Below are 67,919 nucleotides of genomic sequence, written 5' to 3'. Positions count from 1 at the left end.
AAAACCACTTCTTACAAATTACCATTTTCTACCATCGGCTCATACATTCACTGAAAGAGTAAACGAACGACAACTCTGCATGGGAGATTGATTGATTGTATCTTGTTTAACGTCCCTCTCGAGAATTTTTCACTCATATGGAGGTGCATGGGAGATTGAATCTTAACCGTACGTAGTGCGACGTGTCCATTTAACAAGAAAAATAACTCTGATATTAAATAGTAACAAACAAGAGTGACTTCCCTTTACATTTGAAGTGCAAGATGTATATTTGAGCGCTGCACATGTACTCGAATGTGGTTGTTATGGCAACGTATCGAATAATGATATTTGTTTGGAATTTAAAATGTGTTGTCATTTATTTTTCACTCATACTGAGACATTACCAGCTGCACGTCAAATGGCACAAATATTGACCAATGCATGTTTGGAGTAAATGGCCGTAGAAATGAGGATTCTGCCGTGACATATGTGACTTCATTTTATTAAAGTTTTTACCCGAATTAGATCCGTGATTTTCACTTCTCATGCCCTGTGCAATTACAAATTTACTATTTTGACATCTTCAAAGGGTTGGCGCAGCAATTTAATCGGGGATCAGTTCAATTAGACTTATTATAAAAATGTACTTGAGGTACATGCAGTAATTAATCATAAATAAAAATGTACAGGTCAGAGGTAAATGTTGTGAAAAATAAAAAAAAAAATATGAAGAAAAACCGGCAAGCATTAATGTACAAAAACAATTCATATTCATAAAGAACGGACTAATCCTACATACATGTAATTAACAAGCATCGAACCCGGGGTCTGACTTCTTTTTTTTTTTTATCAATATGAAAATATATAAGTTTATCCTTTTCAGCTTACATGAATTAAAACACACTTACCACATTAGGCCATTTATGATTTTCTTTTCTTAAAAATGTTTTAATTTTCTTCAGCCAGACAGTGTGAATGTCTATACTGGGTATATTTACAATATGTAACCAATTACACGACAGGATCTGTATAAACAGCAAACCTTATAATTACATTGTACAAGTATCCAGGGACTCGCCAGCCATTGAAACTCCCAGTAGTGAAATGTTACTAAAACGGTCGAACGAAACCCAACAAATGACGATTTATGACGCCGACCCATTACGAAAATTCCCTGGATCTCAGCAATATCGTGTTATTTTCGTATTACAGCGCAAAACCAATTCTTAAGTGAAGACTTTTATTTACAATCACGAGTGTAATTCTGGAAGAATTCAATATGGAGCACTTGACAAAAAAACAAGAGGAGTGAAAAAGAGAGAAAATAATTAATTATCCAAATGATTCTGAAAAGACAACTTTCAGTCAATTTCCATGGCCACCAAGAAACACAATAGCCCTTTTTACATAGGACAAGATTATTTCATTACATTTGAAAGCTGTAGACCGCTTTATGGGGAGGAAGCGATTTCAGGCAGTATAGAAATGTTACAGTTCACTTTGAAATGAGATACTATATTTGGGACTTGTTAGCATTTCTGTTGAATCGCTCATTACTTAGGAGGAATATCGGTTCACTGACGTTCTGACTAAACGTTTAGTAACCTTGTAGTTGCAAATTGAAATTCGCTTTCACCTAACAATGAAAAGGAAAATCCATCCGATTCTATAAATAGGTCACCTATTCCTATTGATCTGCGTCCGTTAATTTTTAACTTGTTGATAACTACCATTCCACTCTTTTCAAATTTGGTTTGAAGCATCTTTGGGACAAGGGAAACATGTCGATTTCAGGACTTCTGCATCCGTTAAGCCTTCAGGGCGGGGTGAAAACTGCCAAAAATTTAACTATTTTCAAAAATCTTCTCTACCACACATCCAAAAGAAAAACTAAATGCATATAGAGCAGGAAGGTCTCAACAAAAATCTAAAATTTCATGATCCCCGAGATAGGTTCTGACTCCAGGGCGGGATCAAGCATGATTTATATATAGTATATACATGTAAAACATTTCAATAGCATCCTCTTTATTAAAGGCTATTGGTATACGAAAATGAAACTTAATGGATATCTAGAGGGAGCAGATAGCCCTTTACCAAAATTGTAAAATTCATGATCCCAGGGATGGGGTTTTTGGTAATTAATACATGTATGTCTTAAAAATGGAACAGGCTTAATTTCTTGATAACTAGCATTCCAATTCTTTTCAAATTAGGTATGAAGCATTCTTGGGACAAGAATTGTAAACTTCAGGACTCCTGCACCTCCGGATCCTTATGGGCGGGGCAAAAACCGACCATTTTATTCTATTCCCTACAACCGCTGTAAGAAAACTGAATGTACAGTGGTGTAGAGCAGGAAGGCCCCTGCCAAACGTGTAAATTTCATGACTCCAGGGTGGGACCAAACTTGGCATATAGTTATTACATGTATGTGCAAAACATTTAGTATAACATCTTCTTGTCTGCTATTGATGCTAAATAAATGTTTTGATACCAAAGTGGGGTTAAAAGTATCATAGTGATTAAATGTTACTGAATGCAAATTTAGGAGAAGCAGAAAGGGATGTATCAAAATTGTGAATTTCGCAACACCAAGGTTCTAATTTTCGGGTGGGTCCAAAATAGCCATATAGTGTTAATGTAACAAAGTCATATATTATCATGCAAAGTCTTTCATCAGTATGGACATTTTCAAGGGGGCATTTGTGTTGTAGAATACTACGGTGTTTTACATCGCTGTTGAATATTAGAATTTAACTTAGATACACGGAACAAAAAATATATTATAGATTTCATTGCCCTTGGGGTTAGTGATATTTTCAACTAATACCCATGTGACCGATAAAGTCTGTAAGCCTCTTGTTTGGTATTCAGTCCGTAATATAATTCCAATATGTATTTGATCTAGACAGGCGCTTGGCCTTGTACCCCCTTCTGCATTTTCCTCAACAATGTTTATGTTGGCAAATTTATAATTCTAATTATGTCATTTTTCTCTCTTTGAAATCAATATTTTATCAATTAAATGTTTAAAAGTCAACCCTTTTTTTTTTGTAGGAAAGCAGGATACTTTTAAAATTCTTGGTAAGAGTGCAAGTTGAGTACAGAATGAAAGATGAAGATAACGAACAGTGATCAATCTCATAACTCCTATAAGCAATACAAAATAGAGAGTTGGGCAAACACGGACCCCTGGATATTCCAGAGATGGGGTCAGGTGCATAGGAGCATGAAGCATACCCTGTCGACCCGTCACATCCCGCCGTGAGCCTAATATCTTGATCAGGTAAATCAGAATAATCCGTAGTCAAAATCAGTGTGTAAAGAACGGCCCAACAATCGGTATGAAACACGTCAGACAGCATTTGACCCAATGATAGAAAGTGTCATACTGATTTGAGAGAGAGAGAGAGAGAGAGAGAGAGAGAGAGAGAGAGAGAGCAAAATAACATGCGGCTATTCCAAATCATCGCCAACATCCTGGGGAAACACAGAATAGGGGGCTGCACGGCCCATTACCGAGGTATATGAAACATGCTGGGGAAACACAGAATAGGGGACTGCACGGTCCATTATCGAGGTATATGTTGACCTAGCATCAGCAAAGACTTTTGGAAGATAATCTGAAATTACTTTTGAATTCATATAAAAGCTTGCACATGCAGACATGATCACCTGAACATCACATGTGATTTTATATGGCACACGAGTTCCACCTAGTCAAAGTTCCTTCTCTTAGAGTTACTCCCCTTCACAGTCACATGCTATTACTGATGGACATATTTACTTTATAGTATACGGGGCCTAAATTACCGGTAGTATAATTCTGGCATTAACTTGAATTACCAGTATTAAGGAACGGATATTGACCTGAATTACCAATATTATAGATCTGATATTGCCCTTAATCACCATATCATAGATCTGATATTGCCCTTAAAGGGACTGGTTCACGATTTTTGAAAAACATTTGTTTTTCAGTTTTGATGTTAAACATTAAAAATATAACTGAATTAATTATGACAGCCAAACCTTTGACCTTCTGAACGCAAGAATAAAAGCAACATTTTAGCCTTAAATCTGTGTTATGTAAACAAAGACTCGAGTTTTTTCATGTATACAAACAAACCAATGAAATGTTAATTTTGTAATATAAAGCATCTTAATTTTGCATACTCATAAATTCTAACTTTTAGATGACACATTTTACTCAAAAAATGCTTGAAATGTGAAAGATATAATAAACTTAGATCGATTTCCATCTCTTTTGAAAATTTCGTAAACAATAACATACCGCAATCTTTGTTTACAAAACAAATAATAAACTCTCTGAAATGAGCTTCTGTGATAATTTAAAACATTAATTTTTATGTGAAATCTTTTAAACACATTAGGTAATAGATTCTGATCATTAAAAGTGAAAAAAATTTGTTTGGGAAAATCATGAATCAGTCCCTTTAATTACCGGTAGTATAATTCTAGCATTGATTTGAATTACCAGTATTATGGAACGGACAATGACCTCAATTTCCAATATTATAAATCTGATATTGCCCTTAATCACCATATCATAGATCTGATATTGCCCTTATTACCGATATGTCTCAAGCACTCTACAGTCAATATATATGCAGATGATAACACGCAAGATGTTTCTGATAAATCTTTAGATGTGATTGAAAAAAAAGTTAAAGGATGATCTTATAAATTCTATGGAATGGATGCATAAGAACAAATTGACAATATAAATTTAAAGAAAACACAATGTACTTTAATAGGAACGTCACAGAAATTATCGAAATGTAGAAACCTTTGTATTAATGTTGGTGAAATTTTTATAGAAAATGTCAAATGTGCCAAACTTTTAGGTGTTTAAATCGATGAATGTCTTACGTGGTCTTATCATACAGATGCCTTATGTAAAAAAAAAAAAAAAAAACTTAGTCAGAAACTAGGTGTTTTAAGGAGATTGAGTACTTTTATGTCAAAGGAGGCACTACTCAAAACTTACAATACTATTGTTTTTCCTCATTTTAATTATGGTTGTACAGTATGGCAGGATACAAAGAGCAAGACAAATATTGATAGGCTTTTTAAATTACAAGAGGGCAGCAAGGATCATTTTACATATCAAAGTACCTCATTCAGTGTCAACTTCTTGCATGCTATCAAATTTGAGATGTATGCCTTTGATTGACTATTTTATTTATCGAAAAATTATTCTTATGTTTAAAGTTTTACATCATATGACTCCAGAGTATTTGCATGTTTTCAGATTTGTGAATGAGGTAAACACAAGACAGAGCTCTACTAATTTTATTTATGTTACAAGAGCCAAAAACAGAATATTTTAGAAGATCTTTTATCATTTCAGCAGCAATTTTATGGAACCCATTACCAGACTTTGTAAGAAAATGCACAACTACCACATCTTTTAAATCAGCCTATCTCAAACATTTTTTTGATCCTCAATGATACTCGTGCGTTATCTGTATGTATATAAATTGTGATATATCCATGCATGCTTTGTGATATATGTTCTCGATATGTATACATGTTATAGACAGGACCACAATGTAAACTAGTTTATACAACTAATTGTGCAATCCTGTATAAATAAAGGATATTATTATTATAGTATAGATAAATTCACAATCATCACGTGATCCTTAATTACCGGTATTATACGGGACCTAATTACCGGTAGTATAATTCTAGCATTGATTTGAATTACCAGTATTATGGAACGGACATCAACCTGAATTACCGGTATAGATCTCGTAAACAATTTGAAGCCCAATAAGTGACCCTATTTGCCGGTAGTATAGATCAAGGATCAATCTTCAATATTGGTTATATAGCTCTAGTATTTCTTTGTTGGGCTTGAAATTGCTCAAATATTTTCACACTGGAGCACAGGGAACATAATGCGTATTTAACTAAATTGTGTCTCCCACCGCCGCAAAACAAAATGAAGCACCAAGGTCCCATAACTCCTGTAAAAAATGTAGAATCGGTGGAATATGATCAACTACATATTGTGACTAACAATCCTACGGAATTTGAATAAAATCCGTACAGTGGTCTCTGAGGAGTTGCGTCCACAATGTGCCTCTAGGCTTCAAGGTATCACACCGGTAATTGTCCAATCAAAATGAATGAACTCAGTCAATTGTAGTTCCATATATTTAAAGAAATATTTGTTTTCCTTGCTCGATTTTTCTCATTTCCTCTTCTTCTTTTCTCTTAATTTTTGTACCCGATTAGGAAATTTTGTGTAATTTGTAGAAATAACCAAGTGTATACAAAGGAACTATTTGCTGTTGGTAGCTGAGGCGACTTCCTGATCCTGAGGTGCACTCCGGCTGTTTACACACATGTGAAAAACACGTGGATTTGAGGGTAGTCTTGTTTGCGGGTAATTTATTTTCAAAAAATGCCGCGTAGAGTGTTGTTTTTCTAGTGTCGGCAGACGAGATAGGTAACATAGAACTTTTCTGACTGCGTTATTCGGTATCAATTCTGTAAACTGATTTTTTTCCCTCCATAGTAACATATAGTGAAAATAATTACCGGTGTGATACCTATTGTGTAGCATGTACGAATTCAACGAAGTCCCATAACTCCTGTAAAATTTGTCAAATTCAAATGGTGGAGCAATACGATCAACTACATATGGTGACTAATAGTCAAACAAAATTCGTTGAGCGGTTTCTAAGGAGTTGCGTCCACAAAGTGTTCTTATAGTGCAGTAGATGCAAATTCGACAAAGTCCCATAATTCCTGTAAAAGTCGAATCAAAATGGCGGTGAAATATGATCAACTACATATGGTGACTAAGAATCCTACAACATTTGAACAAAATCTGTTGAGCGGTTTCGGAGGAGTTGCGTCCACACAGTAAAGTGGAACGGACAGACGGACACCGGTATTTTTATGTCCCCTTCCACGTTGCGGTGGGGGACAAAAAGAGGTCCCGAGACACGGATTTGGGAATGCTGCATAGAAATATTGCTTCGAGATCGATAATAGCACCTGACTGGTAAAATGGGATCTTGGGATCGCCTCATATGAGTCCTGTAGATGAACTGGCGTCTCCTCACGAGTGTAAGGAGAAGAGGGGGGGGGGGTGATTTTAATCAGACTGGATGAACTGGTATTCGTGTGCCGAAACGAATTTGCTCTTTCTTTGAAGTGGCGGATCAAAGGGGAAAAGGAAATGGTACCGACTATCAACAGGGAGAAAGCTACTTCATCTGATCAGTATGTAAAACCACCACCTCACTGATAATAAAATGTGACATGTTGTAGTGACAAATGACTACTAGTAACATAGAAGTATAGTATGTATACATGTATATTAGAAAAATAAATATTTCAGACAGGTCTACAATCAAGGTCTAAAACTAGATGATCCACATGCGGTGCATATGACTTGACGTGTTCGATATGTAAACTATTTGTTTTCCACTGCTGTGATGTATGGATACGTTCTAAGATAAGTCTGATGTTAGTGGACACTTCCGCGGACCATTCCCTCCATCTTTTCTTTGTAGCAGCCCTTTCCGACTCCCGGGAATATTCCTCGTCACGTGCACCGTTACGTGAACATGGATGTCTTCCGTCATCACAAGGCTTTTCACCTCTTTGTTTTGATGAATCACAGTCGTTTAGATTTCTGCATTCTGAACACGCTTCATCGTAATTTTCATTATATTCAACTTTTATCTCTTTGCTTTCCACGTTGCTGTGGATGTGAAGAATTCCACCCGAACACTTCTTCAAAGCTGCGCAGGCCATCTCCCATCCCGGCTCTGAGGATGGAATGAGTCCAAGATTAACTCGATCTGCAATGTCTTTTGGGCAATGCTGTAAAGACAGAGACTGTATCTAGAGACAATCATACATACTCTATTTAATTCAGTACACTAAGTTTTCAGTCTAAAACAAAACTCGTAGAATTGCAAAAGACAAAAAATATTTTCAATACATGTATTTACTTACAGGTATTTTAAACAACTTTTAGTACAGTTGAGTTTAACAAATGTTTGAAGGTAAATTTTAATACCAAAGTAATTGGAAAATATTTTAGTATTCTTTAATGTGAAAGTTTGAGACAGCGATGCATGAATTCAGCGATGTTGTACATGTAAGACCTGAATCCTGCGCAGAAAACGTTGCGCTGTAAATGAAAGGTTTTTATAGGGGGTGGATCTGTAGCTACCTGGCATATCCCAATTCCCCCCTACAATTCTACAGCCACTAACAGGGGTGGATCCAAGAATTGTATTTACGGGGGGCGCCACTTTACGAGGCAGGGGGTGAAGCCCCCGGAAGCTCCTGGATTTTATAGATTTTATGTGGCTTGAAAAATTTCTCCTATTAAGTCATATGTACTATTTTCTATCATTTTAATAAGGTGAAATTAATAATATGATCCAAATTTTAAGGGGTTTTTGGAAAAAATTAAGTTCTCCCAATAAATAATTAAAAAAATCAAAGGATTTTGTCATTTATTTCTCCTCGAGTGGAAGAAATTATTGCTTCTTTTATGTTTAGTACATTTTCCGAAACAAGATACAGCGATTTACCTTAAATTTGAAAATTTTAGGGGGGCCCCTCTAAATCCGCCACTGACTAAAGGCGTTATTACAAATTATCGCTAAATGTTGCATGGTAGTTCTAAACGTTTTGATATTTAAATTTCGGTGTTAATGAATTAGCGTACATTGTACATACGACAAAGCCAGATCCGTTAAAATATAAATACCACTAAAGTTAGTACATATGCAGTAACTCGCTTCGAATGTCTACATATGCTCCGTTTTTCCCTTAACATTCTTACTAACTGAAAATTGAATTTTAGAATCTCTCATAAGCTTTCAATGTTTGAAATCCAGGCTAAATGAACTAAGTTTGTGAGATTATACTTAGATGAAATTACATAAAGAAATTTCGTATTTGTATTAAAATCACAATTTAATCTGACAACATCGAATATAAAAGACATAGCAAAAGAGGAAAAGTTCTTGTGTAAAATGTGGCCCAGACTGAGAAGGGAGCATTATTTTTCACTATTTCTTATATATCTTCCCAAGGAAGGGAGACGACCAAACCGGAATCCCCTTTATCTAAGAATACTTTGTAGCTAACTGGGTTGAAATTGGCAAAGCGGTTCTAGAGAAGAAGTCGGAAATGTGAAAAGTTTACAACGATGACGACGGATGGGCGGATAAGTTTTCATAAGAAAAGCTCACCTGAGCATTCAGCTAGCTTGTTTGTTTTATGGGGATATATAAACATTGCATAAAAGAATTATACAAATTACCCCATAATACAAACAGCCTGAAAATGTATTCCTTAAATATAAATCTTAACAAGAAAGTTGATCACAGTACTTTTATCATCAAGAGGAATGTTGTTATCAGAAATATACACACCTCTCTATTGTCTCCGAAGTGAATCATGCATCTCTCTTCCACTTTATTCAGAGAGAGATTTCTCCTTAACGCCGCCGCAGCATCCGGGTTCCATTCACAGGCGTGGACGAAGCGTGCTCTACTGTGGACTAGATAGGGCAAGGTGAAATACCCGATACCTGTCCCGTACAAACAGTGCAAGTCAGAAATTTTTTTTATATAAAGAAATGCAATCTCACGTATAAAGACGCTGTGAACGATGACAATGTCTTGGATAGTTAATCATAACCGTGTGTCCATAAAAAGGGCACTACCCCCACACACTATATGTAAAGCTAACAGACACAGTGGCGGATCTAGAGGACGTTATGTGTAAAGCTAACACACACAGTGGCGGATCTAGAGGACGTTATGTGTAAAGCTAACACACACAGTGGCGGATCTAGAGAGGGTTATATGTAAAGCTAACATACACAGTGGCGGATCTAGAGGACGTTATGTGTAAAGCTAACACACACAGTGGCGGATCTAGAGGACGTTATGTGTAAAACTAACACACACAGTGGCGGATCTAGAGAGGGTTATATGTAAAGCTAACACACACAGTGGCGGATCTAGAGAGGGTTATATGTAAAGCTAACACACACAGTGGCGGATCTAGAGGACGTTATCTGTAAAGCTAACACACACAGTGGCGGATCTAGAGAGGGTTATGTGTAAAGCTAACACACATAGTGGCGGATCTAGAGAGGGTTATGTATAAAGCTAAAACACAGTGGCGAATCTAGAGAGGGTTATGTATAAAGCTAACACACACAGTGGTGGATCTAGAGAGGGTTATGTGTAAAGCTAACACACAGTGGCGGATCTAGAGAGGGTTGTGTGTAAAGGTAACACACACAGTGGCGGATCTAGAGAGGGTTATGTGTAAAGCTAACACACACAGTGGCGGATCTAGAGAGGTTTATGTGTAAAGCTAAAACACAGTGGCGAATCTAGAGAGAGTTATGTATAAAGCTAAAACACAGTGGTGAATCTAGAAAGGGTCATGTGTAAAGCTAACACACACAGTGGCGGATCTAGAGAGGGTTATGTGTAAAGCTAACACACAGTGGCGGATCTAGAGAGGGTTGTGTGTAAAGCTAACACACACAGTGGCGGATCTAGAGAGGGTTATGTGTAAAGCTAACACACACAGTGGCGGATCTAGAGAGGGTTATGTGTAAAGCTAAAACACAGTGGCGAATCTAGAAAGGGCTATGTGTAAAGCTAACACACACAGTGGCGGATCTAGAGAGGGTTATGTGTAAAGCTAACACACACAGTGGCGGATCTAGAGAGGGTTATGTGTAAAGCTAACACACACAGTGGCGGATCTAGAGAGGGTTATGTGTAAAGGTAACACATAGAGTGGCGGATCTCATCTAGAGGACGTTATGTGTAAGCTAAAATACAGTGGCGGATCTAGAGAGGGTTATGTGTAAAGCTAACACACAGAGTGGCGGATCTCATCTAGAGGACGTTATCTGTAAAGCTAACACACACAGTGGCGGATCTAGAGAGGGTTATGTGTAAAGCTAACACACACAGTGGCAGATCTAGAGGAAGTTATGTGTAAAGCTAACACACACAGTGGCGGATCTAGAGAGGGTTATGTGTAAAGCTAACACACACAGTGGCGGATCTAGAGGACGTTATGTGTAAAGCTAACACACACAGTGGCGGATCTAGAGAGGGTTATGTGTAAAGCTAACACACAGTGGCAGATCTAGAGAGGGTTATGTGTAAAGCTAACACACACAGTCAGTGGCGGATCTAGAGAGGGTTGTGTGTAAAGGTAACACACACAGTGGCGGATCTAGAGGGGGTTACGGGATTGAAAATTGCCTTTGGTTGAACATTTTTAACAAAAAGGGTGATTTTTGCCACTTTCGGTTCTTCAACCCCCTCTCCCTTATAGACAGAAAAGATACAAACTTGGGTACCCCGTTTTTTGGATCCGTCCCGTCTAACCTCCCTGGCGAGATATCTTAATTTTAAATACATAGTGTTTTCAATTTTCAAAATTACAGTCTTCGAAAATATACATTTGTGATCGATAATACGATGAACAAAACATTCTTAAAAATATACATATCTATACTAAAATACTACACTCGATTGTTTGGCCAGTAAAGTATTTATACCTCTCTTATGGTTGGAAAATGCAAATTAGGACCGATCCTTCATTTGGAATGCAACAGCCAAGTAAAAGTGACTTTTTTGGACGCTGCCTTTAAAAACAGGTTAATAATTCGAGAAATGTCAATTTGTTATGCTCACTACCCCCCAGGTAATTGAAAGAGAAAATATAATAGACAGAGAGCCGGAAATAATAATGGAACCATGCACAGAATAGCGGTAGTGCATTAGGACTAGAATCGGGCGGAGAAATCTCTCTAATTAGGCTGGAATTAGTTGATACTTAAATGACGTTGCTTGGAGGAGTTATAAAATTCAAGAGGACAAAACTGCTAGACTGAAAGCTTTTTCATAATTCAGTTTCTAATCGAAGCTTCCAAATTTGTAAGGATATTTTTGAAGGACCGTAGCTAGCCGAGCGGGAAATGAAACAGTTATGAGTAAGGAAATAATTCTAAAGTACATTATTATAGCAAGGAAATAAGCTTAGAGTACACTCTTGCACCGATAAACCGTGTTGACGTGTTTACATTTCCAATGTTTTTGCCTTTGTAATGATAACCATTTCCTCCTTTTATTTCATTTTTGAAAATGCATGAGGGAATGAACAGTACTGACGCCTCTCGCCGGCATACTAACGCGCTTCACGACACTTCTCGCCGACTAACGCGCTTCACGACAATTCTCGCCGACTAACGCGCTTTACGACACTTCTCGCCGACTAACGCGCTTCACGATTCTCGCCAGCATACTAACGCGCTTCACGACACTTCTCGCCGACTAACGCGCTTCACGATTCTCGCCGGCATACTAACGCGCTTCACGATTCTCGCCGGCATACTAACGCGCTTCACGATTCTCGCCGGCATACTAACGCGCTTCACGAAGAATGCTGACGTAAAACGTCACAGTTCATGTCGTCATGTATTATTTCTTAAATAACTGCACACGCGGCTTCATTTCATGATTACGAAATCTAAGGTGGAATTGATATTTCAGTCGTGCATATAGGTGTAGACGCAGACATAAAAACACGGAATCATTGATGAAATTAATGCACCGTATATATTCAGACATCTGGACATTTTATAGACGGCAACTGCCGTACCGGAGCTAGACATTAAAATACTCATTTGCTGTGGTTATTTTGTCACTAACCTGCATAAAGGTCAACTACTGTTTCATTTTCACAGCAGAAACTGGCGACTCGGAGTTTTTCGGTCACATTCCCAGATGAGAACATACATTTCGTGACGTCATACGTGTACCTGATAAAAAAAAAGTCAAAATTTTCAGAGAGAGAGAGAGGGGGGGGGGGGCACTGAGACACAGAAACACTTTAACATTGTATTAGGATATCGGAAGATTTGCAACATGCCTAGAAATTGCACCGACCTGATGCCATTGTCAACATGCTCCACCCAGCCGTCCTGTCCCAGCAGCATGGAGACACGTGGGGTTCGGTATTCGTTGGAAATTACATTTCCTTTCAGTGCCAATTTCTTACAGGACAGAATCTTTGAGATTAAGAACCAGATTTCGTCACCTGTAACAGACAATTATTTCCTTATCATCTGACGTTACTGTGACGTAGCTGCCGATCGGTAGCTCTCTGGGTTATTGGGACAGATGGTATGTTCCAATATTTTACCAGAGAGCTACATATCTGCAGCTACAATATGTACGTCTGACTCCGATTCTCACTTGGAAAAACCCACTACAATGATGTTTAATTCTGAAAATCCGGATTCGCTATAATTACACACCTAAAACCTTGATCTTACTTTAATGACAGAGCAATGCACAGCGATCAGTTCGGATATGCACGTAATATTATACATTGTTCTGTAAACGTAACCGACCAAATTAGCTGTTGGGATACCAAAGACGATATACCCCAATTCGGACCAGGCAAGTCGCTCAGGTGAAAACAAAGAAGAATCTATCAGTAGGTTAGAACAGAGGGCTGCCTCATTACTTCTGCGATAACAAATCCGCTGCATCATTAGCCAGGGCTAGTGGTGAAATACGAGCTTGCGTCCCGATCGAAATTACTCAAATCGTCAATCTTCGATTGAACCTTGAATTCCTCCTTTTTCTTTGTCCTAACAGACTAGTTTGAATTTACGTCCAGTTAAAAATGCGTTAATTTGGGATGACTATTTAGTATGATCATTTTATGTCACTGGGCTACGACGTAGTGCGGTATGTAATCAAATATACCGAGAAGTCCCTCTGTAATCAAATATAATGAGAAGTCCCTCTTTAATCAAATATCCCGAGAAGTCCCTCTGTAATCAAATATACCGAGAAGTCCCTCTGTAATCAAATATACCAAGAAGTCCCCCTGTCCTCACCAGATTTGATCACGTGACAGTCCCACTTCATAAAGGTGGCAGGGGACAGGTTTTTTTTTTTTTTTTTGGTTCTGAAACACGTGGGTAGGGGGTATATATCAAAGTCAGATTATGACAGACTAATCAAAAATCATATTTCCCTTTTACGTTAATACTTGTATTTCATATTGGTGTAGTTGATAAATTATGACCCTAAATTACATGTAATCTATACATACTGGTGCTAGTGCACAAGACATGCTCTGAGCAGGTGCCCCTTTCTTGCTTTGATTTTCTCTCATTTGGGCTAATCCGCATCAACCCCACACCATCACAGTACCGAGCGAGGGGATTTAGACACGTGCACAATCAAGAACCCTATTTACCCTTCTTATAAATCTACCTTTCATTTGGGGTCATCTACCTTCCCTCTCAGCTACAGACCTTTCGCTGGACCATGCATAATTTCACCGGAATTTCTTAAGCAACTGTCCACGTGTCTTGGGTTTGTATTTGCACCAATCTATGTGCTAGGAATCGTGGTGACACCTACATGTTACATATCAACTTTTTCATTAAGAACTCGGTTACACTTGATGTATCCTAAAATTATTGTATACATTTTTACACATGTAATATCAATTCAAAATATGGGGTAGTTCCATTTTAAAAGAAAAGTTGACGGGTCTATAGTGCGAAACTGTCCCTATGCGAAGCGTTTTTAAAATACTTTTAATATCTCTTTGAAATTGTTTGCTATCCCGTTAAAAATGTTACTCGTTTGATGAGAATCTTCTTATCCACAACAACAATACATTAAGCCATCTTAGATCGATGCGAAATTGATCTGGGCCGGGGGTAGATTCACGGATCCGGACTCGGTTTCAAAACAAAGTATAATCAAATCAATCCGGATTTTGTATCCATTGTAATCAAACATGACTTTAGTTCGACCTATTTCCTCCAGTAATTACACGTGTCATCTCACAGAAATATACAAACCTAAGATGAATGATCAGATGATCCAGAACCCTGAGCGGAAGAACCACGGTCCAGATAAAGACTGGTTGTAACTAATAGTTTCCGTGTGGAAATTTGTAAGGCATTGAAGGGTCACTAAAACCTTCAAAGATACGTCAGACATACTAAATCTGGTACCCAACAACAACGAAAGTGAAGCAACGGAAGTGAAAATCAGCTTGACGATTATCTAGTAAAAGGTTCCTGAGTTATAGGTCGGAGCACACGCAAGAAAACACAGTGACCAGTGACTTTTTGACCATTGACATTTTGGCCTGAAAATCAATAGAGGTTGCCTATGCAGTTTGTGGACTTTCAGGTTAAGCGTTCTGTAATTATCACTCGGACAAAATTTGCTGTATACTAAAAATTATCTCTGACCTTTGACCTTTTGATCTAAAAAATCAATATGGGTCATTCATTAGTCATGACAAACTTACCTATGAAGTTTGATTAGTATCATCAGTTATCGGATATACAACAATCGACCCCCTACTGTCAAACTGAAACTCGAAATTAAAAAGGGCCCAAAATATTCGTATGATTTGCAGGTCCGTAGAAAGCAGGGGCAAAAGGGGGGGGGGGATTTCAAATTTCGTAACCCCTATCTTTTTTTTTTTTTTAAAGGGTCTATTTTTCTTTTATCACAGTACGCTCAGACCTGGTGATGCTACATTCTAGAGCACAACGTGCGATTTCTTTATTTTTTCTTTCTCTTTCATTTTGCCCCCCCCCCCCCCCATTTTACATCTTATATTTATTTGCCTTCATTTTCAACTATAACCAATCTATAAATAAAAGTATTTCTAGCGTTAACTTTTTAATACTCTCATAGAGAGATTATAAAGAAGCTGGAAATTAATGCAATGAAAGGAGAAAAAGGAGATGGCACCTTAATTACAAGCCGGAGAACGCAATCGGTCATGAGCGATTCTGGGCTAAGAGCTGCTGGACGATGAAATCAGCGGTAATGTACCTTGCATTACGGCAAAGCAGCGCCCCAAAGGACGGTTATTAGGATATGAAAAAGAAACAATGCAAAAACCATTACCTCCGTGATGAAGGGTCATCAGCCTCGGTTTCAGAGCAGAGGGTTTCGAGATTTTATATCTTCTTACATGTAAGCCAATTTAGATTCGCGAAATTTAATAACGAATGCATTTTTTTTCTTCCTACAAGTATCATCGCTCAGTTTGCTCTTATATGCACACTACACGAAGCAAAAAAAAAAAAATACATGTACCTATACCCGACCTGTACCCTTGCTGCCGTTACCCGTCTTCGAATTTCTCCCGTTTCTATAACTTCGTATACTGAGCAGAATGTAGCATTGTAAAGAGATTTTCAAGAGCTATGCATTGCATTAACAGAATGTGTAATATCTTTGATACGTTTTTTTTTCACTTTCTATTTGTCCTGCAATGGACAATTTTCTCGACTTTCTATTTTCTTTACAAATCAGGAGCTTTTCAGTCATATTTACGCACAAAATTAATAATAATAATTTTTTTTAAAAAGAAAAGAAAAACAACATATCTTGACGAAGACGTGAAAATCCCAGGCATGGACAACTTTTGATCGTTTACATGTGAATTCGCACGTACTCTAAACCAAGCAGTGCATCTGGACGTAGATTTCTTACATGTTTCCTCATATCGTGTTAGTGTACATATCATATACACATACATAATAATTTATCTCAAAACTGCACAGAAACAGGACATTATGGGGCAACGTTTTATGTCAAATAAATCTTAGGGCCTCTTTGGAGCAAAGTCACTTCGACACGCGAAACGCTTGCATCGCATGTACTATACCTTTAACAAGATCGGGATTCTTCCCATTCCGCCCATGTAACTTTGCAACGGAATTGAATATTGGAAAACAGCTTCCATGTGTACAAAGCAGAACATAAATTCCTAAACAATGATATAAAGTTCGATTTTATATAGCTTCTGATTTATTGTGAGGTGAACGCCGGAAATCACTTAGTCTGGGCAAAGCTTTTGCGAGCATGAAATCTCAAATTTCGAAATAACAAGTTTAATATACATGTATTTGAAGAAGTTCGTTTGATATCATATTTGGCCCCCTGAATTATTAAAAAAAAAATGAAGTAAATGCTGAATGATTCAGCATTTACTTCATTTTTTACAATGCAATTAAAAATTGAACATGTTGTACATACATGTATACATATAAGTATAGTTTCATTTCTCCATACGTCATGTACATAATTAATATTCATCTAATTCATATAAAGCAATGCAATTTAATCCAAATGTAAAGACACAAACCAAATGCTGAATGGTAAAATTAATTGATTACGGGTTGCTCTACAATTACTAAACACAATTATACACAAATCCTCGTTCAAATCGTAGCATTCGCTGCAATGAATCATTTACAGTTCCTAAAAACTTTCGGAGAGAGTCACTTAAACTTTTCAAATAAAAATCAATGTGCACTGATACGGCACGGTATGTGACAACGAGACGGTCCCGGAATCACCACAAAAAAGTACAGTCCCTGCACGGTATGTAACATACCGTTGCCATCTGCAGCACGGTATATAACAATTTGTTGCAAACTTAGCATGAATGGCGACGCCATGTATCAAAAATATTTGTTACACGGTACATAGCGTCGCCATCTTTGCCACTGTGTGTAACAAATTGTTACTGTCACGCTGTATCAGTACACATAGACTGAGAGGTCAATGGTATATACATGTACTTGCACTTTGTATAGATAGGTAGTTCTTTTTGGAAAGCGGGGTTACAAAAAACAAACCTTTGTATATGTACAAGCAAAAAGCTGTCAATGAAATAGGTCCAAAATCTCTAGCTTCTGGAGAAAATGGAGAAACCTGATTGGAGGACCGAAATCTCAAGTTGCGACTTGATTGTTTTCATTGGTTTGTACATGTATCGACATACTATAAAGAGCTTTAAAGTTAAGGAGGTAAAATTCACATTTATGAAATTTGTCATTTTGTAGAATGTGGAATTTTCGCGCTAGCAAAAATGTGATCAGAGATAAAATCAAGTCCATACGTGTCACTCTGAATTGATGTTAAAACTCATTTTCAGCTTTCATCTCACCATAATTCTCAAACTATATAAGATATACAATCAAACCTGTATTATTGTTTAGGAAATTCAGTTACAAGGTTACATAAGCAAAATTGGAAGAATTCCCGAATTCTCCTTCATTGAAGTTAACAACCTTATGAAAAGGATACTAAGTGTCTCATTGCAATGTACCATGAAATTTTCTGACGTACATGTATTACTTATATGTATATATGTCTTTCATTTTAGCCATCATTTCTACCAAACTGACATGCTTACCCCATTGTTTCCAGAAAGGACCTTGAAAGCAGGTGGCAAACATAATCAGGTCGCCATGACGTTCCCAGTTTTTCGGAATATCAGACCTTAGTTCCTCCGTCAGCAGCATACCGCTTTGACGTAAGAACTTCTCTATGCCAGAAACCATCTGTTGGTAAGGAGTGACCACGTGGTTTTTCTTGGAGATAGGTAATTTTTCGTGGACAATTTCCCATTCTGATGGGATCTCCAATGCCAGTGAATCTCTGACCATTCGTTCTAAATCTAGCCCTCGGTCCACCAGAGGAAGCACAACCCTGTCGTCTGCTGCACTCTTTGATCTTCTGCCCGAGTCGTACAGATCACATCGCTGCAAACATTTCCTGAAATTATTTCAATTAAAGACTATAATATTGTATATCATGATGTTACAAATTTGCAAAACAACAGTCTAAGTTTGTTTTTGTTTTTTAAGGAGGTATGCTACACCAGAGAAATTTGATATGGATGAAAAGTGAAAGATATGTACATTGAGGATATGAAATCGAAAACTTTCAAATTTAATTCATTTAGTAAAAAAAATGCAGTTTTAAAAGAAAGCAATCTGGAAAAAAATTTAAAACCTTTGCTGTACTCGAACCCGCGACCTACAATTCAGCAGTCAACGTGCGAACTTACTGAGCTACTCAGCTTGGCGATGATTTTTGAAATGAATAGACCAATATTGCTGATATCTATATTTTCCTCCATGTTTTAAAAGGAAGTCAGCCATTATGACGATGTAGAATACCTTCTTAATAAGAGTCACACGAGTCTAAATCTAAGAATTTCTTGAATTCATTTAAAATCAAAACATGATAATTGCCATATACATTTGTATATGTCACACAACAATTACTAATTAATACATGTGTTGCAATGACCCAGCATTGCAACCTCTGTACGTGTCTTTGGTGTGAGAAAGCAACGTGTTGAGATAATGAGAAAAACCGGCACTGTTTGAATTTTTTAATTCAAGGGACATAACTCTGCCATTGACCTGAACCAAATAACAGCTTGACCTATGTAGTACCGTGACGTATATCTCTATCCAGAAAATCATTTCAAAATAACCATCCGTGACTGAGATAATGAGAGGAAACTATGAATTGGTTGATTTTTTTTAAGTCCAGGGGGCACATTTATGTGATTATGTCAAAAATCATTCAAACATGAACCAATTAAAAATTCTCATAAAGTATCTATACACCAAATCTCACTTGAATATGCGCATTTTATGGAGAGAAGATGAACGAAAACTGAATTATTACGAAAGAACAGAAAAGGACAACACTATATGCCTCGGTCATTTTAGAGCGGGGACATAAAAATGAACGCATTCCTATGGTATTTGTCAAATAGCAGTGATGTAATGCTAAACAATAATATTCAAATGATAATACATGTTACAATTAACTACGAAAGAACTTTATAAATAGAAAAAAAATGAAATTAAGTAATCGACAAATTCCTCACGTCAAAACCGTCACTACATGTATATCTGGTCCGTAACAAATTTTCATAAAGCCCGCATTGTATGTAATTAACCTCCAAGCACCCCGGTAGAACTGATCGATTAACACCTAATTCCATGAAGTTCGACCTCAGTTTATTGCATAGGGAACAATAGATGTTTCTAAGATCAACAGTTTGAAACACTAAAGCAATTAGCAGCGTGCCTAGAAAAAGGTCAAAGACCGTAAACCTCAGATGGATCGTGCGCATGTACGGTTATTTACCGTCAAATTGGTCTGGGTGATGCGTTGTCTTCACATATGAAATATTTGTATAATGCATATTACATGTTCGCTGGTTTTATTTTTCATCAGATTCACACATTACAAATGGAGCATTATTAGATGAGAAGTCATGGTCAGTTTTCAAAGTAAACACTCTTTGCTAATGTCAAATTGCTCGATACATGTATATAGATTTTCACAAATCATTTTCTCATGCATCTGTTGTGCTGTAACACGGAAAAGTTGTGTTAAAATGTGATATGAAAATCGCATACCCGATCCCTGCTACAGCACAACATATGTTGAAAATTCATTTCATGCTTATATTTACATTCTATAATTGTGTTCATATGCGGTGTTTTGTACACTTAGATTCCCTAAAACTGTCCATCCTTGCGAGTCACCAAGATTCAAGGGACACGGAATATTGTAGTTAGTGGAGACTGGTTCCTTGAACGTGCATCGTAATGTTTACGTCGTGGCAAGGTCACGCCGATGTTACTTATAATAAACTTCATTTTTGAAAAATACATGAGGGCATGAAATGCGACGCTTTACGACACATTAGCGCGTCATGAAAAGTGCTGTCCTGAAGCGTTGCTGTTCATACCCTCATGAAGTTTCAAAATTGATTTTTTTTTAATATTTACATTTTACTATTATTTCTGTTGAAATATTCCCAACCGTTGAAACAATTGTACTGTGTTATACGCACATCGTTCACATTGATGCTGACATGGATATCATTTCAATGGTAGAAATAACGAAGGTAAACACATTGGAAAAGTAAGTATTTGTCCTATGACATCGATATTTTGAAAATGTTCTGAAAGAAAAATCAAATACAGTTGAACTTCGGTATCTTGAACACCGATATCTTGAATACCATGGATATGTCGAAGTGATTCGGAAGTCCCAACCACTTATTTGTTAAATATTTTACCCTCGATATCACGAATCCTCGGATATTTTGGAAGTTTTTTCTCGGTCCCATCGAGTTTGAAATAACGTGGTTTGACTGTATGTGTATTTGTTGTGACTTCGGAACATTGTATCAAATACAATGTTCCTGACTGAAATAAAAATATCACTCACAGTGAAAATATCACTTGAGAAAAGGGCGGATGATAATAAATGTTCCGAAAAATCTTGATCTCGCATTTACAGTGTTATTAAAAGTATTAGAAGGAAACAAAGACCAGGCAGTGTGGTGTCTGTGTATATAAATAACATCGAAAAATCGTCAAAACAAGGAACGAAACCATACAACAGGAAAGCCTTGCAAAAACTGCTCACATAATCATCGTAGCATTTCTTTATCACATAACCCAAACTATATCCTAATGGTACATTAAACACAGGACAATGTCCATCCAGGATTGAAATCAGTTTACAAGTACGCTTCTATCCTTTCCAACCATGCTATGTGATTCACTTCCGCTGAGCTTGGCGGAAATTACACGGCACTAAATATTGAGTTCACATTTTACCAGCGCTGGTATATAGTGCAGCATCACTCAACAGGTATGTATGGATTTTTTGTTTGTTTTATTTCCGAAGATGTTTATGTGTATATGTGAAATAGTTTATATAAAAAAATCATTTGCACGTTTTGCTTATTAAAAGCTAGTCTGGTGTCGCCGGTCTTTGTCTCCAATAGAATTTTGGCAAGTTGTTAACCTTTGAAGTCGAATTAAAAACACGAAAAAATATAATATAGGCGATATAGTGCTCATGCTAAACAGCTTGCTTCTAATTTTATCTGGCAGACATTTTGTTTTACGAGCCAGTTAATTTCAAAATTGTGAGCGGTGCATGTATATTTATAATACTTCATAATAAAAAAAACCTTATATATGTACTGCTCTAAATAGCAGACACTTCGACAACAAAGCAGTTTTTACTAAAAATAAAAAGGAGGGCGAAAGAAAATGTACTTGGTTTCAGACATGGATGACAAATCGGTAGGCTGTATTTTTCACACGAGTCAATACAGTGGGTATTAAATGACTTTAACCACTTTAAGATAAGTGTCTATACAATTGTACTTACAGTAACGGTACCATCAAAGGTTTGAGCAATCAGAGTATGGTCGTAAAGTCAACACAATAGAGCATTTTACGTCCCTACTTTCCATAACTTCGACAAAAATGAAAATTTTGCCGTGTTGGTTGTATACATTGTTTAACGTCCCTCTCGAGAATTTTTCACTCATATGGAGATGTCACCATTGTCGATGAAGAAATGCAAAATTTAGGCTTTTGCTTGGCGCTTACGGCCTTTGAGCAGGGAGGCATATTTGTCTTTGGTTAAAATTGATTTTATTCATAATTTTGGCCCCACATAAATGGGTGTGGACCTCTTCATAAATTCAGAAAAAAAACCCAGAGAGCATTGGTATTGTATTCTAGACTGTTTTATCCCTCTTTTTTTTAATTGCATAAGAATTAGCTGTGTTTAAATGCTTTATACATCATGTATTGCATTTTATTCTTCATTTGAATAATATGTGGGGATAAACAGCCCTTATACACAGATTAGACATACAATGAACACATAAATCACACGGAAATTCTGTGCCTATTCTTATGACGTAATCAATTCCCTCTCTCGACTATCGCATCCTTTATGAATGAGTAGCTAATCTTGAACGTCCTATGACAGCGTCTAAAGTGCAGACAACGCCCACCTCAGCAAAGACCGGTCTCGGTAGCTGTGTGGTTAGGGTGATCGCGTCACACCCGGGAGGGCCCGGGTTCAATCCTCTATCTTGACACTGCGTCACTTCAGACGTTTAGTCTCTATTCCTTTGCTAAACGCCTGGTAGTAAAAGTTGATGATCTTTTGGATACGACCTTAAAACGGAGGCCCCTTGTCACGTTAGGCGTCGGGACGATGAAGAACCCTCGCTGTTGCGGTCCTGAGCGCTAAGTAGAGGTCTAAATTTGTGACATTTCACCTAGAAGCTGGTGACGTATCTGTACGAGTGAAAAATTCTCAAATGGGAGGTAAAACAACTTACAAGACAAGCTTATCATGAGATCATCCATACATGTTGCCTTAGTTAAACGAAAAATTCATAAAAATCATTTATGCTCTAAAGTGTTATCTGCCTCTTGAAATAAAATATGTGTGGCTGGAACGTTTAACACATGGAACATAGATAATGTACATTCTTCCCCATAATTCGTATACATCTACAAAACGCCACAGAATCAAAGGATCCGCGAAATTATTTTCACATTTGAAGAGATGAAGCCATTTATATTTCTTTCATGTTTGAAACAGTACATTTCTGTGTATTTCACGTGATATACATGTTACATAATCTGATGTAGACCCTATCCGTACGTTATCAAACTCATCCTATGCATAGACTGAAACTATATATAAATCAGTCCTTGGAAAATCATAAAAATGTCTCGTTTCCCGGAAAACGTTTGAAACCATTAGACTGCAGTGTGCACTTCTGGGAAGATCAGAAATAGATTAAAATCATAAAAAAGAATATCTGTTTCACAAGAACACCCGTTTTGAACAAACTTGCATGCATTTGTAATAAGAATGGAGTTTTCTGATACTGATTCCATAAACCTCCCTGTGAGAATACTGGCCAGGTTTTCTATTTGAAAATATAAACTGACCAAATGAATTAACACCAGGGAAAGCGATCACTGCTAATGATGTTTCACAACTTTCAATGCAAGGCTTAATGGAGCAGGGGGAGAGACAAGTCTGAATGTTCCCTGATAAAATGGAAGAGACTGAATGATTAATCAAGTTTTTGATCTCATGTGTGTTGAAGTCTTAGTCTTCAATATTGTGCTCTCATCAAATTGGCGATGTCTCTTAATATATCTTCATGATCGATTTTCTTTAATTTGTGTGTCTGCAACATTGAGAATTTCACAGATTTGTGCCTGTTGGCAAATGCAGCGTTGGAATTACAAGGCTATCTAATTTTACAATATCTGCGTTGTATGTTGTGGCTCTGGGGGGAAATCCTGTGATTATTGATGATCGAGTGAAACAGGTAACTAAAACGTCATATCCACGTTTCTTTACAGTCGCTTCTCCTCCGCTGCGGACCATATTACCACACTGCTACACATGCGCGGGATTTGACCACTAAGGACATCACGCAACAGATAGAAGCTACAGGCAAGAATCTGTGTCGTCCGAGAACTAATTAAAACGGAGGTACCGTGCCCGTTTTCTTCATTTCTCCCTGGATGTTGTTTTGATACTACACCATTCACGTCATGCCTATCAACCAAGTCCAAAACCTTCAGAAACAATTAGCCCAATTAAAGGAAGAAGCCAAAGTCAACCGAATTCCTGTGTCCGAGGCTGTCAAAGAGTAAGTATACATATAAATTCTATTATGTTTGAATTATCTTAGGATAAAATTATCTTATGATTAAATTATCTTACGTGTAAAGTATATGATGCTTAAATTATTTTACGAGTAAATTATTTGATGCTTACTTGAATTATCTTACAGTAAAATTAGCATGATTTCTTTCTGGTGTGGAATAATAACTTAAGATGTTTAGATTTATTAACAAGATGAGATAATAATAGAACAATTTACGGGATTGGAACATTTAAAAGGAAATCTTCAAATCATTCTCTCAATCTTCAATAAGTATGTTTTAAAAGCCTAACATTAGTTTAAGACGAGGTTTTCATTTTCTCTAATGAAAATTAACTTTCTCGTCGTATAGAATGGAAGAATTATCCAAGTTATTTCCAGGTTTCATCAAGCAAGCGGAAGAATTTATTTTGTGTTTCTAAGCGACGTTCTAAACATTCTGTCTAATTGAGAACTCCTATGACGTCGACGATAGAGACGAGATGATAAATCTGGATAATTGTAAAGTACTCATTTAGTCTGATAAACAGCAATTTGGTCAAACCATTAATCATTAACGCAAAATTTCAACAGATTGAAAAATTCGGTAATAATTAATTCTGTTAATACGATATAATTACCACTAATTATAAATAATAATGATATCCTAACAATCACTATTAATAATGATATCATAAGTAACCAAAATTAATATTGATAATAACCATTGACATTTGTTCTAATGGATGGTTGGTTGTATATTGTTTACGTCCCGCTCGAGAATTTCTCACTCATAAGGAGACGTCACCATTGCTGGCGAAAGGATGCAAAAATGTATTTTCACATGCCCAGCTATAGATAGGGCATATTATGGTGTAGCGATATCTTTACATCCATCTTTCCGTCTGTTCAGCAATCTGTCCGTTTGGAGTTTTCTGTTTCTATTTTCATTGGTTTTTGGGGGTCACATATCAAGCCAGGCGTGTAGCTAGAAAGAAAATGAAGTGTACACAAAGTATGGCAGGGTTTTTGGGGCCACCCTGAGGGTCTTAGACTTGGCCGCGTCAAACCTAAAACGTTAACATAGGTAGTGATTGCTCCTTCGTCAAGAGCTCAATATTTAGAAGTGAGAATCACTGATCTTTCTAATATGACCTTAAAAACGGAGGTCCCATGTCGCGGCAGGTATTGGCACGTTAAAGAACCCTCAATGCAACGCTCCTGAGCGCTAAGCATAGGTCTAAAGGACCTCCCCACTTTAGCTGTGACATACGGCCCACGATGATTTAGTAAAACATTTCAGTTTGAATTATGCAATTTACAATGCCCCAAGATGTTCATCGCATGACCGGTTTTTAAATCCTTTGTTTATATCAAGCACAATGTAGTCCAGAGTTCTCTTTTCTATTATAAGTCGTTTTTACAACAAAGAAAATGACATCCAAAATGCAAGACTGGACAATCTTGTGTTGGTGATGAAATTCATAAAAATAAATACAACAGAAATCTACAAAAACAACACGTTTTCTTTCCACCTCATTCACCTATATTGACCTCGGGTAGTAATTCTGTAGTGTTCAGGCTAAATGTGACCAATTAAACCTTAGTTTTCTACCATTTTATTCCAATATCCCGGGGGGAAAGGACTGTACACATACTGGAGATACATGTACATCAGTGTCTAATATTACGAAGAAGTATATTAGATAAATATATTTTTTTCTCTGAAACAATCAATCAACCAATCAATCAATCAAACAATCAATCAATCAAACGAACAAACAAACAAACAAACAATCAATCAATCAAACAATCAATCAATCAACCACTACTGATACACTGTTGCATTAGTGATATAACTGTATCAGTAATAAGTACAATGTTATTCATTGCTATTCATTAATGAACATTAGTAAGCAGTATATATATTTTTAAATGATCAAATGAACTCTCAACCCTTAATTATACACACATCAAAATTAAGGATTGTCTCCCTCATGTATAGCTCTGATCCTTAGACGAATTTGACTCCAGTCTTTGGCACTCTGTTTTTCCTTTTAGTTGTTACAAGTGTATTGTTATTTCGGATTTCCAAAATTTCGGCTTGAACATCACTGAAGAGACATTATTTGTCGAAATGCGCATCTGGTACATCACAATTGGTACCGTATAAGTTTTACATGCCTCATAGTTTACATGGTTTGGAAACAGTCTCTACTCTGTGTCTTATTTCTCGGGACTTTAGTGTTCGTGGACAATTTTGGGAGTTCGAAATTCCTCCGGTTGAGATGAAATATTGTAGAATGACTAGGCTCATCATGTAGATATTTGGAAACGATGTCTTTTTGCGAGTACATGTATGTGCATGCACGTGCGTCTACATGCTAGGGTTTAGTGTACAAACACGTACTCTTTTTCAATGCATTTAGCATTTCCTCAATCTTTCCACGTTTCTACCTGATATTAGTAAGTCTGTAGTTCTCCATTAAGGAGCTCGAGTTCCTTAACGGTGCAATGAACGCAGCGCATGGTCTGCAATGAACATCAGTTCGTCCACGTGCTAATCACTCATCTAACACTGAGAGCGGAATTGTCTAAACTACTGAATAAAATGACGGTACTTTGCGGGCCACACCATCATGAAATGACTATAAATATTTCCTATTTGTTTGCTATATTCAAAAATTCATACTTCTATCCATGTCAAATGGGTATAATTAGGTAAATAGGTAAATTTAAAATGCATTAACGTGTGGTATTGCCTGTGAATGATTTGATGTATCATATCATTAGTACAGTAGTTGCTACAACACTACACAATTTGTTGTGTTTATCAACTGTGCAAACAATTATTATTTCAACCAGATTCCATCTACCAGGGTCGGATCCAAATCCATGCTTACTTTTTACGACACCACATTGAAAACTCAACGCGATCAAAAGCAATGCTGTTGCAGAATAGATGTTAGATCCGCTCACATACCACTGCTAACGAACTACGTGGGCGGATTAAAGGATATATTATAATTTCAATCATAATATAATATTTCCTCAAAACGGACTAAGTCCAACAACCTGTAATTTTCTTAAAAATTGAAAGAAATCAAAATCCTTGCCACATGCACATCTTCCATACCCATACAAATACTCTGTAAAATAAGAAGGTCCTAGCTCGAAAACTATGGAAGGAAAAATAAAAGACAAATCATGTACCCTCATGCAATATTTCCTCAAAATGGACTAAGTCCAACAACCTGTAATTTTCTCAAAATTTGAAGAAAATCAAAATCCTTGCCACATGCACATCTTCCATACCCATACAAATACTCTGTAAAATAAGAAGGTCCTCAATTGAAATCTGTGGGAGGAAAAACAGTCAAATAATGAACTCTCTATGTTATAATTCCCCAAAACTGACTAAGTTCAACAACTTGTAATTTTCTCAAAATTTAGGAAAATCAAAATCCTTACCAAATGCACATCTTCAATATCCATACAAACACTTTGTAAAACAAGATGGCCCTCACTTGAAAATTGTGGGAGGAGTTAACTGGACAAATTATGTACCCACCATATAACAATAATTTTCAAACAAAGGGGCAAATCTCTTGCAAAAGAGGTCAAAATGGATAAAAATTGCAACATGATTTAGAGTGATCCACAAAGAAGCTACATAGCAAGTTTCAGCTTGATATATGACGGAGAAATGAAATTAGAAACAGAAAATCCCGAACAGACGGAAGGACGGATATGTTCCATCTAAAGACGAGTGTATAAAAAAAATAGTAATATATTTACAATGATGAACAAACAAGTTCTACAACTTCTGTTAAAATGTCTCTTATTAGAGCCCCACCCCTAGTACCACAATGTCTAGAGGCACACAACTAAAACTCTGACATATTATTTCACATACTTTATCTTAGTGATTGATTGATTGGGATTGAATTTGAAGATTAATAGAATCCTTCATTAGTACGAGTGTGGGATAGGGAAATTCCACCGAGGGGACAAGATTCGCAGTCTAGGACGAGGCTTTGTCGAGTCCTAGACAGCGAATCTTGTTCCAGAGGTGGAATTTCCCTACCCCACACGAGTTAATAATGAAGGATTATTTTTCTCACATTTCACCTACAGTTTAGTGCATAAATTTAGGAGCTTTGAGAAAATTCTAAATTATCAAAATCCTCATTTGAACCTCGATGCAAAAACTAATTAGATAGGCAGAAAGAGCGTATCCGAAAATGGTTTACACTGTAAGTGTAAACTAAAAAACCCAAGGTTGTCTAACAGAAAGCTATATACATTAAAATTTAAAGATAACAATGCAAAATATTTTTACTTCACCGTGTAACGTAAATCTTCACCATGTAACGTAAATCATAGAAAATATATGACGTCACAATCAAATGACGTCGCAGCAGTGTGAGACAGAAAAATCTCACATGGCTGTCTCACATGGGTAAAGTCGATCTCACACTGGTGATAATGTGAGAAAGTTATATTCTTGCTCCCTAAACATTGCACTGAACCTCTGAGAAAAGAGAAAAACTTAAATTTGGTGAATAATAACAAGAGTTGTCAGAAGACAACAACGTGACTCTACTTGTCCTATTCCACCTTCGTTTCAAATACAGATTCTGAGAGAAGGTCAAAGTTCAAAGTCGCTAGGCCATAAGTCTTTGTACCAAATGAAACATCTGGCCATGTTCTCTATGTAAAATGCTAAGGCCCTATCCCACTTGGCTCAAAAGATATAGCCGCGAGGTTTAAAGTTTTTGAAAAGTACAAACTTTGAAAAAACAGAATTGCTTTTTTTTCAGCAATGCTCAAGAACAACAAAGCTATGTGTTTCAAATCAATATTCAAACATTGGTATGTGGATGTCCAAAAATCATCATCCTCTGCTCAAAGTGTGGTTGAACTAAGGAGTCATAAATTTAATTTCTTAGCAAGAGAGAATGTCTCCATGTGAGTGCAATATTCTTGAGAGGGACGTTAAACAATATTCAATCAATCAATCTTAGCAAGAGCAAGGTGACCCAGGTGAGTGTTGTGGCCCAAGGGCCTTGAGTTTTCAACCATTACAAGAATAAAATAAATGCCATGGTGTAAATGGAATACACAGCATCGTGAAAGGTGGAGGTATATTATATATATGTACAAAAGTTGTTTATAGATTTTTGTTCCCATATTGCATTTTTAAATTGCAGAAGAGGAAACATTTCATTTTGCACCGCAATAGTATCTGGTGACATTTTGCTGTAATGCATCAAAATCCTAGGGCAATTATGGTTAAAAAACCAATAATGATTTCTTTCTTTGAAAGATTGATTGATTGTATATTGTTTAACGTCCCTCTCAAAAATATTTCACTCATGATGGAGACGGTCCTTGAAAGACAATAAAGCATAAATTGGTACATTTTGTTTGGTACCTTAAAGTACTATTGCTTTGAAAACAGTACTGGTACAATACATAATAAATATGGCATGCAAGTGCCATGTATTCATAAGTTCTCTTCAATTAAACATTCATGACAGAATTTTTAGCTTCATACTGAAATATTTCCAGATCTGATAGCAGTTTCGGCCTCTACTAAACTTAAGTATGGAATGACGTCAACAAGTAGATAAAAATGGTGTCAAAAGCAGCCATCAGAACAGGTTCTGCATAAAATCCTTATCACCAGACATGCCAATCAATCTCATCCTGCACAAGTTCCCAGGCTTATAGTCAAAGTATTCAACGATATGCACATTGGTTTGATGTTCTTTTTCTTTTCTTTTTTCAGCCTGTTAAGCTACATTAGCCAAAATATACAGGAGGATTCCTTGGTCAATGGAATTAACCAATCAAATAATCCGTTCATCCCCAAAAGTCCATGCAGCATCATGTAGTGCCCAAGCATTGGTAGGTATAAGTCCATCTACATCAAACACTCCATCTCCTTTGAATTTCTTCTTGTTGTTTTTTTTTTACACTATGTTATTAGCACTTTTAAATTTTTAAAAGTCAAGAAATATAAATCATGTCACACTTGAATTTCTTAACAAACATTCATTTTTTTCTTCAAAAATTCAAAACTGTATCATATTGGCTCAAAATAAGCAACACAGTACTACCTACATTGTAGGTACAATTGAATATTAAATATTCAGAGAATTCACATCCCCCCCCCCCCCCCCACTTTATTTTTTTTATTTTTTTTGTGTGATCAAATATTTAAAAGAAAATTATAGTAGAACAACAGCAAAAATATAAGATTTGCATTACACATACAAACAAGGGCATAAAGATAAATAAATCAACTATCTGTTGTTATTTATTTTATGTAAAAGTAATCTAAAGAGCTTCAAAACCCTAAAGTCCCCAGCCTATTGGGCCCCTTTTAACAAATCCTAGATCCACCACTGCATTCTATGATCTCATGATTCACTATATGTTAAATAAAAAGACTAAAACTACTTATTTGAACGACTGCACTCCAGCATTCTTACAGTGACATAGACAAAGGACATCAAGTATATACAGTGGTATGTACTAGTACCAGTACTACTTCACTCTGACTAATTTCTTTGAAAAAATGGATGCATGGACATCATGTAACTAAAAATGTTTGATCATCAAGTTTAAAAAGAAAATGCATAACATGTATAGATATTTAAGATAATATATGCACCACAGCAAACTCTGTTTAACTTTACAACTTTGATGTTCTGTTTCTACATGTTATGTATAAATCAGGAAATCTACACTTCAGTGTAGGGAAATTCTACTAGGGGAGCATGTAATCAGCACAGCCAATACAACCTCCATCAAACAACAGGAAATTTACGCAAGGAAAATTAATCAATCACTTCTATTATATTATGTATAATGAAACTGACAGCACCTGTTAAAGGATGACTCTTATTAAAATAACACCGTCACATTTAATAATTAAGTCCTAGTAGTTATTGATTTACATGTTATCATTTCAATATCATACCTATCTTTAATATATACTAAGAGGTTTTGTCAAACATCATTAGACCTATAGAATTAATTTAAAAAAAAAAGAATTTTGCTTCAGAATGATTTACCTGATAAATGTTAATCTTGTTTTATTTCAGGATGTTTGTTACTGGAGGAAGAAGGCGTATATAATCACTATATATATACAATGTACGTGTGATTTGTGTGGACGTTTTTGAGAATCTGTGATTCATGTTGTTTACTTTGCATAAATACTTGTAGATTTTTTTTGTTCTTCATCATGGTCCAGTTTTAATTAAACTTATTGATTGGAATATTTTTTTTGACTTAGTTTATTACCTTCACAAGAAAAAATAAACCAAACTACATGGACATTTTTTCTAGCTCCTTTACATATATCAAGATACTGAGACCATATAGCATTGAAGGAATAACTTCTCTCTGTTTAATCATGAGCATGTGAAAGACTTACTGGATGCTCAAAATGACTGATTCTACAGCAAACGATTCTACAAAAAAATTACTCTGTACAAACATTGGTGCATAAAAGCAAGATAGATTCTGCAAAGAATGTAATATGAAATGCATATAGCTACAACCAACTACTGCTTTCATATGCATAAAGCATTAGTCATAATTTATAGCACCATCAAAAAAATATATATCTGACAACCATGAATTCAATCTATTCTAATTAATGCATACCTCTCTAGCTGTTTTAATGTTTGAATATTTCAAGTCCTCCAATATGGACAAAGTCACTTGATTAATACATGTATATAAAATACAGTTCAACTTGTTTATCCCAAAAAGCCTTGAACCTGAACAAAATCTTTGGAGTATTTTTCATGGTAGAATTCAGGGTTCAATGGTTTGAAATATGTGCACATTTTACATAACATTTCAGATTGCACAACATCCTAATTAGACAAGTTGGACTGTATATCCCGTATATACATTGTATATGATTATCAGATGTGTACGTGTAATATTAGCCGAGTTTAAGTCGGCTGTCTTGAGTCATGATATCGGTTATAGAATGCAGTCATGTATTGTCCAATGAAGTCCTATGATATTGATTTGCAGTGTAAGAATTCAACATCTTGCCCTGCCACCTGTCACTGTAAGTTGAGTGACATTTTATTTGTAAGGGGCTGTAAGTTTTCAATTTGTAAATTCTGTGAGTCTTTAATTGCAAGTTTTGCGAGTATTCAATTGAAGTTCTGTGAGTTTTACTTTCAAGTTCAGAGAGTTTTTAAGTTATGTGAGTTTTTTTTAATTTACGTTCTGTGAGTTTGTGAATTCTTAATTTTAGTTATGTGAGTTTTTGATTTTAATTTATGTGAGTTTTCAATAATATGTTTTCCGACTGTGTTTTCAATACTATGTTCTGTGTTTTTAATTGTATGTTCTGTGTTTTTAATTGTGTTTTTGAGTGTATGTTCTGTGTTTTTGAGTGTATGTTCTGTGTTTTTGATTGTGTTTTTGAGTGTATGTTCTGTGTTTTTGATTGTGTTTTTGAGTGTATGTTGTGTTTTTGAGTGTATGTTCTGTGTTTTTGATTGTGTTTTTGAGTGTATGTTCTGTGTTTTTGATTGTGTTTTTGAGTGTATGTTCTGTGTTTTTGATTGTGTTTTTGAGTGTATGTTCTGTGTTTTTGATTGTGTTTTTGAGTGTATGTTCTGTGTTTTTGATTGTGTTTTTGAGTGTATGTTCTGTGTTTTTAATTGTGTTTTTGAGTGTATGTTCTGTGTTTTTAAGTGTATGTTCTGTGTTTTTGAGTGTATGTTCTGTGTTTTTGATTGTGTTTTTCATTGTATGTTCTGTGTTTTTGATTGTGTTTTTAATTGTATGTTCTGTGCTTTTGATTGTGTTTTTAATTGTATGTTCTGTGTTTTTGATTGTGTTTTTGAGTGTATGTTCTGTGTTTTTGAGTGTATGTTCTGTGTTTTTGATTGTGTTTTTGAGTGTATGTTCTGTGTTTTTGATTGTGTTTTTGAGTGTATGTTCTGTGTTTTTAATTGTGTTTTTGAGTGTATGTTCTGTGTTTTTTATTGTGTTTTTAATTGTATGTTCTGTGTTATCACCTGAGTTATAGCGTTCAAATTGATGACTCTTGTGTATCAATGAACAAATCTCATGAACAAGTGTATCAGAGGGAGGCTATCAATGTTTTGTGTATCAGAGGGAGGCTATCAATGTTTTGTGTATCAGAGGGAGGCTATCAATGTTTTGTGTATCAGAGGGAGGCTATCAATGTTTTGCTTATGTCCTGGTAACCTCATACTTGCTCAAGATCGATACAAAACATGATCAGGGGTTGTATGCAACGCCTCACACATTGTGTCATGCGGCATAGGAAGACCTACTTAAGGATACAAATAATTTACCGTATGAGTGATATCCACTGAATAAAGGGGTAAATATGTGACAAAAAGTCAGGGGAATGTGACAGGCAGTGTACATATTAAACTACTATTTTCCTAAAGTTTGGTAAACTACCATTTTCCTTAAGTTTGGTAATTAAAGTTTGGTAAACTACCATTTTCCTAAAGTTTGGTAAACTACCATTTTCCTAAGTTTTGGTAAACTACTACTTTCCTAAAGTTTGGTAAACTACTATTTTCCTGAAGTTTGGTAAACTATTACATGTATTTTCCTGAAGTTTGGTAAACTATTATTTTCGTAAAGTCTGGTAATCAACATCAAGAGTACGGCATGGCAACTTCTGTTACTTCCTTTAAAAGCTATGTCCAATGAAATGCTGGATAGCAATTAATTTGCATGATGTAATGCAATTATGATCAAAAGAAAAACCAAGTCTCCTTAACTTTGAAATTCCCCAACAGATCAACATTAACTCTGAAATCCCATCATTAAGGAGGAGTGCTACACCAGAAAAATTGGATGTGGATGAAAAGTGGAGGATATATATATGTACACAATATTTTGAAATTGAAAACTTTCAAATTTACTTCATTTAATAAAAAAAAAATGCAGTTTTAGTAGAAAGTAATTTAGAAAAAAAAATTAAAATCCCCTCTGGACTTGAACACACGATCTACAGTTCAGTAGTTGACATGCTAACCTACTGAGCTACTCCGCTAGGTTTTGGTTTCCATGCAGTACTGTGAAGTAAACAAGATTAATTCACAAATGTAGCCAACACAGATTCAAAATTATTATACAGTACAAGAATTCATTATTTCACACTGCAGCTCATTGGACTAAGAGTGGGCAGATAATTATATCAACGTCTAAAGAAAATTGTCAAAATACATTCTACTGTTTGTCAAATAAGCAGCCCCAGGCTTAGCAGCTTATTGTGTTTCACATTTGTTGGGACAAATTTTGGTGAGTAGAAATTCTCCGAATGTTTTCTTTCTTGTGTGTTAGTATTTAGTATTGCTGAACCTTTATCTGTAACAGCTGATGATTGCAACATACATGACAATTTCATGAATCATAAACCTTGAAAAATGTGGATGGCTGACACAGGTACACCTACAATTTTTTGATATATAGATCTAAAATATGATATTTTGATTGATTCATTGTGGCTTTTCTCAAATTTCTTTATTCCGTTAAAAATATTATAACTGAATGTTTATCAAAGCCTCCCCACACTACATAAATTCGTTACTATCATGACCCCCCCCCCCCCCACCCCCATTAAATAAAAATTTGTGACAAGATCCCCTTCCTTTATTAACTTTACAAATATTATATCTTGATTTTTCCTATCTAATCAGTAGGACTGAAACGATTCACCAAAATATCAATATATTGCCTTGATTTTCTGTTCAATACGTTTATTCCAAACGGATTCAGTAAAATACTACACAGTCTATGTCTGTACTTATTGTTTTACAAAATAGCATTGAGTAACGTTCAGACTGTTTGCCATGAGTCTGACGATTGATTGAGTTTATATTGTTTAACGTCCCTCTTGATAATTTTTCACTCATATGGAGACATCATCATTGTCAGTGAAGGGCTGCAAAATTTAGACCTATGCTTGGTGCTTATGGCCTTCGAGCAGGAAGGGATCTTTATCGTGCCACACTTGCTGTGACAAGGGACCTTGGTTTTTGCGGTCTCATCCGAAGGACCACCCCATTTAGTCGCCTCTTGCGACAAGCAAGGGGTACTTAGGACCTATTCTAACCCCGGATCCTCACGGGATTTGAATCTGACAAAAATAACAATGAACTTTATCCTTTTAAACTACAGAGCCAGCTGGTACGTTGCCGTTTGGCAGTTTGGAAACATTGTGCTTCTAAAATTATGATTGTGAATCTTCATAATTAAATTTTTCATCAATGTTGGTTTCTTCTGTAAATTTTATCATATTGAAAGAATTGAATCGTGGCATAAGCATTGCAATATGTATCGTATCGTGAAAGGGGGGGGGGGAGGGGGGGGGGGTGTCGTTTCAGCCCTACTAATCAGACAGCTGAAATTGGAAGAACATCTTATGTTTTAGATTTCTGGTTCTATCTAATATGTACATATGATAACATACATTATTACTGTCCCAATTCTACCCAAATGGCCCATGTATGTAAAACACACATATATAACACTGCCCCGTCACGATTTTACCCTTATGTATGTAAATTTTATGCAAAATGCATGATATAATAAAACACTGCCCAGATTTCAACCTGTGTATACACTAATTCATACATTAAAACATGTCTATAAAACACCGCTATTAATGTCCTGACTCTTCCCTGTATAACATAAAACATTGTTTTATCATTTATATTAATATTTTTACATATATAACTTGATTATCCTCATCAAGCATCGTCTCTTGGTACCGTTTGCAGCTAAGTTACCCAAGTATGCTAAATAAGTATACACATATCTTTAACATGGTTGGCTTTTCTGCACTTGGTACAAGAATGGCTGGTTGTAAAATAACTTGCACTGAGCATACACTGTGTTTAACAAAGAGAAACAGAATTTGTATGGGTTACTCATAATTTATTTAACTATGTGTACATTTGATCTTGTTGATATAAAAAATTGTAACTGAATATAAGTGTGAATAAAAACTGTAATTGTTGATTTTATTAAGCTAACTATTCTGCATTAGATACAAGAATAACAGGGTTATCATATTGCAAAAATTGTTTACTACAATGAGTATGTGCCTATTAGGAATATTATATATGTTAACTGTGTTTAACTATTTATTTATTCATTGTCCTTGTTTTTAATATTATTCACTATTTGCGCTCTGTGAACTCATGTTATGAACCAATAAATATATACAGATGTGCAATTTATTGAATTTCATTCTAAGTCAAAGGTTTTACAGAATAAAACAAATTTATGTTCCTGCTCTACAAAAAAATCACAAACTCTGACAATATATTGTCACATGGACAGAGACTTGCATAAAAGCTATTTTTTAGCCAGACGGATTCCCCATTCCCAAACCCCAGAGACAAAGCTTCTGTCCTTCATTCCTGTGGTCATAATATTACCAGGCACAACTGTTATGGAGAAAATTCGAACTAACACAAGGAACTTGTCCATTTAACTGAAGATACTCCTTTCTGCAATAACATAAAACATCAAAAGTAGAATTTGTACATACCTAACCTGTTGTCCATATCTTGAAGGTACACGCAGCGCTAAATCTGACAGAGGATTCATAATTCTGTAAACTTTTAAAAAGCATTACTGAGAAATTCTTCTCCAAAACATACTGGGCGCAGCCATCTTGAATCTCACGAACTGCGAGATTTACACGGGAAGAGAGGGATATCGGCCATCATTCATAAGATCTCTTTGGAACTAACATCAGTTCGGTTGTCTAATAGCCTATCTTTGAAGATGTCATCTCAGGTTCAGAGTTTGCAGAAACAATTAACACAACTTCGACAAGAAGCTAATGTAAACAGAATTCCTGTATCGGAAGCCATTCAGGAGTAAGTCTATTGTGATTTGACGTCCCTTAAAAAATGAAATCGATTAGCTTTAGCTCTGTGGTTGTGGAGTGCACCTGATAATGATCACACCCTCGTTGGGTGAATACATAATAAGGGTGGTGCACATTACAAGGGTGAATTTGGCATTACCCCCAGGCTAGTCTATATTGTGTATTTTCATTCCTAAATTGATTGTAGATCTAGGTGAATAGTTTCAATATTGAGAAAAATATTGATATTATATGAATGGATGAATCACAGGATCTGGTAGTTTTGACTCGTGACTGTAACAATAGTTGTAGGAATCTAAACCATACCTCCCCGTGATATATTAAAAAAAACAGAATTGTTTATTTAGGATTTATCATTTTTGTTTGAAGTGCGATGGTTATGAAAATGTGTGCTCATTAATTATTGTAGAAACATCGTTATTTAACTATGTGTAGCAATCAATGTAAATGTGTGTCCCCTGTCCACTGATCATTGTGAAAACACCTTAGTGAAAACAGTTTTATAACTGCATTGTTGTGCAACCTTTGATCATTAATTACGAGCTTACAGTAACCTAACTATTCTTTGTATTGAAAATGAGGCCCACTTAATCGAATATTGTGATGTGTATAATGATCTTAGAAAAAGCTGTCAAATATCAAAACAGCATATTATTGTCATCCTACCTGATGACAGAAGACATCAGCGGCACACACACCATGAAGATGAAATACGCAGATGAATTAAACCAATTCAGTACTGTAAATAGCTTAGAAAAAAGTAATGATTTTTTCTGGGCCGGATCGATTAGGGGACGTATTAACTAGGGGACGGATAGGTAATGGGACGAATCGACTAAGGGACGGATTGATAATGGGACGGAACGACTAGAAAGCGTATGTTGTTGTTTACATATACATGTAGGTTCACCTAGACATAATCTCAGCGAGATTCATCGAGGCTGGATATTTGGACTGACACCTCTTCCGAATCTCAGACCAGTGTCGCACAAAGTGATTCAGGAAATCTTGCCTGAACTTTGGCTGCTTGTTGCGAGTGAAATGGATTAATCTGAATTTCTTGTCCGCTTCAACTTTTCGCCTTAGAGATCTTATTAACTCCCTATCACATCTTACCTTTACATTGTGTAAATCCCACAGTACATCAAGTTGGCTATTTTCAAAGCCATTGCAAACGACCAAACGTATGTCTTGATTCATTTTGATCATTGCATAATGTAGTCGGAACACTGATGGTCATGATGAAACTAGGTAATGAATGTTTGAAAGATATTTTAATTAGTCGATCAAAACATGATTAAAGTAAGGAGGCTTTATTTTCTATTTTTATATATATTAATTTACGTGACTTCCGCCTAGATATCTATCTATCTCTATAATATGTATTGTCTGAAAGATATCCCTCACATTCTGATAATCATATTCCATTTCAATGATTGCCATTGAACTTGATCATGAATGACAAATATATGGTACCCTCAAACCTATAAAACATAAATAGCAAGAAATGGGCACCAGGATAGTTCCACTCTGAGCCAGAGGCATGCTGTTATCACAGTTTATGGAACTACTAACAGCTGAGCATATTGTATTTTAAAAGTTTTCAAAATGTTTCACAAATAGAAAAGAATGCTGAAGTGTAGTTTCAATTTACAGTATAAATGCTGTTAATTAAGCCGGGCTTTAATTGTCTTACTCGTAATGAAAGCTCAGATCATAAGTCTACATGCTATAATTGACATTAACGTTGCAGTTCCTAACTTCCAGTGATCATTTAAAACATCCTTGTTGTTCAAAATGGGAGATCGTGATCTGGTAAACAATGTATCCTGGTCATTTCAGGCATGCATGTTAACACTTGAAGTTGTTTGGAAACTAGTACATAATGATATGGGTTGTTGAACTTGGTCAATGTTTCTATAAATTTTTTTTCACTTTTCTCAACAATTATTTTTACAGCCTAGATACATAAATGAATGATGTACTTAGAACTTTAGAAGTACATGTTTTTTGTACTGTGTCAGAACATATGGACAGATGTATGATAATTGCATGTACATGTAGTAGTCCTGTACATGTAAAGAATGGTTGGTCTTCAGCCACTCCCCTAAATCTGCATCCTGATGAGAACAGACCTAAGTCTAGCTTGTATGTGCAGGATCATGCATCCTTTTGTGTTTTTTTTTTAGATTTCAAAAACTTTCGCATACTATCTGTCAGAGTTTTAACATGCCCTTACAAACCCACCGGACTACTATCACTATAGGGGAATAGGGCTTTATCTACCATTCACTCACATCTCCTGTCCAATAGGCACTTGTTCAAAGATAGAGTTCTGGGGGGAAAATACTCAGGCTGAACAGTGAGAGAAATTTTTTTTTTTAAGGCATTCCATGAAACATTTTGATAAGTTGTCAAACTTGGGTATTTTAAACATACACAAAGTACTTAATGGGTACAGGTTATGGACAGTTTATGGGAGATTATCAAAGAGGAAATACTGTCCATTTCTTCTCAAAAATGTAATTGTCTTTATGTGCTAACTTGCATGTACTTTCTACTCTATACACATCTATATAAATGGTTATATAAAGGAATAAATCTCTTTATTTTTTTTGTTGGTTTATGATGAAAGAAGTAGATTTGATTGTGTGGTAATATGAATAAAATAAAGACATGTATGCAGACTAAAATTACCATGTGTTCAAATTGATTTATTTGCATCATAATTATCCAAAAGACCTAAACAATTAGTACTTGTATACATTATTTCCCATTTATCTATTTCTATTGGCGATGACTATAGATATAATTGAAAGTAGTAAAAATGTTTTATTGTAATTTTCATTCATAGATAAGAATTATGCATATGTAAGCTTTGCCCTGCATCCCAAATGGCATTTGTGTATATATGTTTGATACGTATTTTAATCTGTGGTTATTAAAACCCGACACATAAGTGTTAATGTCTCAGATTGGTAAATTTATTACGTAAGCAAATTTCAAAAACAATTCGGGATTAGGTTGTTTCATTACTTGCATCGATCTGCTTATTTTTTATGATACCATTTTCCCAAGAGTTAAAGTTGTGTGATCCATAAGAGACATGTTTAAATAGATGCATACCTATTTCGTAGTGTTATCGCGGACAGAGACACTGGACACTGTATTTATTCATTTAAACTATATTTTATTCACAAAGTGAATGGGATCGGGCAGCAGGCATAGCCTATTTAAGCCCTCTCCCTACATCAAGGTCAAGTGTGAAATGGAAATACAAGGCACACACATATACAAATAAATAAAATATGTATATATATAAAGTTCTTCAACAAAAGAGGGTTACCTCTACATTTGCAACAATATATTTACAAAAAACTGTCGAACCTCGTTATCTTGAACTTGATGGGGCTGATAAAAGACTTCAATATGTTTGAGGGTTGAAAATATTTAGGTTAAAATACGTAAAGAATGTAGTTGGTACTTCCACCTTACTTTAACATATCCATGGTATTTGAGATATTGCCGCATGTTCAAGATAACGAAGGTCAACTGTACTTGAAATGATCATCAAAATTTTCATTTTATTCTCTGAAAAAAGCTTGTTAGCGACTATGATATTTACATGAAAAACATTCATGAAGCAGGATTAAATATTTTTGAAAAATAAATCAACCTTCTCACAGCCATACAAAATATCATTCAGTGGTTCTTATTCACAAAATGTACATGAATCATAGTTTAGTTTCTCAATTTTTAACAAAAATAGCAACTAAAATTTTATGGCTAATATGATATTGTAGCCACTGAAATTCTCTATCCTTTGAAATAGTAAAAACATTTATATATTTTTATTCCACTCTTCTTGAGAGATAATCCCACATTTTATGACATAGTTTTTTTCTTGTCCCTTAATAGAATATATATAGGAAAGAAGTTACACGAAACAAAACAGTAGGATTTTGAACTTTTATAAACTGGTTTATTATTAACTCTTCAGTCCAGCCATTCTAGAAGTCTTTTATGGTTTCTTTTCTGAGGGAATTTATTTAAATACTTAAACTTTAAACTGAATCATAAAGTGAACGAAATTTGTTGCGTGAAAACCGAGGTATAACGGAGAATGAATTATTATGTGTTTCAGTATATTGAGCTATACCAACCAGCATGCTCAGGACGATGCTTTGGTAATCGGAGTGAACCAGTCGGAGAATCCATTCCGAGAGCCCAAACCATGCTCCATTCTTTAAAGGTAATATCTATGTACATGTATTGTAGGAGGATGTGAATTCATGCTCCATTCTTTAAAGGTAATATCTATGTACATGTATTGTAGGAGGATGTCAATTCATGTTCCATACTTTAAAGGTAATTTTATAAAATACTCTTAACTGTCATGAGTGTATTTGTGTACATGTAGTAAATGAAGATGTGAATTAAAGTAGCTCACTACATCAAAACAACTTGTACTTTTTATGTCATTACGTCACTTGATGGCGATGTTTTGTAAAATTATTTTTAATCAATCAATTTGTTTGTATATCTAAGTAGCTTAGTGGATTACTGAATCACAGTTCCCAAGTTCAAATCCGCCAGTGTCTTTTGTGTTATTTATAGAATTAGAGTGTTCAAAATCGGGGGGGGGGGGGGGGGGGGGGGGGGGGGGGGAGATCCGCCAAAACTGCATGGGGTTTTTTTGGTTGCCTTTTTGACACATGTACTTATTGCATATCATATCTTTTATGATTAATCACTTCTTGCTGATTTGATAAACTCTTTCAAGGTGCAGTGAGCTACCTTAAGGTGGCTCAACATATGGTGACACCCAGTTAGGAAGAAATGTTAATCCTTTTATTGATAAGATATTTGAACAACTGAACACATGAAAATTCAAGATGTATAAATAAAAAGAAGTTATAAGAAAAGGAAATTAAACTAGCTAGTCTATATAAGCAAACTGAGGTTCCTGCAGTATTCAAACAAATGATTTACAAATCTGCAGTCCATTGACCAAGTTAACCAATGAGCCATGGAATTGGAGAACTTTCATGGTTGACACAACTTGAGCTTTATACCCCATGCAAGGAAGTTGCGGAGGGTATAATGTTTTTGACCCGTCTGTCAGTCCCCTTCTTGTCAGCGCAACTCCTCTGAGACCACTCAACAGAATTTCGTGAAACTTTGTAGTTAATAAGGACACACTGTGTAGAAATGCACATTCCAAGGAAATTCTAATTAGATAATTTTTCTGGGAGTTATGCCCCTTTTTAACTTAGAATTTTGAGCCCATCTGTCCTGTTCTTGCAGAAATACATTGCATTACCATTCATTATGTGAGGCATTGTCAAGCAATGTTGGAGCTTGGGGTATGTGAGCTTGCTCACTTTTGCTTTCTTTCATTCTAAATGATTGCCATTTCGTTAGAGTGTTAACTGCACTAGATTTTTTTGTTTTTATTGTGTTTTTTAAAAATTAATTTCATGCACAAGATCAAGAGGCTTCAAGAGTCAAGACATTGTGTACATTGAAGGCCATTATGCATACTACATTTAATCTTGTGGCACTTTGTGTATTGATTTGTCATTTGCCAGTGTTTTTTTTTTCACAAAAAGAATGAAATATTAATGAATTTAGCTTAAAAAACAATGATTCGAATTACAGAAATATGACAAGACTTTTGAAATTGACACCTTGGAGATGGAATAGAGGCTCTTAATTATTCATGATCTGTTGGAAGGCAACACATAAAATATGAAACATGATTTATTATTTAGAATTAGAAATCAGGGATGTTGGGGATCAGTTTCGAAAATCCATTAGTTTTTGCCTGAAAGGTTTGACTTGTACATTTATTACTTATTTATTACCTACTGAGAGGTCTTAGTAGTTGTGTGATTGTATTCTTACTGTTATTTTTCAGAAGTGCCAAGTACACATGGACATGGAACAGCATCTCCATTTTAATCGTGGTAACAATGGGCATGTGCAACCTTCGTGAATGTTCCTCCATTCTTCTCTGTATAGACTTGTATATCATTGGTGTTGTAATGTTATGAAGGCATTTCTTCTTTTTTTTTATAAGGTATAGGGTTTCTTTCTCCAAGAAATCTGTAGGTTCAAAAACATTTTTTTGTTTTTTTGTTTTTGTTTTGAAAAATTAATCAACTAACCTTATCAATTGGTCACAGAGAATGTGGAAAGACAATGATTGGTTTCAAATGTTTGTCATTATTTGCTAATTACAGTTTGGGGAGGGTGGTTACCTTAGACAAATGTCTAAATTATGGCCAGACTGTCAGGATATGGTCAGTTTTCGTGTTCTTATTTTTTTCATTAAATCTTGGTGAATTTAGAATCCAATGAATTTCTTCAAATTTTGGGGGGGTTATCTTTCTAATGAACACATTCGAACCTGTGTTCATACTTTGTAATAAAAAAAATCTCTTTGCTCTCACTTCAAAAAGAGGACCAAAGACCAATTATATATTTTGTGCAATACTTAACACACAGCTGTAGAGATTCTCATGTTTCATTTAAATGAAGTTGTGCAATATTTTATGTACCAGTTTGTTTGCTCCAAACTTTGAACATCGATGTACATGTTATAATAGTCTCCGTCTGTCATTTCATATAAGCACAGTGTATTACTTGCAATGTTTTTCGCCTTTTTTGTGTTCTTTGATGCAGTGTATGTACAAACTTTATTGCTACATAATGTCATGGAGGATTTGATAGCGAATCTCAAGCAAGGAAATGTTTCATAAAATACTAGTGTCATTTTTTTGTTAGTTTTGATAGTATAAATGCTTTATAAAGTGCGTAAATATCCAAGCTTTAGCCTTCTTTTTTTTTTTAAATTTTTAATTTCCTCTCAATACTGTTTTTAGATTTATTGTTTGTGCAATTTTATGAGAGATTATAAATAAAGTAAACCAAAATACATTGTTAAAGACTTGAAATTATTATATCAACCAGCTAGCTTGAAATCTTACCAGGGTTTGGAGACATGATTTGACTACAGTCGACAACATTTTTGTGCTATGAATTTTATGTTTTCATTCCTGTGTGTGTTTTAATTACATGGAGTTCACTACATCGATGTCAGTCAAATTTTCACAAAAGTTAGCTTTGATGGCTGATGAGCTGATCACCAGTTGGTAGGGGGAACAATATGTGGATGAGAAAAGTTGCTGAGGGGGGGGGGGGGGGGGGGGGGCATTGATGAGGGTTTCTAAGGGGAGAAAATAAGCCAAGAATTGCAGGTTGCTCACTTTAACGACAGGAGGTCCATGGGTTACAATCCTCACCCGAGTCATCCTGGTTCAGCTTTTCTTCATCAGGATTTTGATAGATTACTTATATTATAAACCCATGGGGTTATGACTTAACCGAACTCGAATATTTTATACGCCCGTCGTTAGATGGGATACACATGTATTATAGTACAGTGATGTCAATCTAATTAAAATTGGATGTTAGATCCGCTCACATACTCGCTACACAAAGTGAGTATAAAAAGGTCTATCATGTGTACATTAAAAAAGTAAATCGAGCCCCCTCCCCCACCCACCCACCAAAAAACCTCGAACAAAGCGGATTTTGGTGGTGGATTTTATTTATATAATTATTATTCATACAAAAATAATGCAAAACTTCAATATATGACAACCGAGTCCCTGTAGCCCACTCTTCCGCGACGATGATTTGAAAAATTAAAATCTTCACTGATGTACTTTATCAAGGGTCTGTTGTTCTTGAGAAGATTTTAAAACATTTTATATTATATATATGGAGCGCCAAATTAACATAAACTCAAATAACTGAAGACACATTATTTGTAGATGTCATTTGATGCAAATAATTCTGAATTATTTTGCGCATTAAATGAATTGTTGATAGCATTAATTATTCTGCTGAACTGATGCGCACTGTAATAATTATAAATGAATTGTTGCTCTTTTCAGATGAATGATATCAGTAATAATTCATTTGATGCGCTTATCAATTCAATGAATGTACGCCATAATTGAATTTTTGTTCTTACCCCTTGCTTATCGTAAGAGGCGACTATATGGGGCAGTCCTTCAGATGAGACCGCAAAAACCGAGGCCCGGCCCTGTGCATAGTCGGAATCCCTTCCGGTCGCTTTACGATTGTGGGTTTCCGACGATGGGCCCCGTGGCACGATAAAGATCCCTCCATGTTCAAAGGCCATAAGCGCCGAGCATAGGCCTAAATTTTGCAGCTCTTCACCGGCAATGATGATGTCTCCATATGAGTGAAAGATTCTCGAGAGGGACGTTAAAATATAGATCGGTAAAGTTGGCTACTAGTAACTGGCTACTTAAAAAGAGAAAAGTTGGCTACTAGTAGCCAGCTAATTGAACCAGGAAAAGTTAGCTACTAGTAGCCAGCTACTAAAAGTAAGAAAAGTTAGCTACTCGTAGCCAGCTACTACAAAATCTAAAAGTTATAATTACTGATAGCTCGCTACCAGATAAAGGTTAATGAGTTTGAAAATTATTATCTATCAGATTTATTTCTAAAGAGGACGAGGAGTCGTATGATATTTCATGCTCAATTATCCCCAGTTATATAACGTTGCAATGCAAAATACGAATAAACTTTTTCAACTGAGTGTTTACTTTAAAAGTGATACGGATTGAATTCAGACCTTCAATCATTTGATATACCATCCGTTTTGAGATATCTGCTACTTTTACAATTTGATTCGAGTTACCCTGAAATTTCAACATAAGTAAGAAACTTTATGTTTGTATTAGATATCTGACGAATTTACGACTATACATATCACAAGAAGTGATACATGGTGTTTTGGTACGCCACGAATATTCAGATATCGCTCTTTAGGAAATCAGTTACATTTTTATTATCGGTACAAGGAAATTTCAAGATCCGTGTGAATACCATAAGGAACTCCGTGTTTATATCATAAATTTAACTAACTTACAACGATACGTATGGCGAGTAGTGATATTGGGTATCGTGATATGTCATCAATTTTCAGATATCACGCTTAAGGAAGTCAGCTACATATACCTTTTGATGGCAGGTAAACTGAAATTTCAAGATTTTCGCAAATATCTTAAGGAACTCTGAGTTCGTATTAGATATCTGACTAATTTCCAATTATCAAAGTGAAGAAGAGTGATATTAGGTATCTTGACATGCCATAAATTTCCAGATATCACACTTAAGGAAGTCATCTACCTATACCTTTTGATTCCTGGTATCCTGAAATTTCAAGTTTTTCAAAATATCTTAAAGAACTCTGTATTTGTATTAGATATCTGACTAATTTACAACTACCCACATGAAGAGGTGTGATATTAGGTATCTTGATATGCCAACAATTTTCGGATATCATACTTAACGATGTTAGCTACTTATACCTTTTGATTCCTGCTAACCTGATTTTTCAAGTTTTTCATAAATATCTTAAAGAACTCCTTGTTTGTATTAGATATCTGACTAATTTACAACTATCCATGTGAAGTGGATTGGTATTAGGTATCTTGATATTCCATCAATTTTCAGATATCACCCTTAAGGAAGTCAGCTACTTATACCTTTTGATTGCAAGTAACATGAAATTTCAAGTTTTCTACCAATATTTTAAGGAACTCGTGAGTTTGTATTAGATATCTGACTAATTTACAATTATCAACGTAAAGAAGAGTAATATCAGATATCTTGACATGCCATAAGTTTCCAGATATCACGCTTAAAGAAGTCAGTTAGTTATATCTTTTGATTCCTGGTAACCTGAACTTTCACGTTCTTCATAAATATCTTAAAGAACTCTGTGTTTGTATTAAATATCTGACTAGCTTACAACTATCCATGTGAAGTGGAGTGGTATTAGGTATCTTGATATGCCATCAATTTTCAGATATCACCCTTAAGGAAGTCAGCTACTTATACCTTTTGATTCCAGGTAACCTGAAATGTCAAGTTTTTCATAAATATCTTAAAGAACTCCTTGTTTGTATTAGATCTCTGACTAATTTACAACTATCTACGTGAAGAAGTATGATATTAGGTATATTGATATGCCAACAATTTTCGGATATCATACTTAACGAAGTCAGCTACTTACACCCTTTAATTCCAGGTAACCTGAAATGTCAAGTTTTTCAGAAATATATTAAATAACTCTGTGTTTGTATTCGATATCTGACTAGTTAACAACTATCCATGTGAAGTGGATTGGTACTAGGTATCTTGATATGCCATAAATTTTGAGATATCACGCTTAAGGAAGTCAGCTACCTATACCTTTTGATTGCAAGTAACCTAAAATTTCAAGTTTTTATACGCCCGTCTTAAGACGGGACGTATTATGGTATGGCGTTCATGTCCGTCCGTCTGTTAGCTTTTTCGTGTCCAACCCGTAACTTAAATACTACAAGGCCTAGAATCATCAAACTTTGTCTGTAGATACATCTTGGGTAGAAGGTGTGTCGCACATTAAAACCAGGTCACTGTGACTTTTCATTAAGAAGATATCCGTCTGTCCGTCCGTCTGTTAGCTTTTTCGTGTCCGACCCGTAACTTAAATACTACAAGGCCTAGAATCATCAAACTTTGTCTGTAGATACATCTTGGGTAGAAGGTGTGTCGCACATTAAAACCAGGTCACTGTGACTTTTCATTAAGAAGATATCCGTCTGTCCGTCCGTCTGTTAGCTTTTTCATGTCCGACCCGTAACTTAAATACTACAAGGCCTAGAATCATCAAACTTTGTCTGTAGACACATCTTGGGTAGAAGGTGTGTCGCACATTAAAACCAGGGCCCATATTTACTAAAGTTCGTAGACGTAAACGTAGCGTAAATCTAGACGTAGCGTACGTTTACGTGTAGGACGGTATTCACTAACAGTCGTAGACGTAGATTTACGTCAGAAATAAGCGTAACTCTACGTGTGCTATACTAGTACACGTAAGCTGATCGTAACTTTAAGAATAAACAAAGCAAATGGCGACTTGTCATTTTTATCGATAATTTCTTGCGTAAAGACCTTACAAACCCTCTAGATGCACACAAGCTGGTTAGTAATACACAAATTAATTGTATTTATTCAGATTATCGTTTTCTTTGAGATCATCTGCAATACTTATCATTTCCATTAGTGGAACTCTTCAAATTAAAGGCGCGTAAAGTCCTGCTACCGGGACAACATAATGTAAACACATTACTTAGTCATATGTAATATAAATTATGGTATCGAATACATATTATAACCGACTGCAAACCACAACACTGATTAAGATTCTAAAGTCAAATTTAGGAATTGATTATTCTTACAAGAAAACAGACGAACGTATTAAACTATATGAGGAAGAGAAGCTACTAAATTTGCCAAATCTGACCGATATAAAGCGTCAATCGCAAGAAGAACTGTGAAGGGAAAAACCTATATGCACATCCAACACAAGAACTTTTCTTGTAATTAATGTGATGAATATGTTTTTAAAGTTATTCTGTCAGACTATGAAGACATTCTATTTTATCATACAGTTAGGACAGGTTCATATGGCATGGACTTTGTAATCGTACACGTACCCCCCCCCCCCCCTCCCCCGGTCAATTTCCATATTTTAGAACAAGATATATACATGTATATGCCAAACTGCATTTTTTAAAAAGCCATTTATAACACTAATTAACACACCTAGTGCGTTTCCAAACTGCATCTAAGCTAATTTGAAAATTACAAAAAATATTGATGGACTTGGGTGTCCAAAGAACATCGTTGTTTGGAATTTTTAAAATAGGTGTGGTGTGTGTTGGAGTTTAAAAAACATGAAACTTCTTTAATAAGATAGTGTTAGAATATTTGAAAAAATGCAGTTTGACTAATGGTAATTTTATTTAAAAATACACCATGTATTTTAACTTTTAAAAAGGGGGATGGGGGTGCTCTGAACGTTTCGTTTATGTCCCAGTAATCTCGCACTTGCTCGCGAGATTTGTGCATTTTCTTACCAATGACGCACAAGAGTCATCAAAGCGCGATAACTCCAACGAGCTGGTAATGAGAAGTATTGTGCGACAATTCTCTAAATTTTGAGCCCGATCTAATTTACCTTGTTGCGGATCTCAGTCTGATTTAAAATCAAACCTCTCACTTCGCTCGATATACGGACAGTCGCTGTCCGTATATCGAGCAAAGTGCGAAATTTGATTTTAATCAGACTGGGTGGATCTAACCTTGCCTTTAGAAATAATTGGGAAGCTTTTTATTTTAGTCATGCAGGTTATCTAAAAAGAATATTTGCCATTTATCTTATTATATAGGGTAGGTCTAGCATCTTTCAGGGAAATACTTTTTTTTTAATTTTCCAAACATGGTAGAATTAATGTATATATATATGCAATCAAACATGCAATGTTTTAGATTTGAAAAGAAGAGAGTCACTGTGTGTACAAGAAATCATGGTGATTGACAGCTATAGAAAAACTATTTCTACTTATAGATATGTGATCTTTTCTCTGTGGTTATAAGCAAATATTGGTAGTCCAAATAACTATTTGTTACATTGTAACTTACACAACAGGGAAATGAGCCTCTAAATAAATATTTCTTTAAAAAAAAAAGATATGCATTTCATTCCAAGAATACAATTTTGTGTAATTTGTTTCAGAGAACAATTGTGATGCCTACTAGTGTAGTCATGTGTAGACTTTCAATCTTTCAGAGTGCCATTTCCTTTAACTATAATCCTACAGGAGTCAAACCTTCATTGATAATGCATATATATGAATCTTTCTACCATTCATGATTTGTCTGTAATTGACCTTTATATGTGATCAGCTAGGTAAAAGTCTTTGCAGTGTATATTACCAAACTCCAAGGATGATGCCTTCAACATACATATTATTTTGTTGAAGCCCATCCCCCCCCCCCCCTCCAATTTACAAAAAATCTCACTGATAAAAGTTCATTCTGAAGGCTTCTCACATTAAACCGACATATGTACTAATGCTCCTCTTTACAAATTTTAACCCACCAGACAACTTTGTTGACAAATATTTAAGATTTATTTATTATGTCATCTTTTTAATATCAAGATGTTAAAATCATTCTAGAAATGGAAGTAATACATGTACATGTCAATATCAATAACAACATGAAAATTCATCTAAAAAGTTATCTATTAACAAATATAATTACATGTACATAATTGTATGCATAACAATGCATGTACATGTACTTAATTTCTTAAACATGTATTGTAAAAAATTCTATTTTGCTGAATATCAAACTTTTTTTTATTTTACTGTCAATTTTTAAATGTCCATATGATATAAATGAATAAATAAATATATAAGATGACATCAATGTAGCAGATGGACCATCAGCATGGATTGATCAATGGGTAGAGTACCACACTACGGGTCATGGGTTAGATTCTCAATCCTGCCATATATTTTTGAATCATTCCTCTGCTTGTCCTTTTACTCAATCAAGACAATGGAAGATGAGCATTTCTCGGTTTCGCAAAAGATTTTTCAGGCCATTACAGCAATGTACTCATAGACCTAGAAAAATAATAGTATTACATTGATTTAAATAAACAACTGTCATTACACTGCAATCAAATTTCATAAGGCTTGAAAAATACATGCAACATAATTGTTAATTAAATAAACTGTAAAATTGTGATAATACTGATTTTATTTACATTATATTTATCTACCGTACACCATATCTGGGAAGATATCATTAAGTATCACCTACAATTTCTAATTTTAATGATTTATAACCCAAGAGCCCATATTAAGAAAAAGATTTCAAATGACTCCAAGGTCAACTTTAGTATTTTTTCATTAACCATTCCCCTTATAATGAAATTGGCTTCTTTCCAAACCAGAAAAAAATACTTTTTAACCAAGAATGGTAAGTTTCAGTTAAGGTCATTCACGTTTATAAATAAAAGATAATTTTTTGTGATATTTCAGGTACAATTCACGTGCATTCTATTTTCTTTCTACAAAATTCTCAGGTTTAATTAGTCTAGAGTTAACATATTTTGATAGTTCCTGGTTGTGGCAAGTAAAAATGTAAAATCAGCTGATATGTACTGCAGTAAGGTATATGAATGGGATTTTACTGTAGCAAAGAAGGTGAGAAAAATCTTTAGCAAAATTGAGTATTGAACCTGGTACCTTTGCACTAAGCTACTCAGGCTGACATATAATACATGGTAGTACAACATTATAAATTTAAAGGGGCATATTTGCTGTGAAAGTGATGGCAACCATTTTTATCTCTCAAAATCTCCCAATGGCAAAGGACTGACTAATAAAAATATTTCTTTAGTAAAATAAAAAAACAAACAAACAACAGAAACCTAACAAGAGGCCCACAGGCCTTATAGATCACCTGAATACTAGTGGAAAAGTATCATTACTTCCATGGACTATGAAATCTAGAAAAAATTTCCTGTTCTAAATATCTAAGCTAATTATATTCTAATGTTCAGCAACAGTATAAAACAAGATGTGTTCTTAAAATTTCACATCCCTCAAAGTGCATACACTGATGAAAGGCTTTAAATAGGTGTATTCGCATGAAAACATCAAAAGATATGACTAATTTGGACTCATCTTAAAGTCATAACCCTGGGTTGTGAAATTCATCATTTTTTGTACATCCTTTTCTGCATTTATATTTTATACAGTATCAGCAAACTTACACATAAATACTATATACTAAGTTTGGCCCCACCCTGGGGTCAAAACCCTTACTCTGGGGGAAATCAAATTTACAATTTTGGTAAAAGACTACCTGCTCTATCCATTTAGTTTCAATTTAGTATCAATAGCATTAAAGAAGATGTAATTTAAGTGTTTTATACACATAAATACTATATAACAAGATTTGCCCCGCCCTGGGGTCAAAACCCCTACCTCGGGGATCATGAAATTTACAATTTTGGTAGAGGTCTGCCTGCTCTACATCACTATGCATTTAGTTTTTCTTATATATGTGTGTTTCTTGATAAGAAGATTTTTGAAAATTGGTCCCCCTTGTCCCAATGATGCTTCATACCAAATTTGAAAAGAATTGGACTGGTAGTTATTAAGAAGTTAAAAATGTTCAATGGTTAACGCACGACGAATGAAAACTAATTGCAATAGGTTACTGAGTAAACTCAGGTGACCTAATAAAAGTACATTTGATAACCGCTTTTAGTGTAAAGAAATATATAAAGAAGAATTATTGGCTTGCAAGATAATAATTATTTAATCACCAAAATTACATATATTAATTTGCTTGCTTTGAGATTAAAAGGTGTTTCAAATAACTGCATGAATACATGTGTTATTACTGATCAGAAATATATAATATAGAGCAATTTTTATTGAGTGTTGATTAAAAATTTTGGTGACAAAATTACAGCTATTATTTTGGAAATCATGCAAGAATTTTTAATATCGAGGAGATAAAAAATAATTTCAAAGAAACATAGTGTATGTCCTTAGATTGGTTAAATTTCTATTTGCCAAAAAGGTGAAGATATGCTTAGACAGACAGGTACGAAACTTGCAAAATGGACAAACTTTGATCATAAAAACTCATAAATTTATGTTCTTAAATCTTTGCCTATAAAGGATTTAATCATCAATGCATTACAAAAATCATTACATCATGTACCATAATTTGTTTTAGATTTTTTAAAACTTTGTAAGTACAGAAATGATTAAATGTGTACAAACAGTGGATATACTTACATCATATATATGTACTGTACATCTTGCATCCCAATCCTAACCCTGAGGCATCATGGAAAATCTTTCAGGAGAGGACATGAAGAGAAATGCATCTAAATCAAGGAATGCTGCTGTCTGTTGGCAATTTATTTCTTGACCACCTTTATGACCTTTTGAAAAATAACAGAGGTCAGCTAACTTGGATATATATCTAGTGCATGTTACATGTATATCACACCTAATATCTCCAATTAATATATAGTCAATGTTATTCTACATTAAATAAATTAACACTGACTTCACACAGTTGTACAACTGTATTTGAATGCGATTTTGTTTCACAATATTTTCTGAAAGTTTTGCACATGGATGTGCACAAGCAATAATTGAAATGATGCTAAAAGAGACTGTAACTGTTCTCATCTGGTACCGAGTCCATTCACCCTATCTACCTGTTCGCCCAGAGTATATATTGTTAAAGCAATAATAATTTTCATATTTTATAACCATGCATTCATGCAATAGAGGGGCACGTACAAATCACACATTTTAGAATTAGTGCCTGTATATATAATGTATATTTTAGATTCATTTTTCACCAATATTCTTGTTTTTCTTTTTGCGAAATGATGTGAAAGCATGTGCGTACTTGTGTACAGGTAGATATGATACTGCTTTGATGTTGTCCCAGTCATAAAATTAAAAAAAATGGGATAAATAATTTTGAATTTCAATTGTGGTATTGTCAAAAGTTTGAAGTTACCATGTACACAAATGAGCTTGTGTCTTAATGTGTTAATAGTGGGCACATATCAAATTGTAAATAACTAACACATATGTATATGTGCTCACTATTTAGAAATTAAGATCCAGGCATTATAGCAGCTACATAGGTTGAGAACAAAATGAATAAGGGACTGTGATTTTACCATGTGTGTCATGTACTGAATCCCCTTGAAGTCAATTTAACATTATTTAGGGGTCTAGTGACGAGTAGTCAGTGGTAAAACATTTAAGGTTATTACTACACAAACAACTTAACTTACTTGTCAGTCCATGCCGACTTCTTTTTGAACACCTACAGCATCGCAGATCCATGCACAAGTCAAATGCGTTAAATTTGATGAACCTTCCATTTGGATTTGTAAACAACACTGAATAACGGTACAGTTGATCGACATGCCGTTGGCAGGCATACGTATACGTTGAAATTCGTTGCTTTCTCACAAAGTTCTGTGTTCTTTTTCGTTATAATGCGGCGGTAGCGCAGGGAATTCAAAGTAAATGAGCAAATTCACACTTTTTACGCTTCGAAGTGAAAATAGCCACTGCGCACGCGTACGTGCAATCGTACATCGTAAGTTACGTTGCGGCTACGAAAGGTTTTGTAAATACCATTTCACGAGTACGTAACTCTAATCTTAAGTCAGACGTAAATCCTACGTTTACGTCTACGTCTACGAACTTTAGTAAATATGGGTCCAGGTCACTGTGACTTTTCATTAAGAAGATATCCGTCTGTCCGTCCGTCTGTTAGCTTTTTCGTGTCCGACCCGTAACTTAAATACTACAAGGCCTAGAATCATCAAACTTTGTCGGTAGATACATCTTGGGTAGAAGGTGTGTCGCACATTAAAACCAGGTCACTGTGACTTTTCATTAAGAAGATATCCGTCTGTCCGTCCGTCTGTTAGCTTTTTCATGTCCGACCCGTAACTTAAATACTACAAGGCCTAGAATCATCAAACTTTGTCGGTAGATACATCTTGGGTAGAAGGTGTGTCGCACATTAAAACCAGGTCACTGTGACTTTTCATTAAGAAGATATGGCCATATATGGCAAAAACTTGTCCGGCTCATAACTTGAAAACTATTAGACCTAGAATCACCAAAATTGGTCAACTAATGCATCTTAGGTAGAAGGTGTGTCGCATCCTACTTTAAGGTCACTGTGACATTTAATTAAGGTGATATAAAAAAAAAATGTTTTAATGGGTACAATCTATACTGTTAACAATATGTGACGGGCGTATCATGTGCCGTGGCGGTGCACTTTATTCGTTAATATCTTAACCCTTTCTCTACCGTATCGGTCAATTTGACCGATGGCGCGTAAAAACAGGACTACGCAAAAGGAGTGCCTCTAAATCTTTGCCATTACGGCCATAAGATATATGATCTATATATCATATTTTTGGAAATTGTCTCTATTTTTTAAATATGTAAAAATCAATTGAGTAAGTAAAGCCATAAGATTAACAAAAGCATTTAAAGCAAAGGATGGCTTCGTCTAAATATGACGCAATGCTTTGTCGCAAGGTCATTTTCCCCCTCGATATGATTTTTTTTATTTCCCTAATGAATGCAATATTTTTTAATTTTTTGAAAAGCATATATTCCCTGCTTTCAGAAGATATAAAAATTATTTTTAATGCCTTGCAAAGTTATAAGAAAATAGCAATTGTTTGCACATGTACGTTTTCTTACGATTTTATTTCTCAATGTTTAAACAGATCGGCATTTTACCTATACTTATATATAGAAATAGGGAAAAGTAAATACAGTCGCTAAAAGTAGAGGAAATTTCCTTTTTGATGGGCCCTTATTCGTGTTATAATTCTCGGTAGTTTTTATATTACGATAAAATAAAATTGGGACATGCTGTGCGGTTTTCTTTAAAATTAACGACAAAACGTCGTCGCTGAAAGCAATCGACGCGCGTCGCACAATAAAGTGGTGAAAACTATTTGTATAGTCCTGTATTAGTAAATTCAGTACCTTTTGATACACTACAACAATATACATATATGTATGAAATAATCAGCCAGGTTATCTCTGCTTTTTTTCAAAAAGCTTAAAACCAGTATTGGTATAACAGTTACACAACCTACAAACACCTATTGAAAATGTTACATCGGCAAAGTAAATTTTTAAAAAAGATAAATAAACTACTTTAAATTCAGATATAAACGCTATATCTGTTTAGAATAGTAATAGTAATATTTTTTCCCTGCCAAAGAAAGAAAACAAAAAAGAATTTCGCATATAGCATATACACTTATTTTTCCGTGATCCGGATCGTGGGCCCCGCGGGGTTTTCTGAAGGTGTGCACGGGGAACACACGTGTTTCCGTTTCAACGAAAACAACACCGCTTCACTGTGATTGTCACAGCGAACGCTTGTATTTTACATCTTTAAAACGACCTGATGTCAGAAGAAGATGTCCTGGATCTCCTGTTGCAGGATGACCCAAACGATCATGCATTCAGTATAAACATGTACATGTAAGTTGATGTAGCCACATAGGCCGACTAGAAAGAAAAAAAAAATTGCGGTTTTGTCATGTTATGAAAAATTCACGATTAATTAACCGCGATTTGATGCCATAATTTGTCGTTTCATGAAAGAAAATATTTATATTTTATTATATCTAAACCAAGTGAATAACACCCAATTGTTTAGTAAGAGCTGACATCTTTTAATCCGTCCTGGTCCGGCATTGATCAGTCTGATTACACCCCCCCCCCCCCCCCCCCCAGAATTATCTCCTTACCTGACGCGCGAGTGTAAGAAATGGGTGGATTTAGTGTGCAATGAGAAGGGGTATGGGGTGGTTTTAATCAGACTGGGCATTCATGACCGCTGGTGAAAAGGCTATTTTTCCAAGATTTTTCCATGTTTATAAAAAATTATCTTTCTATGAAAAGAAATCACAATCTGTTAGAAAAACACATTTTACATTATTGTAATGATAGAATTTGTTATCATAATTTGAATTAATTTCTTCATATTAGAACAGAAATAAAAACAAAATGTGTGTTTGGGCCAGAATGGGGGGGGGGGGGTAACACCAATCAAAGTGATTATGACAGGCGAATGAAAAATCATATTGATTTCTCTTTTATCCAAATGCATGTATTTTATATACACTTAGTAGCTTATGACCATGAATTACATGTGATCCATACATGCTGGTATGGTATAAGCTGATGGGCATGTGTCTCCTTGCCTAGATTTTTCTCTAATTTCGACTGAATCCACACCCCATCAGAGTAACATGCAAGAGGATTTAGACACTGTGTGCCATGAAGAATCAATTCAATTCTACTTTTATATCTGGGGTCAATCACTTTCCCTCAGTTACAGTATTTTCGCTCGACCCTGTAGGTTTTAACCTGAATTTCTTCAGTATTTGCCCCCATGTATATGCTAGGCATAATGCTGACACCTACATGATGCATATCTTTTTTTCATTACACACTTTGCTACACTCGCAATGTATAATGAAATAGTCCATTCATTTCTAACACATGTATGCAATCCCTTACCAAATGTCACTTCAAATACAGGACACCTCTATCTTTAAATAAATTTGAGCTGTATTTAAGTGCGAACCTGTCCCTTGCTACCATGAAACTTATATTTTGTTTTAAAACATAAGCCAACAATTCTTAATTGTAATTTCTTTTCATCTTTAAAAAGGGTATTGACATCCCAATATTTAGTGGGAAGGTCCCAGGTATCGTCCGCTAGTGACAGTCTACTGGCAAAGCCAGACATGCATTGGAAGGATGTTGATGTGGAGGACACAGGGACACCTGATCCAAGACCTGTGGCATTTCATTCGGAGCGACAGCCTGGCATTCAGTTGGTATGACTCTTTGAGGTTGAATATAGGGTTAAATCCGTATACATTTGGTTAACATTCAAATGAACCCAGATAATACATTCACAAATGGAATCATGGCGTTATGATACACTGATATGCATGTACCATTTTACTGTTTTTTACTGCATTACTAGGTATCACATACATACAAAAAGAGACACAACACGGGAAATCATTATATCATTATTCTGTTTCTAATTAAAAGGTATGACAAGTTTTCTAAATGCTGACAAATAAGGTATGGTGGCCAATACTGATTAATAATTATTTGCAATTTCCTTTCAGATATGGGACCCGTTTATTCAGAGAACTGCAGATTTTATGAAGCTGTTTTGACAGAAGATTTAGTTTTCTCCATCTGTGTTGCCATCAACCATTATGCTGAGATGGTCATATCTAGAGGGAAGAATCGTCATATGCTTCCCAAGGAAGTTCGCAGCCTCTCACTGAAGAGGATACTAGTTTTTAAAAAAAACGATATTGTGACAGTGATTTCCAGTTTAAAACGAGTAATAAAATGCATAATAAAAATATTTCCTTTACCAAAATTAATTTGGCTGCACATCTAACACATTTATTAAATGTGTACTCAATTACCTCAGATGCAAGGTGAATATAAAATTTCATAATTAAATTTTCAGAGGGCCTTGATTATAGAAAACATTTACAGAGCTAATTGAGTATTCGAAAGCTCTGGCAATACATTAGTATTTAGGGCCCAGTATTAAGAAATCGCCCCCCCCCCCCCCCCCCCCCCCCCCCCCCCCCCCCCCGATTTTTGTGCATTATCTTATACATGTCTGCTGTGAAGTTCCAGTCGATAGACATATATTGGTCAATGCATGCCCCTATCGGAACAACCCAGTATCAAGAATTGTATCTAGAAATACTTTTGTTAAATATGATGCAAGTACATTTAAAGAGACACTACAGCTCATTTTCCACATTTTAATAAAGTGTTTTTTAAAACATTTATTGATAAAATGATAAAATTCATATCGATACTGAAAATTTTGAACAATTGGGATGCATCAATTTACTCTCAACTGCGCTTTGAAGATCGTTCGGAATTCAAAGGTTTCTTCGTTCTGACTCGGACTTTTGAATGCTTATTTACATCACGTGGTTTTGAATGACAGCAAAGGTGTTGTGTAGGAAATTATTTTAATTCCCCTTCAAGGGGGTGCACACTCACCTTTTAAGTATAAGAGTATTCCCTGCTCCTTAAAATAAGCAATTATATAAATCATTATTTCAACAGAAACCCTTCCATGTTCCCATTGACCGATATTTTTACAACTAACACGTGTCGTGCTCAGATAAAAATAGCACTTACTTTTAAAAGTAGTGTCTTCGCAGCTAGTCTCAATGGCAGATTTAGGGGGGGGGGGGGGCAGGATCCCCCCTCCCTTTTTACGCCACAGATTGTGAATGAAAATCCAAATTTTGCACCAGAATGGCCGATTACTGTGGCTAATCTTTGACTTTCACACCCCCTTCGGAAATCCTAGATCCGCCACTGAGTTACATGGGTTTCTCCGAGCTCTTTGTTTTCCAACGGTCAAACTGATACCAAGGTAAATTATTTTTCACGTATGAGTTTTATCTCATTCTATTTTTACCTCTTTTCTCACAGAATCTGTCAACTACACTTTCTCTCACTGGACGACATGCTGCACTGTTTACTGTCTATGCGCATGCGTCTGAAGACTGAAAGGAGGAGACTCGATATTTTTTGTATAGGCCATCAAAAAGTATTAATTTTTACGTTAAAACGATAATTTTTAACTTTAGATAAGTGTTATTTTCGCAAAGTTCATACTTTCAACAATGCAACAAAAATTGAGAAAGCACTAGGAAAATTGTCATTTCATGATTTTTGCGCAAAATGAGCTGTAGTGTCTCTTTAAATCTAGTGATTGAAAGTAAGTGGGGATCCGGGTTAGAATATGTCCTCATTATCCCTTGCTTGTTGTAGAAGGCGATTAAATGGGGCGGTCCTTTGGATGAGAGCGCAAAAAACCGAGGTCCCATGTCACAGCAGGTGTGGCACGATAAAAATCCCTCCCTGCTCAGAGGCCATAAGCGCCGAGCATAGGCCTAAATTTTGCAGCCCTTCAAGGGTAGTGATGACGTCTCCATATGAGTGAAATATTCTCGAGAGGGACGTTAAATTATATTCAATCAATCAATCATTGGTATATGTTGAACTTGGGGAGGAAAAATGGGAGTACTTTTTGATAACATTTGATAAGGTGTTGTTGCTTAGAAACCAAATATATTTGAATACAAAAAAAATATTTCTTTTAGATTAACAATAAAGATCTTTGTTTTAATGTTGCAATACTTATTCTATTTAGTGGAACATAATGGCAAAACGTCATATTAGAAAATGATGGATATGTATATAAAGTACGAAATTTACATTTTATGACCTTTGACCTTAATTCTCTTCATCATATTTTTTGTTTAAAACCCTTTAAAATGATTAAGATCTATTTAAAGATTATATTTTTAAAATCATGTGACACATACTAATCATCATGCAATGTAATTATGTTTAAATTGTGTCGAATGGATGCAGAAAAGCAAATTATGGTCAAAATTGTACTAAAAGTGTTGTTACTTAGCAACCAAAAATATTTGTTTTTAAATAAAATTGATGAATTTGATTGTGGTGTTTTGTAGTATTTTAAAAGGCACATCAGCTCATGCATTTAGAATTTCCTATTTTTGACTCTAATCTTGTAAGAGGGGTTGTAATATATATATTTCAGAGAAAAAAGATTGCAAAATTGTGCACTTATATGACCTTTGACCCCGTAGACCTCCTTGAGGTCATGGGATACCTTGACAAACTTTATAAGAAATTGTTCCCTGTCCAATTCCTAACAAAATTATATGTCGTATGTTTACCCCAAATCGTGATACACGCAGATTTAAATCGATGTAAAAATATTGTCATTTAGTCTTTAAAAACCTCTAAAATCTGCCGGTAGAGAAAGGGTTAAGGAACTCTGCGTTTGTATTCGATATCTGACTAAGTTCCAACTATCCACGTGAAGAGGAGTAATATTAGGGATCTTGATATGCCATCAATTTTCAGATTTCACCCTTTAGGAAGTCGGCTACTTATACCTTTTGATTCCTCGACACCTGAAATTTCAACTTTTTCATAAATATCTTAATTAATTCTGCTTTTGTATTAGATATCTGACTAAGTTCCAACTATCCACATGAAGAGGAGTGATATTAGGTATCTTGATATACAATTAATTTTCAGATATCACCCTTGAGGAAGTCAGCTACTTATACTTTTTGATTATAAGTAACCTGAAATTTAAAGTTTTCCGTAAATATCTTGAGGAACTCTGCATTTGTATTAGATATCTGACTAACTTACAACCATCCACGTGAAGACGAGTGATATTAGGTATCTTGATACCTATTATCATACCTCTTCACGTGGATAGTAGTTTACTAGTCAGATATCTAACAGAAACACAGAGTTCCTTAAGCTATATACAAAACACTTTTAATTTCAGGATTTCTGAAATCAAAAGGTATAAATAGCTGACTTCATGGAACGTGATATCTGAAAATTGATTGCATATCAAGACACTTCATATAAAGCCCTGTAATATCGGCAAATATAAATTAGTCAGATATATAACATATCTATCTGAAAATCGATGGTATATCAAGATACCTAATATCATTCCACTTCACATGGATAGTTGTAAATTAGTCAGATATCTAATACAAACAAGGAGTTCTTTAAGATATTTATGAAAAACTTGAAATTTCAGGTTACCTGGAATCAAAAGGTATAAGTAGCTGACTTCGTTAAGTATGATATCCGAAAATTGTTGGCATATCAAGATACCTAATATCACACCTATTCACGTGGGTAGTTGTAAATTAGTCAGATATCTAATACAAATACAGAGTTCTTTAAGATATTTTGAAAAACTTGAAATTTCAGGATACCAGGAATCAAAAGGCATAAGTAGCTGACTTCCTTAAGCGTGATATCTGGAAATTTATGACATGTCAAGATACCTAATATCACTCTTCTTCACTTTGATAATTGTAAATTAGTCAGATATCTAATACGAACTCAGAGTTCCTTAAGATATTTGCGAAAAACTTGAAATTTCAGTTTACCTGCCATCAAAAGGTATATGTAGCTGACTTCCTTAAGCGCGATATCTGAAAATTGATGACATATCACGATACCCAATATCACTACTCGCCATACGTATTTTGGTAAGTTAGTTAAATTTATGATATAAACACGGAGTTCCTTATGGTATTCATACGGATCTTGAAATTTCATTGTACCGATAATCAAAATGTAACAATAACTGATTTCCTAAAGAGCGATATCTGAATATTCGTGGCGTACCAAAACACCATCTATCACTTCTTGCCATAATTCGTCAGATATCTAATACAAACATAAAGTTTCTTACGGTATTCACACTTATGTTGAAATTTCAGGGTAACTCGAATCAAATTGTAAAAGTAGCAGATATCTCAAAATGGATGGTATATCAAATGATTGAAGGTCTGAATTCAATCCGTATCACTTTTAAAGTAAACACTCAGTTGAAAAAGTTTATTCGTATTTTGCATTGCAACGTTATATAACTGGGGATAATTGAGCATGAAATATCATACGACTCCTCGTCCTCTTTAGAAATAAATCTGATAGATAATAATTTTCAAACTCATTAACCTTTATCTGGTAGCGATCTATCAGTAATTATAACTTTATATTTTGAAGTAGCTGGCTACGAGTAGCTAACTTTTCTTACTTTTAGTAGCTGGCTACTAGTAACTGGCTACTAGTAGCTAACTTTTCCTGGTTCAAGTAGCTGGCTACTAGTAGCCAACTTTTCTCTTTTTAAGTAGCCAGTTACTAGTAGCTGGTTACTAGTAGCTAACTTTACCGATCTTTAAAATATACACGTACAACCAACCAGTCTAATTAGAGATATCTTCAATTTAACATATCCAAAATTGAATTGGTGATCTCTTTAATTGAATTGTTGCTCTCTTTAAAGGGACTGGTTCACGATTTTTGATAAAGATATTTTTTCATTTTTGATGTTAAAAATTAAAAATATAACTCATCAAATGTTGACAACCAAAATTTTGACCTTCTTAATGTAAGAATAAAAGCAATATGTTAACCTTAAATATGTGTTATGTAAACAAAGACTCGAGTCTTTTTATGTAAACAAACAAACAAGTGAAATATTGATTCTGTAATATAAAGCATCTTTATTTTGCATAGTCACAAATTTTAACATTTAGATGACACATTCTACCCTAAAAATGCTTGAAATGTGAAAGATATAATAAAATTAGATCCATATCCAGTTCTTTTAAAAATTTCGTAAACAATAATATACCGCAATCTTTGTTTACAAAACAGATAATAAACTCTAAAATGAGCTTCTGTGATAATGTATAACCTTAATTTTTATGTGAAATCTTTCAAACACATTTAGACAGTAGATTTTAATCATTAAAAGAGAAAAACAAAATTTTGGGGAAAATCGTGAATCAGTCCCTTTAAAAGAACTGATGCGCGCATTAATTCCTGATACAAAAGCGTTGTAAATAAGTAAAGACATCTTCAAAATAATTAGATCATCAAATCATTTATACCGATTTCCAAATTAAATTTTGCGAGCAAAAATTCCACCACGTTGATTTGAGCATTGAATTGATGAGATCAATAATTGATTTGATGAGAGCAATAATTGAATTGGTGATATCTTCAAATGATTAAAGATATCTTCAATTATTCGAGTTTATGTTAATTTGGCGCTCCATATCTATTCCCATGAAAAACGTTGATTCCCTAATATGGTCTCACCTTACCACCAGGGGGGGGGGGGGGTATACTATGGTTTGAATAAGAAAGTTTTCATGTAAGTTTTCTCTTTTCTGGTCCAGTGGTTCTTTCTAAAACCATGTTTTCACTATATCTAAATTATCTTTCCCACATTTGGATATTACCCAATGATGCTATATGACACGTTTGGCCCAGTGATTCATGAGAAGAAATAAAAAATGTGTAAAGTATACAGAAAAACGGAATTACTACGGTTTTGTACACTTTCAAAAGAGCACATTTTGGCTTGGAAAGACTGTTTCCAACTGCAAGTTCAAAAATGACCCTTTGTCGAGAAAGATGTAGTGTATCTTACAAAATTTCAGTGGAGTAGCCACATTATAGTACTGTAAGCACGTGCTTACAGATATTTTTTTTTTTATTACATAGTTATTTTTATCACAGCAAATCCCGACAACACTTTGCATTCGTACCGAGACTTTTCCTGAAGCATTCAAGACTCGATGGAAACTCACAGTTTGTCATACTCAAATGCCTTTTCTCAAGCTACTTCAAGCAAACAAGTTAGTTCTACTGACAAATAAATAGGATCCCACATAGTTTGTTTTCCTCTTGCAGAAATACATGACAGGAAAAGGCGCTTCAACCGGTCATGGCCTGAAAAATATATTTGGCTTATAGGTATTCGGAGTCGGAAAATGGAGTGTAATGTTTGTATTGTTTGTTATGCAATAGCCTAGTTCTGATTATGCTTGTGTTAGGGACCATGTAAACGACTGAGATAATCTGACCACAAACGCCATTTAGGGCAGCCTGGACATAACAAGTGTTTGAAATGAGCGAAAATTTTATTTCAGTTGCTGAATGCAGAAGTTGTTAGTGTCGATGTTGAGTAGCTAATTTCAAAACTAAATCTCGAGAAACAGAAATATACTGAAAACTATTTTTGAACACTCCATTTGTGTGGACAGACAAAAACATCAAAGCTGGTTGTGATCCTGTTGTACCAATCCGATTAAAATCAGATCCTCGATCCGCTCCTCTTTATTGTAGCGACAAGATGAAGAAAGAGGAGCGGATCGAGGATTTGATTTTAATCAGATTGCCTCGTGTAGCGACAAGATGTAAGGGTTAATGTACGAGTATCGCTCCATTGCTTTTAAGGAATGGAGTGATACGAGTACATTGACCCACTTAAAATCCACCTTTGCTGGGCCCCTTGCTACTAAACTTTGTGCATTTTAATCGTGTCTTACGTTTTTCATTCTTTTGTTGCATGCATTTATATCTACTTGTATAACGGTTGACCTACTTTCCGAACACTCCATTCCTGAAAAATAATGGAGTGTTCGAACAAAAGAATGACGTCATAGGTGGATTTTTAAGAATAAAGAGGAACGGATCGAGGATCTGATTTTAATTAGATTGCCTATTATACCCGATAGAGCTTGTCCCGTGCAATTACATTGATATTTTTGACACAGGCACTTGACGTTTTAAATATACATGTATATAATAATTTTAAAAAATGTCTTCCTGTAAACAAACTCTTCAATTGAATAGTTTGTTTACAGGAAGACAATTTTTTAAAATTATACATTTAAAACGTCAAGTGCTTGTGATTTTTGAGGTATTAAAACTATTACCATAATAAAAAATTCTTGCCACCGTAATTGAAAAATCGACATGCTCAGCTTCTGGGGATGGTAGCCCCCCCCCCCCCCCCCCCCCCAAGCTTTGTTCTAGTTACGTTTTTCAGAAGTAGAAGAAAGAAAATCTAGCCTTTAATTGTGTGATGTCATCACATGAGAATTCTTACACAATTGCTGGCTGAAGATATCTGTTCCTAAAATGGGCCTTACCGTATCATGGTTTTACACTTACATGTACATCATGATAATTCTTTTGGCCACAACCTACCATTCCTCGCTTACGGTAAAAAAAAAAAACCCACTGCGACTTCCAGTTGACACACTTTTATTGAGGTCGATATACATGTACCAATGTCCACAAATTAAACATAATACTACCTTAAATTTACCTTTTCATGTCGAACAATTTGTCGAAAACGTAATTTTGCGAGTTATGCATTGTAATAAAAGTTGGGTTTTTTTTCTCTTCATATACCTGTTTAAAGGAGGTCAGTTGTAGATATAACTTGCAAAACCTTTCCTTGGCAAAGAAAGTATCGAGTATTAAACATTGTATATCTTGAAATGTTAATTTTTGTTATATATGTACATGTATATATAATTTGTATTTAGCAGCAGAACCGTAGCTACATGTATCTCAGGGGAGGGGTGAAATTGTCATATCCTTGTAGTGTATTGTTTATTGGCTTTAAGCCTTACGGCTCATCAGCATAATACATATTCAATTACAAAGTATAAACAAAAAAGATGTATACAGTATGAAAAGTGGAGTGAATATTAGAGGATGGACATACATGAAGAGAGTTATAAGACAAGTTTACATAAAAAAGAAACCAACAAAAACCAGCATATACATTAGACCATCATATCTTCTGATACTCGATGTGGCATGACCGAATCGGTGTTATAATCAAAAACATTTGACAGCATATCATGAATAGGTATAGCAAGAGAGTCTTCTACAATATAATCAGGTAAATTACCAACTCTACTGTTTAAGTCACCGGCAACAACAACAGTGCCGTTCTGTGTAAAAATTGACATATCATTTAAGATGCAATCAAATAAATCGCAATTATACTTTGTGTAGTAAACGTTATGATCATGAGGTATATACGCAAAACAGATATAAATATCGGGATGATCTCTTTGTTCTACTCTTAACCATATGAGTGTGTCTTCAACACATTTAACAATTGATACAAACTTACGAAGTGTTTTTCTGTATAACAGCACAAGGCCACCGCCTTTACCCTTCAGTCTAGGAAAACATTTGTATTCAAATTCGTCGTTTAACCAATCGCACTTTAGAGCTGTTCCAGGTTGAATCCAGCATTCTGATAAAAATATTACATCGTAGTCAGATATGACTGTGCAAAAGTCACTGTCACATATCTTTTGCTCTAAATTTCTGTTTACATTCCATGCGACTATACGCATTGAATGTCCGACCCCCGCAATTCCCTATCTAGCTACATGTATCTCAGGGGAGGGGTGAAATTGTCATATCCTAAGAGCAACAAATTTGCAGCTATGTCAAAAGCCACACAGTCTTAAAGTCACGGAGACATCAACTCGAGCTAGGCAGTTAATGTAATCCGAAAAATTTAATTGGATGAACATTTGTGACGTGCGTATATACAATTGTATGGAATAGGCCAACATATACAGTATACATGGTCCACGGACTCGACACACTACCTATGAAATTCGAACTGTCGACCTTCTTGTCGGTGCAGCATTATCTGATACACCTGTAATTTATCGTATACAATGCGACATGTCAAAACCACCGGTTCGACCTTTACGACACTTTCTCATTATTTTCTTATAAAGTGTCGAGAATTCTAGAGTAAAGTGTCGAGAATTCTACAGTAAAGTGTCGAGAATTCTACAGTAAAGTGTCTGCACTTGGTTCTCTTTTATGTTGTGTTTTTAGAACACTAACTGGGCTCTGAAGTTACATTCAAATATATCCTCTGCTCCTACGGAATTTTCCTGTAGCTTGGCCAACGCTTTCTTCACACGAACCATGATGTTAATGAGATCGTACCTGAAATAACAGATGAACCCATTAAAATAAATGAGATGCTACCAGCTTAAATCGATATTCGATTCATATTTAGTTTTATCACATGTTTACTCCTTTATCCAGTGGATATAACATATTATTACACTATGTTTTCCGTCACAAACAAACGTCAAGTTTACCAAGTTTGTTTACCAAATGTCAGGAAGAGAAAAAATTCACAATATCGGAAATGAATAACCGGGGGGATGGGGTGTTAACATGTGATAAAAAAAGATCTCCCATGGATTGCAGTTTCATATGATTTATATTCAACTCGTTCTGTGCTTCTATCCCCTCGCCAAGGCTTGGGGATAGAAAATACACAACTCGTTGAATGTAAATCATATCAAGCCACAAACCACGGGAGATCCAATATAAAAACAAAGGAGGACTCATCCTAAACTCCCTGCCTGTGTTAGAGGCAGCATGATTAGATCTCTACCTTTTACAGTATTTCCTGAAATACTTTACAAGTGTTTTGTACAAAAGACTTCCACTTTGTCGCGCGTGAAATTCCGTACACTCTTTGATTAGTGAATAGCCAATCAAAAAGTCACACGTGAGGGGTATGTAGT

The 67,919-nt window shown here is 35.2% G+C and overlaps 3 protein-coding genes and 2 long non-coding RNA genes across 11 annotated transcripts in view; 2 read left to right on the top strand and 3 right to left on the bottom strand.

Moving 5' to 3' along the window:
- Nucleotides 1-7,324: 7,324 nt before the first annotated feature.
- Nucleotides 7,325-37,141, bottom strand: LOC125683079 (tRNA wybutosine-synthesizing protein 2 homolog). Of its 7 annotated transcripts, none has more exons than XM_048923812.2 (7): nucleotides 22,104-24,124; nucleotides 20,702-21,124; nucleotides 18,295-18,656; nucleotides 12,981-13,131; nucleotides 12,744-12,853; nucleotides 9,426-9,583; nucleotides 7,325-7,854 (listed from the first exon to the last, which is right to left on the bottom strand). In XM_048923812.2, coding segments are annotated over exons 2-7 (1,275 nt in total). In that variant the 5' UTR covers nucleotides 20,704-21,124; nucleotides 22,104-24,124; the 3' UTR covers nucleotides 7,325-7,362. The 7 variants fall into 7 exon arrangements, with proteins under 7 accessions (XP_048779769.2, XP_048779768.2, XP_048779766.2 ...); XM_048923811.2 differs by lacking the exon at nucleotides 22,104-24,124 and adding an exon at nucleotides 21,348-21,429; XM_048923809.2 differs by lacking the exons at nucleotides 20,702-21,124; nucleotides 22,104-24,124 and adding an exon at nucleotides 37,000-37,141.
- Nucleotides 21,420-24,367, top strand: LOC130047002 (uncharacterized). Its single transcript, XR_008796091.1, has 2 exons — nucleotides 21,420-21,575; nucleotides 24,119-24,367. It is a non-coding gene; the product is annotated as an uncharacterized LOC130047002 (long non-coding RNA).
- A 52-nt stretch (nucleotides 37,142-37,193) lies between the features above and the next one.
- Nucleotides 37,194-44,281, top strand: LOC125683080 (guanine nucleotide-binding protein G(I)/G(S)/G(O) subunit gamma-7-like). The gene is made up of 3 exons (XM_048923814.1): nucleotides 37,194-37,328; nucleotides 41,484-41,591; nucleotides 43,260-44,281. Exons 1-2 carry the CDS (start codon nucleotides 37,234-37,236, stop codon nucleotides 41,587-41,589), a joined length of 201 nt encoding a protein of 66 aa, XP_048779771.1. The 5' UTR covers nucleotides 37,194-37,233; the 3' UTR covers nucleotides 41,590-41,591; nucleotides 43,260-44,281.
- Nucleotides 44,282-50,291: 6,010 nt separating this feature from the next.
- On the bottom strand, nucleotides 50,292-54,444 carry LOC125675721 (uncharacterized). Its single transcript, XR_008796090.1, has 3 exons — nucleotides 54,129-54,444; nucleotides 53,104-53,252; nucleotides 50,292-50,907 (listed from the first exon to the last, which is right to left on the bottom strand). It is a non-coding gene; the product is annotated as an uncharacterized LOC125675721 (long non-coding RNA).
- Nucleotides 54,445-65,581: 11,137 nt separating this feature from the next.
- LOC125646076 (caspase-7-like) overlaps nucleotides 65,582-67,919 on the bottom strand; it is an 11,927-nt gene continuing 9,589 nt past the window's right edge. The window contains exons 9-10 of the mRNA XM_048872210.2: nucleotides 67,787-67,919; nucleotides 65,582-67,326 (exon numbers count right to left, since the gene is read on the bottom strand). The exon at nucleotides 67,787-67,919 is cut by the window's right edge and continues 42 nt beyond it. Coding sequence (XP_048728167.2) covers nucleotides 67,209-67,326; nucleotides 67,787-67,919 — 251 coding nt within the window. The 3' untranslated portion in view covers nucleotides 65,582-67,208. The remainder of the gene's footprint in view (nucleotides 67,327-67,786) is intronic.

This window comes from Ostrea edulis, chromosome 6, assembly GCF_947568905.1.
Source record: "Ostrea edulis chromosome 6, xbOstEdul1.1, whole genome shotgun sequence".
Lineage (NCBI taxonomy): Eukaryota > Metazoa > Mollusca > Bivalvia > Ostreida > Ostreidae > Ostrea > Ostrea edulis.
Note: the sequence above shows the minus strand (reverse complement) of the source record. Positions and strands in the feature narration are given on the sequence as shown.

Coding starts and splice junctions, on each gene's coding strand:
- LOC125683080 (XM_048923814.1), top strand. CDS start 37,234: ATGTCATCTCAGGTTCAGAGTTTGCAGAAACAATTAACACAACTTCGA. Junction 37,329..41,483: donor GTATCGGAAGCCATTCAGGA/GTAAGTCTATTG, acceptor TATGTGTTTCAG/TATATTGAGCTATACCAACC.
- LOC125683079 (XM_048923806.2), bottom strand. CDS start 37,053: ATGAATCCTCTGTCAGATTTAGCGCTGCGTGTACCTTCAAGATATGGA. Junction 9,584..12,743: donor AGTAGTTGACCTTTATGCAG/GTTAGTGACAAA, acceptor TGTACGGGACAG/GTATCGGGTATTTCACCTTG. Junction 7,855..9,425: donor ACTTCGGAGACAATAGAGAG/GTGTGTATATTT, acceptor CTGTCTTTACAG/CATTGCCCAAAAGACATTGC.